This window comes from Ovis canadensis, chromosome 3 (genome assembly GCF_042477335.2).
Source record: "Ovis canadensis isolate MfBH-ARS-UI-01 breed Bighorn chromosome 3, ARS-UI_OviCan_v2, whole genome shotgun sequence".
Classification (NCBI taxonomy): Eukaryota; Metazoa; Chordata; class Mammalia; order Artiodactyla; family Bovidae; genus Ovis; species Ovis canadensis.
The window spans coordinates 166,280,378-166,352,466 of NC_091247.1; the positions used below are offsets into that span (position 1 = coordinate 166,280,378).

At 39.5% G+C, this 72,089-nt stretch overlaps 1 long non-coding RNA gene across 1 annotated transcript; it reads left to right on the forward strand.

Moving 5' to 3' along the window:
* The first annotated feature begins 32,054 nt into the window (after window positions 1-32,054).
* On the forward strand, window positions 32,055-37,841 carry LOC138437457 (uncharacterized). The gene is made up of 3 exons (XR_011255968.1): window positions 32,055-32,375; window positions 34,721-34,879; window positions 36,342-37,841. It is a non-coding gene; the product is annotated as an uncharacterized lncRNA (long non-coding RNA).
* Window positions 37,842-72,089: the final 34,248 nt, after the last annotated feature.

The window sequence follows — 72,089 nt, forward strand, 5'->3', positions numbered from 1 at the left end:
TCCACTTGACTTCACATTCCAGCATGTCTGCTTCTAGGTGAGTGATCACACCATCGTTATTATCTGGGTCATGAAGATCTTTTTTGTATAGTTGTTCTGTGTATTCTTGCCACTTTTTCTTAATATCTTCTGCTTCTGTTAGGTCCATACCATTTCTGTCCTTTATTGTGCCCATCTTTGCATGAAATGTTCCCTTGGTATCTCTAATTTTCTTGAAGAGATCTCTAGTCTCTCCCATTCTATTGTTTCCCTCTATTTCTTTGCATTGGTCACTGAGTAACTCTTTTTTATCTCTCCTTGCTATTTTTTGGAACTCTGCATTCAGATGCTTATTTCTTTCCTTTTCTCCTTTGCCTTTTGCCTCTCTTCTTTTCACAGCTATTTGTAAGGCCTCCTCAGACACCCATTTTGCCTTTTTGTATTTCTTTTTCTTGGGGATGGTCTTGATCACTGCCTCCTGTACAATGTCACATACCTCCCCCCATAGTTCTTCAGGCACTCTGTCTATCAGATCTAATCCCTTGAATCTATTTGTCACTTCCACTGTATAATCTTAAGGGATTTGATTTAGGTCACACCTGAATGGTCTTGTGGTTTTCCTACTATCTTCAAGGGGACTGGAGTAATTAACCTCCAATTAAAATAAATAAATTTATATTTAAAAAAAAGAAATACCTGGAGTAACAGGCAAATCTGGCCTTGAAGTACAGAATGAAGCAGGACAAAGGCTCCAAGAGTTTTGCCAAGAGAACACACTGATCATAGCAAACACCCTCTTCCAACAACACAAGAGTTGACTCTACACATGGACGTCACCAGATGGTCAACACCGAAATCAGATTGCTTGTATTCTTTGCTGCCAAAGATGGAGAGGCTCTATACAGTCAGCAGAAACAAGACTGGGAGCTGACTGTGACTCAGATCATGAGCTCCTTATTGCCAAGTTCAGACTTAAATTGAAGAAAGTATGGCAAACCACTAGTCCAATAGAGAATAGACATCTTAACAAAACAGAAATATGGCTATTGCAGCAGTTTGTGAGAAAAATCATTAGCTTTATTACCTGAAAAGTAGTTTGAATCGGAGTCTTTTAGCTGTTCAGTCTGATCATCAGAACACTGCCAATTTTCTCTGCCACAGAGTCTTTTCTGTACAGTGGGTAATGTTGCCATTAAGGGATTTTTCTCACTTTTTAATAATTCTCAGATTTGGAAGGTTTTTCCTTTTTTTTTTTTTTTTTGTCTTTTCATTTTCTTTTTTTTTAATTTATTTTTTGATTGAAGGATTAAATATGATTCTTGATCTGGAATATATGAACAGCTAAGATAGGGAAGAGGAATTAGACTTTCTCCTATAGGACTGGTGACTAAACTTTAAGGAGATAGAAGTTGACTTAAGATGTAGAACTTACTGATAATCAGGAGGTGAAACAGAGTCTTTGCATGACCCTTAGATTCCTGTCCTGGAGCAATAACAACAGGGACTACAAGATGCTCTACAATGGGCCCCAGACTTTTTGGCACCGGGGACCTGTCTCATGGAAAACAACTTTTCCACAGATTGGGGTGAGGGGATAGTTTTGGGATGATTCAAGCATATTGCGCTTACTGTCCACTTTATTTCTATTATCATTACATCAGCTCCACCCCCCAGATCATCAGGCATTAGCGCTCATAGGTTGGGGACCCCTGCTCTAGAATAAATTTCAAAACCAGCTAGATGGAATAGTTGTACTAAATGATCTTTGGGGTCTCAAAAGGAAGAATCTATGACTCTCCAAAAGCAGAGAATATAAACAAGAAAAATAATAAACTGAAGCTCACAGACATGGCTTCTATGGGACCAAAAGGAAGCATCTCAATAGCAAGATGTATTTTTCACACATTTAAAATTGAAAATGTACTGGGCTACTAAATGTGTATATACACAGTCAGAGTGCTAAACATTTTGCCTACTGTTGTGGGTTAAACAATGTCCCCCTCAAAAAAGCTATGTTGAAGTTCTAAATCCCAGCACATGTGATCATGACTTTAACTGGAAATAGTGCCTTCACAGATATATTCAAGTTAACATGAGGTCATGCTGGACTAGTCGGCTCAAAATCCAGTGGCCATGCCCTTATAAGGAGAGAAAGATTTGAGACACACAGATACAGAGGGAAGAAGGCCATGCGGAGACAGGCAGAGATTGATGTTATGTAACCAAAGGCATGCCAAAGATTACTGGTAACCACCAGAAGCTAGAAGAGGCAAGAAAAGATTCTTTCCTAGAGTGTTCGGAGGGAGTACGACCCTACCAGCACCTTGATTTCAGATTTCTAGTCTCTAGAACTGGGGGAGAATAGATCTCTGTTGTTTTAAGCCCTCGAGTTTATGGTTACTTTTTATGAAAGCCCTAAAAATACTAATACACACACTTTATTTTCTTCTTTACAGCAACTGTACAGAAAGTGTTAGGATTACTAATGATGGCTGAAAATCCTGAGATTGAGGAGGTTACAAAACTTGGTCAAGGTCACACACAGAGAGCTGCAGGAATAGAACTCCATCCAGCAGTTCTGAATTCCTGACTCCCCTCTCCAGCTCCCTGCTCCCTTTGACAACAGGCACTCGCCCAGAAAATACCACACACTGTAGTACTGAGAACATGAATGTTATCTGACTTATGCAATATAACCTGAGCTTCCACTTAATGACTCCTGCGCATCCCAGAGGAGCCCACTTTGGGGCCATCATCTGTTGTGAGCTAAAAGTTCTTTCAATACCTGACTCAGTTTGCATGTGTGTCAGGGGCGGGGTTGGGGGAGGAGGGGGCATACTTAAAAGCAAAGTGCAGATTACCTGGGGTTGATCACCTACGTGTGTACGCTTCCATCCTGAGTAGTCTCATCTCCCTCCCATTTAATCAGATACAAGAAATGTGCCAGCTTTGACTTTTGGGAAATTAAATATAATGAAAAGTATTGAAAATTTTTGATAGGGAGGTTAAAAAATAGTAGCTTGTGAAAATAAGCATTCTTAGTTGATAGCTTTAAGTATTCAAGAAATAGGGAATTCCCTGGCAGGCCGGTGGTGAGGACTCCATGCTTTCACTGCCAAGGGTGCAGGTTCGATTCCTGGTTGAAGAACTAAGATCCCTCAAGTCTCTCAGTGTAGCCCAAAATTAGAAAATGAAAAAAGGTTCAGGAAACAATGGCAAGACAGTTTGAAGCTGTCCTTATGTCTATTTTACTCAGAGTTGATCTAAAAATATCACAAGCCTTTGTAACATCTCTTAAACAGATATTTTTAAACCAAGAGTAGGGAAAGTAACAAAGAAAGATGGAATTATGGATGAGCTCCTGAGGAATTCTGATGGAGGCCTGACATCTACCTCTCACACACATGGTAATCATCTAGAGGCTCATCTGCTTCTTGGCCAAGAGAAGGAACTTTTGGCATGAAATATCTAGTGGTGAGTTGTAAGCAGCCGCTGGGCAAACCTCCAAGTGGTCACCTGCCTCGCTCTAGTGAACTTTTTAAAATATTTATATGTATGTGCTAATAAAAACCAGAAGAACGTATCCAGGTACTTTCAAAAGTCACAAAAATACTGTGCCATTATACTCGGGAAATTGCTAAATTTCACATTTGAGAGCACCGTGCTTCAAAGGAGTCATGCTGAAAGAATCTGTGTATATAGAAATATGAAAGTCAGGTTAACTGTCATGGTAAACAGCTAATATAGTCTCAGACCTCCAGAATACAGTATGAATGTAGATCTATGGGGGAAAAGTTCACTTAGCTTCCACAAGAACCAACTCAGCTTCCAGGACCAAGTGGGGTGGTTTGCTTCAAAGAAGTCCTTAAGCTCAAGATGATTTACCCTGGCGTTCAATTCACCCAACATTTATTGGGTAAGTTATTTGCTGTCTTAAAGAGCCTGGGGTTAGAAAGGTGGTCAAATAACAAGGTAGGTGGTGTAGCAAGTGGAAAAAAACATTACCTTTGGAGTCCAGTTCCAAATCCCAATGCTGATATTCACAAGCTGTGCTGTCCTGGCAACTCAGCCTCTCAGAGTGTCAGTTTCTTCTTTTATTCACTCCAAAATTATGGCAGCCTCACAGACTGTTCTGTGTATTATCTGATGAGACTGTGTATGTAAAGCACTTAGCCAGGACTCGCATGTATCATCATGTCTCCATAAATGTGTGTTTCTTCCATCCCTCTCCAATTGTTAACCTCTCCTCAATAGTAACCTACGTCTTATATAGGTCTTTCTCTATGCCCCAACACCTCCTGGGCAATGCTCATGCCATCTCTCCCAGTCCCCAAGGTAGAAGGCCACATGGTATGTCCAATATCTCTGACCAGAGCATAAAGAGGAGGCCCTGGGACAAGGCTGCTTATACAATGATTCAGATTTGTAGGTTACATTCAGGATTTTATACTCTTATTGAAGCAATAGGAGACACGGAAGAGTGTTAAACAGGCTTCCTCTGGATACTGAACGTCGGGGACGTGTGGGGAGGCAAGAGGACTTTCGCAGTAGTTTAGTTAAGAGACAGTAAGATTCTAGATTGGGAGCGGGGGGGACAAGACCAGTGTCAGTGGAGAGAAAAATAGACAAATTTAAGGAGAATTTCTAGAGAAGGAAATGACCACCCACTCCAGTATTCTTGTCTGGAGCATTCCATAGAAGGAGCAGCCTTGTGGACTACAGTCCATAGGGTCACAAAGAGTCAGACATAACTGAAGTGACTTGGCAAGCACGCATGCAAGCAGAGGGAGAGAAAGGAAAAAATAAATGGTACAAACATAACTGACAACCACTTAGAATAATATCTGGCACATAATGAACATTCCATAAACATTCATTATTATTATTCTAGTTACTATACAATATGCTACAATATACTCACAGAACACATAAATATGATTTTTTGTTAGTACAAAATCACGAAGGATTTTTTCAGTTTTGCTTCTGAAATTCTTTGGCTAAGCATTTCAGTGAATTTGTGATTTGTTATATTTTTATAAGCAACTTGCATATTCAGGAATTCTTTTTAAAAAGGGAAATCTAAACTGCAGATAGTTTCAAACATGAAAATTTTATGAACACTAATTTTAACAATTAATGAGGCCAACTTATTATATTCTACAGACATTTAATTAAACATTTATCAATGTTAGTTTTATGGTTTTCTTTTTCAAGATTTTGTAGAATCTCATTTGTTTCCAGGGTTCCTCACATATTTTCAAAGGGCCTTAAAAAAACTCAGGGCCTAATTCACATGCCTGTTATACCTAATTAACAGAATGAACCTGTAACCGTGGACAACTGAGAAAGAACAAAGTGAAGCCAGGATCATAATACATCAGATTCTGCTAAAGGGGACAGTGTGGAGAAAATGCCATCACATGATCTAATTTTTCTCAACTTTTATTAAATGATTCCCTGGCTATCTCCTTCTTAATTTGGGGAGTTTATCAAATGTCACTGAAGTTTAAAAAACTCCACTGACCTTTTACCTTGAAAGTGAAAGTTTCCCAGTCAAGTCCGACTCTTTGTGACCTCATGGGCTATACAGTCCATGGAATTCTCCAGGCCAGAATACTGGAGTGGGTAGCCCCTCCCTTCTCCAGGAGATCTTCCCAACCCAGGGATCGAACCCAGGTCTCCCGCATTGCGACCAAGTCTTTACCAGCTGAGCCACAAGGAAACTCAAGAATATTGGAGTGGGTAGCCTATCCCTCCTTCAGTGATCTTCCTGATCCAGGAATGGAACCAGGGTCTCCTGCATTGCAGGCAGATTCTTTACCGACTGAGCTATCAGGGAAGATCTTTGTGTAAATAAGGGCTTATCAAACTATGCATTTTGCCAGACTGTTTAGAATCAAAGTCCCTGCATATCCAAGATTATCATTGTGAAAGAATTCAGTTTTCAAAAAGGCAGTAACACTACCTTCATAGGACAGCACTGTTTACTTTAAAAGGACATTAGGGCCTCCCTGGTGGCTCAGTGGTAAAGAATCAGCCCGCCGATGCAGGAGACAAGGGTTCTATCCCTGATCCGGGAAGATCGCACATGCCGCAGAGCACCACAGGTATATTGAACCTGTGCTCTAAAGCCGGGAAACCACAACTACTGGGCCCTCAGAGACAACTACTGAAGCCCGCCCACCCTAGAGCCTATGCCCATAAGAGAAGCTCCGCAACAAAAGAGGCCCTGCAACCAGAAGCCCAGGCACCATAACTACTGAGTAGTCCCCGCTCGCTGCAACTAGAGAAAAGCCCATGAGGCAATGAAGACACAGAATAGGCAAAAATATAATAATAATAAATACATAATTTTTAAATGGACATTAAACTTCATACAATTCAAAAAGGGGAAATGATTTGTCCAAATCACATAGCAGCTACTGACAGCACCAAAGGAGTCACTTCCATACACCCTCTGACTAGTTCTTACCACAGTTCTTACTTGAGTTCTTACTGGTTCCTTAAGAGACAGATGAATAGCAGTCGGCAGCTTGCAGCCTAGAACTTTTGTATCAACTCACAGAACACTCAGAGTCTTCATATTCTGGTCCCACCAGTGAAGGTAAAGCCTTCAGAATTAACTCTGAGAACAAATCAGGGAGATTAAAATGATCAAAACTATGTGTCAGGAAATTGGTTATTTACCATGAATTCTACTCAAGAAATGTGAATGCATTTAAGAATTTGCCTAAAATGTAAAAATGGTAGAAAAAGAAAATGCTCTACCTTTTCCATCTCTTCCAGCAGAAATCATAGTTGATGGGATTTTCTCAAGTGAGTCACTTAATGACTTGCAAGAAATGGCCAGCTGAACCTTGATTCATATAAAGAGTAATATTTTTATTCTGGGCCATTCCTTCCTGATATTGCTAGTGGGAAATATGAGAAAAACGAATGCTATACTGATTTTCCATAGGGTAACATTGGTCATACTAAAATGTAGGTACTAAAGTACTTTTAGAAATGTGGTGATAAAGGAATTCTAACTACCAGAATAATTATTCCTTCTCATTGCAGCTACCCTCATTGAGAGCTTAAACTGTGCAAATAAGATCATTTAAACTTCATGGCATCCCAATAATTAAATATTATGGTAGCACTTTTACCGATGAAGGAACTAAGTTTAAGAGAATTTAAACAACTTAGCCAAAGTTACACAATGACTAGGCTTCAACTGAACCACGGCTGTGTGATAGCATGATCTTGCTCTTAAGTATACAACCCTACAGTTGAATTCTAGAGTACCAGTCAATTGTTATACGCTTCCCAGGTGGCACAGTGGTAAACAATCCACCTGCCAATGCAGGAAACTCGGGTTCAATCCCTAGGTCGGAAAGATCCCCTGGAGTAGGAAACCGCAACACATTCCAGTATCCTTGCTTGAGAAATCCCATGGACAGAGGAGCTTGGCACACTACAGCCCCTTGGGGTTGCAAAGAGTCAGATACAACTAAGCAACTGAGCATATACATAAGCAACCACTTAAAAGAATAATTTCAGAAATGCTTAATAACTGGCTGTGTGTGTGTGTGCTCAGTCATGTCTGAATCAGTCATCTCCTGCATCTCCTGAACTGGCAGGCACTCTTTACCACTGTACCGCCTGGGAAGCCCTGTAATTGTTTACAAGAGCCTAAAGATCGAGGCGGAGTTCTAACGAGAGGTGAAGAGAGGCAGAGATCTGGACGTCACTGGTGTATGTATTTGTAATCAAAGGAAAGCATACATTGTTTAATCCTTTTGAGGTTTAAATCTGTGACTATCTCATTTCAAAAATATTTAGAGGATATCTACTCAGGCCAGGCATCGTTCTAGATGTGTGGGACGCATCAGGGAACAAAAGCAACAGAAAGATCTCTGCCTTTCTGGAGAAGGGTGGAGGGAACATAGATTAAAAACATAATAAATAAGTAAATTACACAATCTATTAAAAGATGATGAGTGAAATGGCAGGAGGAAGAAGAGAAGCAGAGAGCAGTATCCTTACTAAAACTCCTGTGAAAATTCTTAATGATTTGCTAGTGGACACATCAACAAATGGAAGGTGAGGTTTCTATCTGCTTTGGTAATATTCATATCTGAGGTTAACCAGAGAATCTAGGTAATCTAATAGTCTTAGAAATGGATGACTGATAACTCCAGAAGCAGGTCGTCGCCTCTGCATCCCTGAGGGATGCTATCAGAGGCTTAGAAAATCCCATGACTCAGGAAATATAATCACAACTACAAATCTGGTGGCAACTAACCCAATGTCTGAACTGAAACAAACAAAAACAGGAAATGTGTTTCAGGATGGTCTCATCACCATCTGTCAGCCCAGTTCCTCCTGGCTCTGACTAAAATACGTCAGTAAGAAGTACTGCTCAAGAACAGCCCCAGAGCTTCTCAAACTCCCAGGGTCTTTATATTAGGTATCAGTTCAGCTCGGATCAGTCGCTCAGTCATGTCCAACTCTTTGTGACCCCATGGACCGCAGCGTACCAGGCTTAATGTCCATCACTAACTTCCAGAGTTTATTCAAACTCATGTTCATTGAGTCCATGATGCCATCCAACCATCTCATCCTCTGTCATCCACTTTTCCTCCTGCCTTATATCTTTCCTAGCATCAGGGGCTTTTCTAATGAGTCAGTTCTTACATCAGGTAGCCAAAGTATTAGAGTTTCAGCTTCAGCATCAGTCCTTCCAATGAATATTCAGGACTGATCTCCTTGAGGATGGACCAGTTGGATCTCCTTGCAGTCCAAGGGACTCTCAAGTCTCCTCCAAAATCACAGTTCAAAGCATCAAGTCTTCGGTGCTCAGCTTTCTTTACAGTCCAACTCTTACATTATATATGGCTACTGGAAAACCATAGCCTTGACTAGACAGACTTTGTTTGCAAAGTAATCTCTGCTTTTTAATATGCTGTCTAGGTTGGTAATAACTTTTGTTCCAAGGAGTAAGCATCTTTTAATTTCATGGCTGCAGTCACACCTGAAGTGATTTTGGAGCCCCCCAAACAATAAAGTCTGTCACTGTTTCCACTGTTTCCCCATCTATTTCCCATGAAGTGATGTGACAAGATGCCATGATCTTCGTTTTCTGAATGTTGAGCTTTAAGCCAACTTTTTCACTCTCCTCTTTCACTTTCATCAAGAGGCTCTTTATTTCTTCTTCACTTTCTGCCATAAGGGTGATATCTGCTTATCTGAGGTTATTGATATTTCTCCCAGCAATCTTGATTCCAACTTGTGCTCATCCAGTCCAGCATTTCTCATGACGTACTCTGCATATAAGTTAAATAAGCAGGATGACAATATACAGCCTTGACGTACTCCTTTTCCTATTTGGAACCAGTCTGTTGTTCCATGTCCAGTTCTAACTTTTGCTTCCTGACCTGCATACAGACTTCTCAAGAGGCAGGTCAAGTGGTCTGGCATTCCCATCTCTTTCAGAAGTTTCCACAGTTTGTGGTGATCCACACAGTCAAAGGCTTTGGCAGAGTCAATAAAGCAGAAATAGATGTTTTTTTGAAACTCTCTTCGTTTTTTGATGATCCAGCAAATGTTGGCAATTTGATCTCTGGTTCCTTTGCCTTTCCTAAAACCGGCTTGAACATCTAGAAGTTCATGGTTAATGTACTGATGAAGCCTGGCTTAGAGAATTTTGAGCATTTCCTTTACTAGCAAGTGAGATGAGTACAATTGTGCAGTAGTTTGAGTATTCTTTGGCATTGCCTTTCTTCGGGATTGAAATGAAAACTGACCTTTTTCAGTCCTGTGGCCACTGCTGAGTTTTCCAAATTTGCTGGCATATTGAGTGCAGCACTTTCACAGCATCATCTTTCACAATTTGAAATAGATCAACTGGAATTTCATCACCTCCCCTTGCTTTGTTCATAATGATGCTTCCTAAGGCCCACTTGACTTCAATTCCAGGATGTCTGGCTCTAGGTGAGTGATCACACCATCTTTATTATCTGGGTTATGAAGATCTTTTTTGCATAGTTGTTCTGTGTATTCTTGCCACTTCTTCTTAATATCTTCTGCTTCGGTACCATTTCTATCCTTTATTGAGCCGATATTTTGGCCCATAGTTTTCAGTCTGTCTGCCCTCTAATAAGAAGGTGAAAGTGAAAAGTGAAGTCACTCAGTCATGTCTGACTCTTTGTGACCCTGTTGACTGTAGCCTACCAATCTCCTCTGTCCATGGGATTCTCCAGGCAAGAATACTGGAGTGGGTTGCCATTTCCTTCTCCAGGGGATCTTCCCGACCCAGGGATTGAACCCAGGTTTCCCACATTGGAGGCAGACACTTTAACCTCTGAGCCACCAGGGAAGCCCCTAATGGAGAAGGATAAGAAGCTTATGGAAGCTTCCTGATGGGAGAGACTGACTGAGGGGGAAACTGGGTCTTGTTCTGATGGGCAGGGCCATGCTCAGTAAATCTTTAATCCAATTTTCCGTTGATGGGTGGAACTGTGTTCCCTCCCTGCTATTTACCTGGGGCCGAACTATGGTGGTTTGGTTCTATAAAGAACTTTTAGAACTAACAACCCAAAAAAGATGTCCTTTTCATTATAGGGAACTGCAAAAGTAGGAAGTCAAGAAACACCTTGAGTAACAGGCAAATTTGGCCTTGGAATACGGAATGAAGCAGGGCAAAGGCTAATAGAGTTTTGCCAAGAGAATGCACTGGTCATAGCAAACAGCCTCTTCCAACAACACAAGAGAAGACTCTACACATGGACATCACCAGGTGGTCAACACCGAAATGAGACTGATTATATTCTTGGCAGCCAAAGATGGAGAAGCTCTATATAGGCAGCAACAACAAGACCGGGAGCTGACTGTGGCTCAGATCATGAGCACCTTATTGCCAAATTCAGACTTAAATTGAAGAAAGTAGGGAAAACCACTAGACCATTCAGGTATGACCTCAATCAAATCCCTTATGATTATACAGTGGAAGTGAGAAATAGATTTAAGGGCCTAGATCTGATCGATAGAGTGTCTGATGGACTATGGACTGAGGCGCATAACATTGTACAGGAGACAGGGATCAAGACCATCCCCATGGAAAAGAAATGCAAAAAAGCAAAATGGCTGTCTGGGGAGGCCTTACAAATAGCTGTGAAAAGAAGAGAAGCAAAAAGCAAAGGAGAAAAGGAAAGATATAAGCATCTGAATGCAGAGTTCCAAAGAATAGCAAGAAGAGATAAGAAAGCCTTCCTCAGTGACCAATGCAAAGAAATGGAGGAAAACAACAGAATGGGAAAGACTAGAGATCTCTTCAAGAAAATTAGAGATACCAAGGGAACATTTCATGCAAAGATGTGCTCAATAAAGGACAGAAATGGTATGGACCTAACAGAAGCAGAAGATATTAAGAAGAGGTGGCAAGAATACACAGAAGAACTGCACAAAAAAGATCTTCATGACCAAGATAATATTGATGGTGTGATCACTCACCTAGAGCCAGACATCCTGGAATGTGAAGTCAAGTGGGCCTTAGAAGGTGTCACTACAAACAAAGCTAGTGGAGGTGATGGAATTCCAGTTGAGCTATTTCAAATTGTGAAAGATGATGCTATGAAAGTGCTGCACTCAATATGCCAGCAAATTTGGAAAACTCAGTAGTGGCCACAGGACTGGAAAAGGTCAGTTTTCATTCCAATCCCAAAGAAAGGCAATGCCAAAGAATGCTCAAACTATCGCACAATTGCACTCATCTCACACGCTAGTAAAGTAATGCTCAAAATTCTCCAAGTCAGGCTTCAGCAATACGTAAATCGTGAACTTCCAGATGTTCAAGCTGGTTTTAGAAAAGGCAGAGGAGCTAGAGATCAAATTGCCAACATCCGTTGGATCATAGAAAAAGCAAGAGAGTTCCAGAAAAACATCTATTTCTGCTTTATTAACTATGCCAAAGCCTTTGACTGTGTAGATCACAATCAACTGTGGAAAATTCTGAAAGAGATGGGAATGCCAGACCACCTGACCTCCCTCTTGAGAAACCTATATGCAAGTCAGGAAGCACCAGTTAGAACTGGACATGGAACAACAGATTGATTCTGAATAGGAAAAGGAGTACGTCAAGGCTGTATATTGTCACTCTGCTTATTTAACTTATATGCAGAGTACATTATGAGAAATGCCTGGGCTGGAAGAAACACAAGCTGGAATCAAGATTGCTGGGAGAAATATCAATAACCTCAGATATGCAGATGATACCACCCTGATGGCAGAAAGTGAAGAAGAACTAAAAAGCCTCTTGATGAAAGTGAAAGAGGAGAGTGAAAAAGTTGGCTTAAAGCTCAACATTCAGAAAACGAAGATCATGGCATCTGGTCCCATCACTCCATGGGAAATAGATGAGGAAACAGTGTCAGACTTTATTTTTCTGGGCTCCAAAATCACTGCAGATGGTGACTGCAGCCATGAAATTAAAAGACGCTTACTCCTTGGAAGGAAAGTTATGACCAACCTAGATAGCATATTCAAAAGCAGAGACATTACTTTACCAACAAAGGTCCGTCTAGTCAAGGCTATGGTTTTTCCAGTAGTCATGTATGGATGTGAGAGTTGGACTGTGAAGAAAGCTGAGCGCCGAGAATTGATGTTTTTGAACTGTGGTGTTGGAGAAGACTCTTGAGAGTCCCTTGGACTGCAACGAGATCCTACCAGTCCATTCTCACTGAGATCAGTCCTGGCTGTTCTTTGGAAAGAATTATGCTAAAGCTGAAACTCCAGTACTTTGGCCACCTCATGTGAAGAGCTGACTCTTTGGAAAAGACTCTGATGCTGGGAGGCATTGGGGGCAGGAGGTAAAGGGGACGACCGAGGATGAGATGGCTGGATGGCATCACTGACTTGATGGATGTGAGTCTGAGTGAACTCCGGGAGATGGTGATGGACAGGGAGGCCTGGTGTGCTGTGATTCATGGGATCGCAATGAGTCGGGCACGACTGAGCGACTGAAATGAACTGAACTGAACTGAAACTACTGTTTAGTTAATGAAGATAAGATCCCATGCATGTACTGCTATACTCACTGCCCCCACACCTCTGTTGGAGACTCCTGGACACTCCCAGGCAAGTCTGGGTTAGTTTCCTGTGAGGTCACTGCTTCTTTTTCCTCGGTCCTGGTGCACACAAGATTCTGTCTGTGCCCTGCAATAGTCTATTTAGGTATAACAATATTTGGTATATTGTTATATTAATTGTTCCTCACTCAAGGATTTTTTACACCATCGGCAGCAATGCAAAGGAGGCAGGACAAACCTTTCTTGTGTATGAAGTAAATAAAGAAACAATGAAGTGTGATTTCAGTGAAAGGAAATGGTTTTCTGCTCACATGCATGAAACAACGCCTTAATCGAAGAATAACATCTACAAGTAGCAAAAATCTCATCTGTATAATGAAAACATCAATTAAAGCAGACAGTTTCATATCCTATACAACCCTACACATTGTATCTTCAGTTATTTTAATTGATTTAAAAATGTATGTGCCCAGTCTCAAAAATATGTTCATACTACATTACAATGATTTAAACACATGTATCATGAAAAGTATGGTTTTTAATGTGAATCTTCATGTAGAATGAATACCTTTGATTGCTTTGTTGTTTTTTTAAATCATAGTAAACAACATATGGACATAAAATTTACCATCTTCCCCATTTTTAAGTATACAGTACAGTAAACTATTAATATATTCACAGCATTTTTAGAATTTTGCATCTTGTCAAACTGAAATTCTATACTACTATAGAATAGTAGTTCTATACTACTGAACAACAATTTTCAGCTTCCCCCCAATGTCTAGCAATCACCATTCTACTTTCTTTATGAGTTTGACTACTTTAGATAACTCATATAGATGGAATCATGCAATATTGGTTTTTCATGACCACCTTATTTTATGTAGTATAACATCCTCAAGGTTCATCTGTATTATAGTATATAAGATTTCCTTCTTTTTAAAGGTTAAATAATATCCTGTTTTTTTTAATAAGCAATTTTCTATAATATAATACAGGCTAAAATATTTAAATTTTCCTTAGGAAATTATACTTACACAGGGGAAAACAAAAAAAAACTTGTTATAGTCCAGTAAGGTATTCCTCAGTGGTTTCCCACATCACTTCCTAAGCCAAAGTCTTACTCTATGTTATTTTAAGTTTAGAAATGTAAGCATTTCAAATGATATTTTGCCATGTCACTCTCTGGCTGCCCCAAGTGTGAAAGAGGTGGGCTTGCTGGCAAGGGGAAAGTTAACTGAGCATCTCTTGCTCATCAAGTTTCAGTTAGGATGATGTAACAACTTATTACTATTTGAATAAATCTTTTTGGAACACATGACACAAAATATTACACATATTAACTCATGTACACAAAACCCAAGATAAAACAAAGTTGTTTCCCTTCACACTTAGGATTTACTGAAATCCAATTTTTTCAATGCTGAAATTGTTTTCTCCCCTAAAGTCAACTAGAAATGTTGACTTTATATAAGTGTAAGAAATTACGTTGTTAACTTTGGTCAAATATATAAAGCTATCAAACTCTTTATTGTTTCAAATACATTTTAAAAGATTAAATGTGAATTATTAACGAATGCATGAAGAACTAAGAAAAGCACTTGTAATAATCCTGAAAGAATCTGATATGTGTTCATGAAGTACTGGCTAGAAACTCCATCATTTTGGTTTCAAATTGCTGTATTTTTCACTCTTATTCTATAATATTTCCAATTATCTACATTTGTGGAATGTTGTTCATAAGCGTCAACCTGCTCCCTCATAAACTTTTTGTCAGAGCAACTAACAAGTCCAACTTAAGCAGGGAAAGAACTTTCAATGCTTAATTCTTGTCCCTTTTTTCCATACTCCAGCTCTTTCCAGACAGGTCATATACTTCACTTCTTGATGCCTTTTCAGACCTCCTTTCAAAATATTCTTCTCTGTCCTGCTCTTCCCGAACCCAAGTTTGTCACTCAAAACTCAGTTTAAGAGGCACCTCTTTGGAGAGGCTTCCTCAATTCCCTCGGGCAAAGTCAGCCTCTATTTTAGTACTACCACTTTCAATTATAATTATTTATTTGAAAATCTGTCACCCCATCATACTATATAATTCTCAAGAATAGGGACTAGGTCTTATTTATTTTTATGGTTCTGGTACTTTATTACAGTACCCAATACCTGAATAATAGGTGCTCGGTACATGTTTGTTAAATAGTCTTAAACACATTCTCTCTCTCTCTCTCTCTCTCTCTCACACACACACACACACACACACATCCTGCTCATTGTTAACACACTGCACTATCTCTGCTTATTTCACCATCTGCAATCTAGATCAATAAATCTTTACAGTGAGAGTGTTAGAAAATTATAGCAATATTTTAAAAATATTCATTAAGGTACATTAACTAATTTGGGAGGAGGATACTTTAGGAGAAACTGTGAATCTTATATACAGATGGGACTCCCTGGTGGCCCAGTGGTTAAGACTGTGTCTTCTAATCAGGGGGCACAGGTTTGATCCCTGGTCGGGGAGATAAGATCCCAGATGCCTTGGCAGTCAGAAAATCAAAATATGAAACAGAAGCAATATTGTAATAAACTCAATAAAGACTTTTAAAAAGGCCCACTTCAAAAAAAACTTTAAAAGCATACACAGATGTTGCCAATAATTATCACGTATGCGATAAGTGACTCTCGGGCACTAGGCACTCACACAAGAGTTCTCTCTCATATATTACAGAACTTTCTCCTAAACTCTTTAAACGGTAGCCAATTAATATTACTTATCTTTAAAATGTGATGATGACAGTAATGATAAGGCTGATGACATTTATTTCATTCAAACAGAGACCCAAATAATTAAAGACAAGGGTATGTAATGCTAACACAAAGAAGGGCACTATGTAACAAAACTATTTCAAAGTCCAAATGAGTTACAATTTTTAAGTTAATGGTTAGCATGGTTAAAAGAAATAGTTCAAAACAAATAGTGCCAACCAGTGAGAGCTCTGAAAGTTTGCAAAGCATTCACTGTTTCCAGATGCCCCAGTTTCTTGTCTCTTTTGATCTGATAGGTGTTAACCTCCTGCACCATTTAGTTTTCCCACTTCAAATGTCCTAACAAATTGGTCAGAAAAAATAAAAACATAAACAAAACCAACCCCCCCCATGAAACATCAACATATTACCAAAACCATGCACTGAAAATAAAAAGACCTCAAACTTGGAGCTGGAGAGGGACTGAGAAAGAATGTTCCTAATATTCCTCTCTTTCCTGAAATTTGCAGACAGCACTTTTATTTACTAGCCAATTCAATACAGAAAAGCTAATAATTAGTCTAGTTTTATTTCTTTAACTTGCAGACAAGGAGTTTGATTTCCAGCCATGATTTTAACAAAGTACCATTGCAAAAAAAAAAAAAAAAATTGGAATTTTCACGGGAATCACAAAATTACATTCCAGCTTCTTTGTCCCTTTTCTTCATCCCTACTCTCTCTCCCCATCCCCTCTTCTTTATTTCCTTTCTCTATGTTTGAAAGAAATCTAACCACCTTTGACCTTGCTTGCTTCAAAAAGACCATTTCTAAATTTTTCTCTGATGGATCTCAGTAAAAGAAAATGTGTTACCAGCTGTGTTTCCCCCACTATTTAGCTGTGTGAGCTCACTGCCACAGTTCTGAGATGTCAGTAGTGCAGTCTCACCAGTGACTGCCAACACTCCTGAAATACCAATACAGTAAACTAGCAGGCATCAAAGGGATTCCTAAATCACACTGAGGACAGTTTTATTACCCATAAAGTAGGAAACCCACACAGAAGAGAAGCTGTCCTGGCTTTACTGTTTATTGGCCAGGTGGAACTGATTAAGAATGTGAGAATCTGTGGTACCAATAATCATGGGCTTCTTGTGTTCAACATAAGAAAGGGTTTCACATAACCCAGCAATAGCAGGGCATTAGTGCTCAAGAAATCCGAACTTGGATCTATTTATATGCAGGACTGGGCTAGACAGGCTGGCTCAGAGAAAATCGTGGTAAGGGAAGAGTGCAGAAGAGAGAGAAATGACTCTCAGAAACCACAAACAGAGCACAGCAGATTGCAGTTCCTTTACGAATGATTGTAAGGATTACTCCAAGCGAAATCGGCAAAGGCTATATTAAAATGGATGGGTGGCTCATAACCAGGCCTGGCTTTATTTCAAATCCTCTTTACAAAGGAGGCCAAAAATTGCATTCCCTGCAGGAGATTCTTTCTTGTCTGCAGGCTGCTTTACCAGATGTTGAAGTGAGGAAAAGATGCCACTGAAGAAGTTAGATCGGAGGGAGGACAGTCTTTAATCCTTTCACAGAGAAAAACAACCCTGTTTAGGAACATTCTAAAGCAGAAGAATTCAGAATAAAACAAAACAGTGGTCAGTATTCATGGTATGAATATTCTTTACTTTGCAAAAGGATTTGCTGTAGCATTGCTTTCAATGTGTCCCTGGTACATTTTACAAATGCTTTTATATGTTTTAAAAATGATATACACTTATGTTTCCAAAGGCATCTATTGCACAGTCTAAAAATACTGTCTGAAGATCATGTCAAAAAATCTATATACTACGTTTACTATTGCAACATCAAATTATGATTGTGTGTATGCATGCTAAGTCATTTTAGCCGTGTCCAACTCTTTGTGACCCCATGGACTGTAGCCCACCAGGCTCCTCTGTCCATGGAATTCTCTAGGCAAGAATACTGGAGTGGGTTCCCATGCCCTCCTTCAGGGGATCTTCCCAACCCACAGATAGAACCCGCATCTCTTATGTCCCCTACATGGGCATGCAGGTTCTTTACCACTAGCGCTACCTGGGAATCTAGAGTCACCTGGTAAGCCCCAAATTATGACTACTGAAGACAAAAATTTACAGTGAAATCTGATAGTTTTTCATGGAATAATTAGTCAATTAATATATGAAGATGATAAGACAGATTTACAGATTCAAGTAGAAGTCTGCTTTTAATAAAATTATTCAGTCTATATCAGATAAAGATTCTCACCAAGGGCTGAATTTTCAAAATTCTCATAATTTCAAATGTTGTTCCATAAAAACTTTATAACTTACTTCTGGAATTGCAAATGATTATCAAAGGGAATAAACTTTACCCTAAATATGTGGAATGCAAGTCAGCTAAAAATAGCTCTTTTACTAAAGAAATTAACATTCAAACTTTAAAGAAGGGAAATACTAGCACATACATGTAGACAGAAGTGCACATGTTCATAAATCATGTATCAGTCATCAACCAAATAAATGTGGAAACATAGCAAGTAAAATTAGAGCTTGGATTTTGATTACTATGGTATATATCATGCCAAAAGGAAAATGAAACAATCAAACGTAACTGTATCAGTATGCATGAGAAACCATCCTCTCCAAGGACATCTGTGACTACTTAAGAGTGTAATTTTTTGTGATTCTGAGTATTAGAGATCATCCAACGCTCTACAGCAAAGCAAGAACCTTTCAAGCACTTGGTACACTGTCAATGATGAGTCCTAAGTCTGGCTTAACGTTGAGAGTTGAATTTCAGAATATTCAAATTCTGTTCCATTTTAAGACTAGCAGTGACTCATTTCGCTCAATGATAGCTTCTAGCTGGAAGGATTCAGATATTCCTGGGATGAAGCGGCCTTCTGCTCCCCCTATGTTATTTTTTTTTTCACAATCCACATGTCGAGGATTAGGCATGAAGTCATGCAACAGCTGTCTGATCATGCATATGCTTTGGTCCCAAGAAGATGTATCACCCACCTGCATTGCAGCAGTTCATCTGCAGTTAACCCATGTTGTCTAGTTAGGCTCAATAACAACATAATACAGAATTTACAAGATACATGTGGATTTGAAATTAGGGGTGGGGTGAGAATAACAAGTGAGATTATTTTACTTATTAACTTCTAGGCTTCTGACTCAATTTAAAAAAGGGGGGGGTTTGTTTTGATTTTGATTTTAAATAGCTCTCAAGATTTTCTGAGCTATATTGCAGTTTTTCCATATCTTATAACTCTTGAGGCTTCATTTAGAAAGTCGATTTTAGAAAGGAAAATTTCTACAGCTGGGAGAATACAGTGCAGACCTGCTCAGAGAATTAGAAGTCACAAGCCAAGACAACAGAATAGCAATATCTCCTATGGAATAAGAGTTCTGTTTGCCGAATAATGGTCTAAACTGATCACAAGTCAAAACATGGGCAAGTTGGGAAAGGTACCTTGCCTGCAGGGAGAACACAAGGGGAACATGCGCCCTTGCCCACTTGGCACCCAGAGAGGAGGGCCTCCTCCATCGACCTGCCTACCAGTGAACCAACGTCTCTCCCCAGGCCCAGGATAAACCAGGCCTGATGACCATCCTGCTTTTCACATGCTCACATGCAGGCCGACACATGTGCATCCAGTCCTGGGATGTATTTCCCAGTTCCCTAATGTGTTTTCACCTGTTTGAAAGGATCAGATCTTCTAGAAGACTCCTCCCAAAGAACTGGGAAAAGTTCTACTTTCGTCCTGTGTGACTCCACCCCCAAATCCAATTCATTCTCCACGGGAGGCTCTTACAAAGCACAAATTTGGTCATATTCTTTGGCTATTCACAAGTTTTCAAAGCAAAAAAAAAAAATTGTTTAACAATTTTTTCTCAACAAAGCCTTCTATCCTTGCCCTGTTAGATGGATTTAGGTACCCTGGGTACAATTCTAAAATGTTGATTATAATTCATTATTATTATTAATATTGTTATTTCTATTATTATCATTCTTATTATTGCCACCTTTCTCTCCTAAAGTATCAGCTGTGTGAAGTCCCTGCTTGTTCAGTGTTACTTCTCTAGTACAACATGTTACTTTCCTACTATGTACTCAAAAATCACTAAATGAATTAATGAAATACATTGTTCTTGACTCTTATGTCTCATTTCTGTGTTATGGAAGGTATATTTTGGAAAAGGAATATTTGCCCTGTAAATTTAACAATACTTTAAAGATTATTTTATTTCATGTTTACATCTAATATATACAGTATACTATATTTCATGTAAGTATATCTGTCTGTGTGTGTCTGTGGGTGTGTAATGGAAACAGTGACAGACTTTATTCCCTTGGGCTCCAAAATCACTGCAGATGGTGACTGCAGCCATTAAATTAAAGGACACTTGCTCCTTAGGAGAAAAGCTATGACAAATCTAGACAGCATATTAAAAATCAGAGACGTCACTTTGCTGACAAAGGTCCATACAGTCAAAGCTATGGTTTTTCCAGTAATCATGTTAAAACGTGAGAGTTGGACCATAAAGGAGGCTGAGCATCAAAGACTTGATACTTTCAAACTGTAGTGCTGAAGAAAACTCTTGAGAGTCCCTTGGACTGTAAGGAGATCAAACCAGTCAATCCTAAAGGAAATCAACTTTGAATAGCCATTGGAAGGACTGATGCTGAAATAGCAGGTTAAATCCTTTGGCCACCGGATGAGAAGAACCAATTCACTGGAAAAGACTCTGATGCTGGGAAAGACTGAGGGCAGGAGAAGAGGGCAACAGAGAATGAGATGGTTGGATGGCATCACTGACTCAATGGATGTGAGTTTGAGCAAACTTCAGGAGATAGTGAAGAACAGGGAAGCCTGGCATGGTGCAGTCCACGGGGTTGCAAAGAGTCGGACATGACTGAACGATCAACAATATATATATATATATATATATATATATATATATATATATATATAATACACAGATATTCAGGACTGCTGGGACTTTGCCATTTTCATGCACACAGCCCACCACAGCCTTCCCCTTCTCACTAGTGTGGTCTCATAAACTCAGCACAGTAACATAACCTTGATGTGGGGTTACTCAGGCAAATGAAGCTGCCAGGATTGCCACAAATTATCCCTGACGGGTGAATGTTCACATCAATGAGGTCTTTAGTAAAAAGATAAATAAATAAAGAGCATTAGAAGACTGGCATAAAAACACCCTTGCTTAAATGGTTGGAAGGTTCTAAACATTGAGTTGGGAGCAGATGCAAATTATTATTGGTATTTGTCAGCCTTACATTTTCCTCTTCCTCATTACAATTTCAAACTGAATTTATTTTTCTTTGGCTTCTTCCCTACACCCTCCCAGCGCCTTTTGATTTCCATATGGTGCACGTAGCCAGGACAGGAAGACCATCGACTTCACTCAGCTTTCTGTGTTCTACTGATTGTTACAAACTACCTTAGTGAACTGGATTCCCTTGACCTTTAACTTCTCTCTTCCTGGTCTCTGAAACGGAATCACTTACAGATGAAGCAAAGCTGAAAAATTGCAAACATTTGGATGCGAAGGTGGTTGAGGCTCCCTCCAGAGTAGATCTGTGCATTGTGTTTTCTTGTCGTTTATTTGATTTCCAAGCCCTTGATCTGGCTCAAAAATTTTAAAAGGAAGCTGGGGATTTTAAGATTAAAAAAAGGAATTCTTTGTTTTTAGAAAAGGAAAAAAAATTGCTATTACATCAAAGTGTTTTATTTTGAAAATGAATTCATAAGCACATTCATGTATAAGCTTTAGATTTCAGGTCTCATAACACTTAAGATACACATGTGTTTACATATATATCTAGGTTATATATATATGTGTTTGTGATACATGAGTTTCATGCAAAGAATCTTCTCTAATTATCATAAAGTCCTCTCAATACAGGTCATTATGAAATGAAGAGGTTAAGACATTTTCCCAAGGTCACACACATAAACTACTAAGTGGAAGAGCTAGGCTTTGAAGTTCAGTCTCCCTAATACCAAAGTTCATGTTCTTTCTATATACCATCCACACCTACTGCTACTGCAGCTAAGTCGCTTCAGTCGTGTCCGACTCTGTGCAACCCCATAGACGGCAGCCCACGAGGCTCCCCCATCCCTGGGGTTCTCCAGGCAAGAACACTGGAGTGGGTTGCCATTTCCTTCTCCAGTGCATCAAAGTGAAAAGTGAAAGTGAAGTCGCTCAGTCGTGTCTGACTCTTAGCGACCCCATGGACTGTGGCCCACCAGACTCCTCCGTCCATGGGATTTTCCAGGCAAGAGTGCTGGAGTGGGGTGCCACTGCCTTCTCCGATCCACTCCTAAGTGCTATATATTAAAGCCCAAGCAAAGTGAGATGAAATTATAGGAGAAAAAACAAATACAATAGAAACAAGCTACTGTCAACATGCTCCTTGGAAGAAAAGTTATGACCAACCTAGACAGCACATTAGAAAGCAGAGACATTACTTTGCCAACAAAGGTCTGTGTAGTCAAGGCCATGGTTTTTCCAGTCATCATGTATGGATGTGAGAGTTGGACTATAAGGAAAGCTGAGCACCAAAGAACTGATGCTTTTGAACTGTGGTGTTGGAGAAGACTCTTGAGAGTCCCTTGGACTGCAAGGAGATCCAACCAGTCCATCCTAAAGGAGATCAGTCCTGGGTGTTCATTGGAAGGACTGATGTTGAAGCTGAAACTCCAATACTCTGGCCACCTGATGCAAAGAACTGACTCATTGGAAAAGACCCTGATGCTGGGAAAGATCAAAGGTGGGAGAAGAAGGGGACAACAGAGGATGAGATGGCTGGATGGCATCACCAACTCAATGGACAAGAGTTTGAGTAAACTTTGGGAGTTGGTGATGGACAGGGAAGCCTGGTGTGCTGCAGTCCATGGGGTCACAAAAAGTCAGACACGACTGAGCGACTGAACTGAACTGAACTGTCAACATAAAGATGAGGAATCACTGATGTTTATGATAAATCAAGGCACAGAAAAACATTTTCATTTCCAACTTTTTAACCTTCAGCAAGTCAGTTGTAAAACTCAACAAAAGAAATAAGGAAGGGGCTATTCTCACCTCATTATATCAATTTACTCTGGACTTTATGGGGCCCTTGTCTATGATCAGCCCATTCTTAAAACTTAAATTATTTGAGACTATCATAATTAAGCATCTTTAACATCATATATAATCTGGTCCTGATATAATTTATAATGAATATACATATATGAACATACAGATATCACATGATACTATTTTGTGTGCATGCGAGCTGTCACTTCAGTTGTGTCCAACTCTGCGACCCTATGGACTGTAGCTTGCTAGGCTCCTCTGTCCGTGGGATTCTCCAGGCAAGAATACTGGAGTGGGTGGCCACGTTCTCCTCCAGGAGATCTTCCAGACCCAGGGATAGAACCAGAGTCTCCTACATTGCAGGCGGATTCTTAACCACTGAGCCACCTGGGAAGACCCTACTATTTTGTGTGTCAAATACTAAATATTCCAGTGAATACAACATGATGCATCTCTCTCACAGGTGCACTGAGCACTCCCCAAATTAAACAGTGGGCCCACTGATAAATAAGAGAGGTTGTAACATTTTCTGCTACAAAAATCAGGGTTCTGCTAACATCTGATGAAGCTGAAATCCCTCTTGACCATATACCTTTCCAATCCATGGTACGTACCCTAAAACAGCCACTGTTACCAGTTTGGTGTGAATCCTTCCAAATTTTTTTTCTATACATTTGCATACAAATATAAAATCATAGAGAATATACATTCATTTCCAACAAATATTATAGATTATTTATTCCTAAATGTACTCTTTTCATTGACTATATCATAGCTGTAATTGCATGTCTGTGTTACTCTACAATTGCTTTCTGTTTAGACACTCCCCTGCTGATAAAACCAAACCTGTTTCTCAATCGTTCAAATGGTTCAGTGAATAATTTTGCAGAGGCTTCTTTTTCATTTTTATTTATTTTTTTTTTCCAGAGGCTTCTTTTTTAAAACTTTTTTTTTTTTTTGGCTCCACCAAGTCTTAAGTTTTGGGACACGGGATCATTTTAGTTGCAGCATGCAGGATCTTGGTAGCAGCAAACAGGATCTTAGTTATGGCACGTGGGATCTAGTTCCCTGACCAGGGATCGAACTCATGCCCCTGGCACTGGGAGCGCCATCTTAGCCACTGAGGCTTCCTTGTGCTCATTTCTCTGATGTCTATTGAGAAGCATACTGGTAGCTCAAAGCTTACGAGCATTTTAAATAGTAATAGATGAATCTACGTGGCTCTCAGCTGTGCTGGATGTGTTTATTTCCCACACACTGGTCCAAATATGCACTTGGCAAATATTTAAAGCTTGCCCAATCGGTGGTTAAAAAGTAGCACTTAACTTTTGCATTTCTCTTGATTATTAATAAAGTAAAACATTTATCTTTACATACAGTAACCTATCTGTACTGCTTTTTCTATACATTGACTGTTTATATACCTGGCACTTTTTCTCTTATTTAAATTAAGGAGTTTTTAAAATGTAAAATATAGAGTTTTCCCTAGAAGTTCAGTGGTAAACACTTTGCCTTCTAACACAGGGGTGCTGGTTCAGTCTCTGGTTGGAGAACTAAGATCCCCCATGCCCTAATGGACAAAAATCCAAAACAGAAAACAGAAGCAATATTGTAACAAGCTCAGTAAAGACTTTTAAAAAATGGACAAATATAGATAGCAATATTTTGTTATATGTGCTAATTTTCTAGATCCATTTGTTTTTTAAATTTTAAGTTCAGTTCAGTTCAGTAGCCCAGTCATGTCCGACTCTTTGTGACCCCACGGACTGCAGCACACCAGTCCTCCCTGTCCATCACCAACTCCCATTTATTCAAACTCACGTCCATTGAGTCAGTGATGCCATCCAATCATCTCATCCTCTATCGTCCTCTTCTCCTCTCACTTTTATTCTTCCCCAGCATCAGTGTATTTTCCAATGAGTCCATTCTTCGCATCAGGTGGCCAAAGTACTGGAGTGTCGGCGTCAGCATCAGACCTTCCAATAAATATTCAGGACTGATTTCCTTGAGGATGGACTGGTTGGATCTCCTTGCCATCCAGGGTACTCTCAAGAATCTCCAACAACACCAGAGTTCAAAAGCATTAATTCTTCAGCACTTAGCTTACTTTACAGTCCAACACTCACATCAACACATGACTACTGGAAAAACCATAGCTTTGACTAGATGGACCTTTGTTGGCAAAGTAATGTCTCTGCTTTTTAATACGCTGTCTAGGTTGGTCATAACTTTTCTTCCAAGGAGCAATGTCTTTTAATTTCATGGCTGCAGTCACCATCTGCAGTGATTTCAGAACCCCCAAAAATAAAGTCTGTCACTGTTTCAATTGTTTCCCCATTTATTTGCCATGAAGTGATGGGATGCTTTTAGTTTTCTGAATGTTGAGCTTTAACCCAACTTTTTCACTCTCCTCTTTCACTTACGCCAAGAGGCTCTTTAGTTCTTCCTTGCTTTCTGCCATAAGGTTGGTGTCATCTGCATATCTGAGGTTATTGATATTTCTCCCAGCAATCTTGATTCTAGCTTGTGCTTCATCTAGCCCAGCATTTCTCATGAAGGACTCTGCATATAAGTTAAATAAGCAGGGTAACAATATTGCCTCGACACACTCCTTTCCTGATTTGGAACCAGTCTGTTGTTGTTCCATGTCCAGTTCTAACTGTTGCTTCCTGACCTGCATACAGATTTCTCAAGAGGCAGGTCAGGTGGTCTGGTATTTCGATCTCTTTAACAATTTTCCATAGTTTGTTGTGCTCCACACAGTCAAAGGCTTTGGCACAGTCGATAATGCAGAAGTAAATGTTTTCCTGGAACTCTTGCTTTTTCAATGATCCAGTGGATGTTGGCAATTTGTTCTGGTTCCTCTACCTTTTCTAAATCCAGCTTGAACATCTGGAAGATCACGGTTCAGATACTATAGAAGCCTGGCTTGGAGAATTTAGAGCATTACTTTACTAGCATGTGAGATGAATTAGAATGTGCAGTAGTCTGAGCATCCTTTGGCAATTGTCTTTCTTTGGGATTGGAATGAAAACTGACCTTTTCCAGTCCTGTGGCCACTGCTGAGTTTTCCAATTTTATGGCATACTGAGCACAACACTTTAACAGCATCATCATTTTAGGGTTTGAAATCCCACTAATTCATTTGTCTAACTCCACACTGTTTTAATTACAATTAACTCTTTTTATATGTTTTGGTATAGATAAGGCAAGTGCGTCTCTTGTTTTCTCCTTTAAAAAAAGCCTATTGTGAGATATATTGTCTTTTATATAAGATTTAGTTTGTTAATCTGCATGAAAAATAATTTTGAAATTATAATATAAATAGTATTTAGATACTAATTTGGGGAGAATTCACAATTATTTTTTGTGATTTAGTCTTCTTATCCATGATCATTGTCTCTTTGTTTATTTACCTCTACTTTGCTAAGCCTTTGTAAACTTCACTTTAATTAACTGATTTACCTGTATTCATTTAATTTCCATTTTAATACCTGATAATCTGATTGATACCTAGCAGGCTATTTACTACTACTACCCATTACTGGAGACTTCCTAGGTGACATTAGTGGTAAAGAACCAATGAAGGAATCGGAAGAGACTCGGGTTCAATCCCTGGGGCAGGAAGATCCCCTGGAGGAGGGCATGGCAACCCACTCCAGTATTGTTGCCTGGAGAATCCTACGGACAGAGGAGCCTGGCAGGCTATAATTCATAAGCTTCAAAGAGACAGATATGACTGAAGAGACTTAGCACACACATACCCCATTACCACTCCTTTTCAAAAATTTTCTACCTCCTTTTTTTGCCTTTGTACTAAATACTACTCAGCATACTCTTATCTAGTTTTAGTAGAAATCATACTTTATCTTCCTCATTATGAAAAGGTACATATATTTCAAGCAGATGTGGAAAAAAAATAGGGACACTGAGCGTAGTACATTCTAGCAAAAAGGAAAATCGGCAGAAACAGAAAAACAGGAAGCCACGTCCTCACAGTTGATGATCAAACTATACTGTTAGGAGAAAATGTTGAGGAATGGCAGGTAATGACAGGAGATCAATCTAGAAATACAAGAGTGAGTTAGCTCATGGAAACCTCGCATATTCCAGGATTACAATATAGGCTTTGACTCGACTGTATTTACCTGACAGTGTGATGCACAAATGTGAATCTAGAGTTCCCTCACTAGCATCAAATCACCATATACATGTATACGTTTTTGTTGAAGTGTAGCTGATTTACAATGTTGTACCGATCTGTGTTGTAAAGCAAAGTGACTCAGTTTTATACTTACACGCATTATTTTTTATAGTCTTTTCCACTAATGTTTACCCCAGGAGATTGGATATAGTTCCCTGTGCTGCACAGGAGGACCTCATTGTTTATCCATTCTAAATGCAATACTGTGCATCCACCAACCCCCAATTCCCTGTCCATCGCTTTTCCTTTCCCCCTTCCCCTTTGGCAACCACAAATCTGCTCCCTGTGTCTGCGAGTCTGTTTCTGTTTTGAAGACAGGTTAATATGTACCATATTGTAGATTTCACTTGTAACTGATAGCATGCGGTATTTGTCTTTCTGACTCACTGCGCTCCGTATGCTAATCTCTAATTGCATCCATGTTGTTGCAAATGTCATTATTTTTTCCTTTTGTATGGTTGAGTAGTATTTCACTGTATATATATATGTACTAAATCTTCTTTATCCATTCATCTGTTGATGGACAGTTAAGTTGTTTCCATGTTTTGACTACTGTGAATAGTGTTGCAATGAACACAGTGGTGCACTTATCTTCTTGAATTATAGTTTTGTCTGGGTATATGCCCAGGAGTGGGATTGCTGGACCATATGGCAATTCTATTTTTAGTTTTCTGCAGAACCGTCATACCGTTTTCCATAGTGGCTGCACCAAGTTCTGTTCCCACCAACAGCGTAGGAGGGTTCCCTTTTCTCCATATCCTCTCTAGCATTTGTTATGTATAGACGTTTTAATGATGGTCTTTCTGACCAGTCTAATGTGGTACCTCACGGCAGTTTTGTCAACTCATGAAGAATTGATGCTTTTGAACTGGGGTGTTGGAGAAGACTCTTGAGAGTCCTTTGGACTGAAAGGAGATCCAAATAGTCCATCCTAAAGGAAATCAGTCCTAAATATTCGTAGGAAGGACTGATGCTGAAGCTGAAACTCCAATACTTTGGCCACCTGATGTGAAGAAATAACTCATTGGAAAAGACCCTGATGCTGGGAAAGATTGAAGGCAGGAGGAGACGGGAACGAGGATGAGATGGTCAGATGGCATCACCAACTCAATGGACATGAGTTTGAGTAAGCTCCGGGAGTTGGTGATGGATAGGGAAGCCTGGTGTGCTGCAGCCCACGGGGTCACAAAGAATCAGACATGGATGAATGACTGAACTGAACTGAACATGTGTTTAGGTGTGATTTCAAATACAGAGATTGCTAGCATAGTGTAGGATGTGTGCTCACTGCCATGCTAGCCATAGTCTTGGTGAAGAAATCCATCTTAGGAGGGATGTGTAAAGTCAGCCAATGAGCATCATCAAAGAACATAGTCAAGTCAGGTGGATAGGTTTTTCACTTCTCTGTGGAAATTAAAGAAATAACTGCTCTCAGTTCAGTTCAGTCACACAGCCATGTCCGACTCTTTGCAATCCCTTGGACCACAGCATGCCAAGCCTCCCTGTCCATCAGCAAGTCCCAGAGTTTACCCAAACTCATGTCCATTGAGTTGGTGATGCCATCCAACCGTCTCATCCTCTGTTGTCCCTTTCTCCTCCTGCTCTCAATCTTTCCCAGCATCAGGGTCTTTTCAAATGAGTCAGTTCTTCGCATCAGGTGGCCAAATGATTGGAGTTTCAGCTTCAACATTAGTCCTTCCAGTGAACAACCAGGACTCATCTCCTTTAGGATGGACTGATTGGACCTCCTTGCAGTCCAAGGGGCTCTCTAGAGTCTCCTCCAACACCACAGTTCCAAAGCGTCAATTTTTTGGTGCTCAGCTTTCTTTGTAGTCCAACTCTTACCTCCATACCTGACTACTGGAAAAACCATGGCCTTGACTACACAGACCTTTGTTGGCAAAGTAATGTCTCTGCTTTTTAAATATGGTGTCTAGTTTGGTCATAACTTTCCTTCCAAGGAATATGTATCTTTTAATTTCATGGCTGCAGTCACCATCTGCAGTGATTTCAGAGCCCCCCAAAATAAAGTCTGTCACTGTTTCCATTGTTTCCCCATCTATTTCCCATGAAGTGATGGGACCAGATGCCATGATCTTCATTTTCTGAATGTTGAGCTTTAAGCCAACTTTTTCACTCTCTTCTTTCACTTACACCATGAGGCTCTTTAGTTATTTTTCACTTTCTGCCATAAGAGTGGTGTCATCTGCATATCTGAGGTTATTGATATTTCTCCTGGCAATCTTGATTCCAACTTGTGCTTCATTCAGCCCAGCGTTTCTCATGATGTACTCTGCATATAAGTTAAATAAGCAGGGTGACAATATTGCCTTAATGCACTCCTTTCCCGATTAGGAAACAGGCTGTTGTTCCATGTCCAGTCCTAACTGTTGCTTCCTGCCCTGCATACAGATTTCTCAAGAGGCAGGTCAGGAGGTCTGGTATTCCCATCTCTTTAAGAGTTTTCCACAATTTGTTGTGCTCCACACAGTCAAAGGCTTTGGCAGAGTCAATAAAGCAGAAATAGATGTTTTTCTGGAACTCTCTTGCTTTTTCCATGATCCAGTGGATGTTGGCAATTTGATCTCTAGTTCCTCTGACTTTTCTAAAACCAGCTTGAACACCTAGAAGTTCACGGTTCACATATTGCTGGAGCCTGGCTTGGAGAATTTTGAGCATTACTTTACTAGCGTGTGAGATGAGTGCAATTGTGTGGTAGTTTGAGCATTCTTTGGCATTGCCTTTCTTTGGGATTGAAATGAAAACTGACCTTTTCCAGTCCTGTGGCCACTGCTGAGTTTTCCAAATTTGCTGGCATATTGAGTGTGGCACTTTCACAGCATCATCTTTCAGGATTTGAAATAGCTCAACTGGAATTCCATCACTTCCACTAGCTTTGTTCACAGTGATGCTTCCTAAGGCCCACTTGACTTTACATTCCAGAATGTCTGGCTCTAGGTGAGTGATCACACCGTCGTGATTATCTGGGTCATGAAGATCTTTTTTGTACAGTTCTTCTGTGTATTCTTGCCATCTCCTCTTAATATCTTCTGCTTCTGTTAGGAAATTCTTTGTGGAAATTAAAGAAATAACTGCTCTATTGATCAGCAAATTTAAACAGTGCAGAAAAAGCCAATCAGTTTTATTAAAGGGGAAGGATGAATAATAGGAAGATTGGCTAATGGGGGAGGGGTTTCTGAGAATCAAGGGTCAGTCAGAAATGCCTCTTGCTTTTCCTCCTTCCTTCACCCAGTGAGTCCACGCTCAGTACGCAGTTGTGTCTGACTCTGCGATCCTATGGATGGTAGCCCTCCAGGCTCCTCTGTCCGTGGGATTCTCCAGGCAAGAATACTGGAGTGGGTTACCATTGCCTCCTGCAGAGGATCTTCCCAATCCAGGGATCGAAGTCGCGTCTCCTGTGGCTCCTGCATTGCAGGGGGATTTTTTACCCTGGAGCCACCTGGAAAGGCTCTCCTTTACCCCTCCTTTAGGTAGTTTCTTCCTCCTGTGTTTAGCCTTCCCCTTCTCTGGCCTACCATTGCTATCTGCCCTAAGCCATTCAAGCAAAGAATCTTTACTTCCCTCCTCTAGAGAACAAATTCCTGGCCCACTGCTACAAGGGCTGTATTCTCTGCCACAAGATAAGAAGCGGGCATTTGGTCATCAGAGGGACAGATCCTATTGTTGAACTATTCTGTTCTCTGCTGCTCTGGAGCCCTGTAGGAGCTCACCTTAGACCAAATGCCCCCTTTCAAGAACTCCAAAAGATGCTTTTGGCCAGGAATTACTTTCTGGAATCAAAATAAGAAACTCAGCAAAAATGGCCTGGTAGAATTCTTGAGCAGAAACATTGTCAAGAGGGGGAAAAAAAAAAAAAACACCCTGAAACCTAAGACACTGTCTTCCCTAATGCAGGACATCTGGTTACCTTATCCTAACATAGTACATGAGAAAAATATAAAATGCAACACATGGATGGCCAAGTTCACTCTGCCATATGAAGCTTAAGCCTGGAATTTCCTGTATTTGTATTTCAATTGTAATTCATTTTCTGGATTGACTCTCCTCATTCCGAAAAGAGGTTAAGGAGAGGGTTATGGGAGGAGGAGAGAGGGAGGATAGAAAGGAGAGAGAGACAAAAAGTGGGAAGGAGACAGGAGAAAAGGAGAAAGTGTTCAAAAGATTTGTGAAGCTGACATTTAAATGATCATTCCCACCCAGGGGACGGGGGTTGGGGGTGGGGGGCCAGGGGGGTGGGCCAGGGAGGGAAGTCCTTAACCTGAGAAAGGGGTATTTTAAGCAGACATTTAAGAAATCGCAGCATTCAAAAGAGGTAAGAAGCTTATATGTGTTTTGATTATAGGAAACATCATAAAACACTTCAATGACTGTGTTCATTAAGACTATTAAGTCACCATCCATCAAGTTTATCTTTAGAGTCTTTCTCCTGTCAAATGCTAGAGGAAAAGTTTCAGTGGTTCTTTACTTATGCATATAGAAATAAGACGTAATTAGGACCCAAGAATAAGAAAAAGGATTTGTATGTTTTTGCAGGGCAAGAACAGAGACACAGACATAGAGAACAGATGTGTACACAGGGCAGCGTGGGGAGAAAGGGAGGGTGAAATGAAGTGAGAGAGTAGCAGTGACATGTATATACCAACACGTGTAAACTAGATAGCTAGTGGGAAGCTGCTGTATAGCACAGCCTGGTGCTCTGTGATGACCTAGAAGGATGGGATGCAAGGGGGCAGTAGGAGGGAAGTACAAGAGGGAGGGAATATATATATATATAGCCGATTCACACTGTTGCATAGCAGAAACTAAGACAACGTTGTAAAGCAATTATACTCAAATAAAAAAAGAACAGAATAAGAATTAATCCAAGAAAAAGGATTTGACTAAAGATTACCACAAAATGTACCCAGGTCACACTGCACAGACCATAGGAGCAAAGTTCTAGCTCTCAAATTTCTTCTGTTCAAAGTTATAAGAAACTGAATAGGTTAGGATCTGTGTAACTGTCTTCAGGCATGGAAAACAGGACACTCACTCTTCCCATGTGGTTTCTCTTGTGTGGCCTTACCAAACTGTCCAAGCGTGTATGCATGCTGTTGCTTCAGTCGTGTCCAACTCTTGGCGACCCTATGGACTGTAGCCTGCCAGGCTTCTCGAGCCATGGGATTCTCCAGGCAAGAATACTGAAGAGGGTTGCTGTGTCCACCCAAGGAGATCTTCCCGAGCCAGGTAAAAACCCACGTCTCTTGCACCTTCTTCACTGGCAGGGGGGTTCTTTACCACTAGTGCCACCTGGGAAGCCCCAACTGTCCAAAACCACTCTCCAATTCCAGGCAGAGAGAGCCCTTCCATATGTCAACTGAATCAAAATTTTGGAACAAAATTTCACAATCTGTAGGGGTCCAATTTTAAAAACAGTAGTAAAAAAGCCTTAGCAAAAAGGAATAACATCTCAATCCTAATCACTTTTGTGCAGAATGTTATTGTTAATGTTCTGAAATAGATGGGTATGTCTGTGAAATTGCTGGGTTTGCCTGACTGCACTTGGGAGCAGGCATTTTCCTGCGTGTTTATGGCCTGAGTTTGTCACCCGGTCTTCCTCTTCATTCATGTCCTGGGTACAATCAGAGCTGGTTTAGAGCTTGCTCATCTCAGCTCCCGAGGGAGCTGTGCACCTCTGGCTGTGCACCTCTCTCCCTAGCTCCACACACAGGAATCTTGGGGAGTTTGCAATTGGCCATGGTGGGAATACTGACACCATGGACATGGGCAAACACTATAAAAAAATCACAGCCTTTCTCCAGAGTGCCAATTGTTAAACATTTACCACACAGCTGAGTATAAAGTATAGTATCCATATTGTCAGTGTGCTGAAACACTTTAGAGACATCATTAAAAAGTTTTTGATTTTGCTATTTTCTATGTTGATTATAAATATTCTGACTTTGGAAGTATTTACCAAAGCAATCCACAAGTTTATTTGAACATGGTTCATTATAAGCCATCAAAACCATTCTGGAAAATCATTAATAAAGAGCTTGATTCCTAAGTTGAAATGAACTTTCAACTTGGGATTGGTCCCAAGGAGCTAAGGTCCCAGGCTAGGATCTAATTGAAGTGACATGTGTGCTTATTCAAGACACATCAGACCCATCACAAAGCCCCATTTGCCTCTCAGCATAATTCACTGAAGGTGTCATGGAAGACCCTCAAAAGTTATCTCACCTTGGACCTTAAAGGGTTAGTTAGAATTGGCAAAAATTCCAGAAGAAAGGAGCTGCTTTGGAGTTTGGGTTATTTGCTCCTCCCTCTTCGGTCAGCAAGGATAACAGAATGAGCCAGACCACACTGGTGGGAACCACCTCTGTGTCAAGCTCAGTGACACTCCTTTTCAGATGAAGGCAAATCTGTCAAGAGGGCCTCCCAGAAGGAATTGTGTACTTGCAAAACCACAACCCCTGGACGTGAGTCTGTTTCTATTAGAAAATTCTTTCCCAGACATTATGTCACTCTATTTTTCTTTTAACATTGTTTATGAACAGGTCTGCAACTAGAGTACAGGAAATGTGTTGATTACACTTATCACAATGAAACTGTTTTTCCAAACACTTTACAATTTTCGTGCCAGTAAAATAACTTGGAACATCTTGGGCAGATAGACACTTTATTCATTAGATCATATATGTATTCATTTATGAGGTGATTTTCTATTTCAAATATTCAGATCTCATAATGAAATTATTCTCTCCATTGGGATTGAAGCAGTGGTTTCATCTAGTTATGAAGTACAGAAACAAAAATGTACCAATTTTCAAAGAAATTATTAAATACCGTGAGGCATTTACAAGTTTTTTGTTTTTTGCCAAGCTGGAAAAATGTAAAACCAAGCATTTCCTGAATTTTCAAATGAATAGCAGCACAATATATTTACAAACAGTATATTAGCATACAGAATCAATGGTTTTCTAAGACATGAAGGATGACTCTCCTTTCAAAAATCAAAGAACTACAGAAATTAGAAACTAGTCTTAAAAATTGTGTCTTATTCTCTAACAGAACAGAAGCCAAATGGTAAGGTTAAATGATTTGTTGGGGGTCATCCATGTGGTAGGTAGCTGCAGCCTTGGCACTAAACCAGGCATTCTCATTTCCAAGGCCATTTCCAGGCACCCTAGTCTTTCCAAGTTATGCATTCAGAGTTCCAAGACAGCATTTGCAACATTACAGTTGTTCCTCCACTTTTATAGTTTGCTTGGTGTCTTCTTTTTTAAAATTATATGCTATAATGAATCATCTTTATAAGACACATGTGAAATACAGAATTAACTCTTCTAGGTTAATCATGTTTCATCCCAAGGTTGAAAGGTCAAGTATTATACTCCTGGAGATATGTTCTAAGTTCAATATAAGTCAATATATGTCAGTAATAATTACAACTCACAGTTAGAGAAATTAAGGCAAAAAAAAGGTTATTTAACATATCCAAACCACAGAGTTATAGTTAAGAGTCAGGTCACTGCTTTCTTTCAAATTAGATTGCTTTCTAATTAACTACACATCAATTTAATTTTCAGTAACACAGAGGAAAACCGCAAGAGCAACCCAGTGGCTTCAATTACCCAGAGCAAACACTCACAGATGCCTCTTCGGGGCTGCAATGTTGGGAAAAGTCCCCAGTGTAATGAAGATGTCACATTCTGAATTCAGCCACCATGTGGGAAAACTGGATGGAGGTCAGTATTCGAAAAGTTGATACTTTCTATTCTTTGAGCTCTAACCAGATCTCATATTTGTCTTGTGTGTGTGACTTTTCTTTTGTTCACTTACTAGTTTTAGACTTTTAGAGTTGAAAGGGGTTTTAAAGATCTTGTCTAATACAGGGATTTCTTTAGCATTGCCAACAGTCATCTAGCTCTTGCTTAAATGCTTCCACTGGGAGGGAACACATGGAGTCCACTATCAAAAATCTTATAAAAGCCCTATTGCAATGCCATGAGAAGGGTTGTGTCACTTCTGTGCTGTGGTGGTTGGTGGTATACTTAACCCAAATTCATAACATTGGTCTAATCACTGAAAAAAAAAATTGAATAAACCCAAAATGAAGGACATTCTAAAAATACCTGGTCACTGGTTTTTAAAAGTGTCAAAGTCATGAAAGACAAGGAAAGCCAAGAATCTATTACATTGGCAGAGAAATGATGACTAAATGCAGTGTAATACAGTGGACTGAACACTGGAACAAAATAATTTATTAATGGAAAAACTGGGGAAACCAAAATGTTAATTTCTTAGTTTTGATAAATATACCATGGTTCTATAAAATGTTTATGCTAGATATTATATTACATAAGATGTTGACATTATAGGAAGCTGGGTGAAGGGTGTATAGAAAGCCTCTGTGCTAGATTCGCAAAACTTCTCTAAGAGTAAGGCCATTTTAGAACAAATTCAAGTAAAAAATATCCTACAAAGATATCATTTCCATTTTATGATGAAGAAACTGATTGATTAAGATATAAAAATGAAAGAGTAAATTCTTAACTTGAGCCTGTTTCTTATGGTTTTCTGTGCCTTAATCAACCTTTGTTGAAAGGTTCCATAAGAATAAGCACTCAGAGTCTTGTTTTGAGCTCAAACTCTGCCACTCACAAACCTAGACAAACTTCCTCAGCTACAAAAGGTCGTGAGGACTGGCACAGCTTTCATGCTCAATAACTGCTATCCACCTACTGAATACCTTCTAAAGGCACAAAAGTTACCTTAGTTAATATTCAAGCAATTTCATTAACAGGAGTCCTCAAATCTTCCTGAGCAACGAAATTACTTGGAGAACTTTTGGAAAACATAAATTCCCAGGCCCAATTGCATTTTTATAACTCTCCCCAGGTGATTCAAACATGCAGCCAAATATGGGAGCCAATGCTCTTTAGCATTAGAGGCTCACCGAGGGGGAGTTCTTTATACAGTGTTCCTTGAAAGTCAAGAATGTAAACCTAAGCTTCTGAATAAAGAACCAATAGATTCTTTATAAAAGGTAACATTATACATAGTTCTACCTTCCCTGAGGGAGCATTGGAAAAGGAGCATTTGTGTGTTATTTAAGGCTGGATATTACTACAAGAACATAATCTCCTAGCTAGCCCTAAATGCAATTACATATTTATGTGTTCTCACTGTAATCACTGGTTTTTCCAGTAGTCATGCATGGATGTGAGAGTTGGACCATAAAGAAGGCTGAGCACCAAAGAATTGATGCTTTCAAACTGTGGTGTTGGAGAAGACTCTTGAGAGTCCCTTAGACTGCAAGGAGATCAAACCAGTCAATCCTAAAGGAAATCAATCCAGTCCATCCTAAAGGAAATCAATCCTGAATATTCATTGGAAGGACTGATGCTGAAGCTGAAACTCCAAAACTCTGGCCACCTGATGCAAAGAACTGACTCACTGGAAATGACCCTGATGCTGGGAAAGATTGAAGGCGGGAGGAGAAGGGGATGATAGAGGATGAGATGGTTGGATGGCATTACCGACTCCATGCACATGAGTCTGAGAAAGCTCCTGGAGATGGTGAAGAACAGGGAAGCCTGGTGTGCTAGAGTCCACGGGGTCGCAAAGAGTCAAACACTACTGAGCGACTGAACAAAATTGTAATCACTTTGTATTTAATCCTCTTGCTTTCATTTGTCCCTTCACTAGAGCCAGGAACATGCCCTTTTTGTTTAGCTTGAGTCTGCTCATTCAATTACTCAGCTATCATTTTTCAGAAAATAGTCATGACAAAAAAAAAAGAAAATAGTCATGACAAATTTAGGCCAGTGGGTATACCTGCCTGGGACACAGGAAAGTCACAAAACACTGAGCAAAGACAAAGAATAAAAAGAGGACTTGAATAATAATTTACATTTTCACCTAGGGTCAAGCCTATTGGTTAATAAAGACAAAATATAGTTAAAATATACCCAAATATGTGTATGTGTTCATGTATGTGTGTATATATACACACACAAGTGTACATAGCTCCATTGTGTCCGACTCTGTGTGACCCTATGGACTATAGCCCGCCAGGTTCCTCTGTCCATGGAATTTTTCGGGCAAGGATATTGGAGTGAGTTGCCATTTCCTTCTCCAGGGGATCTTCCCAACCCAGAGATGGAACCTGCGTCTCCTGCATTTACAGGCAGATTCTTTACCACTGAGCCACCTGGGAAGCCCCATGCACATGTCTATATAACACATAAAGTCAAGCTCACGGTTTTCTTTTGGAGTCCAGGGAAGGATAGATAAATAGCAAGATTGAAAAAAAAAAAAAATTAAGACAATCTACCAGGGGCAAGACAAGAGCAGCATGGTGAATAAACAAGATTGGGGTTTGGAGTTAAAACTGACTAGGGCAGGATTAAAGATAGAAGTGAAGTACTGAACAAGAAAATAGCAGAGAGCAGGTGGGTGGCCAAAAGAAGCTACCACATTTCAGCTACTGAGTCACAGGACCAACACTAAAGATCTACTCACTACTCTGGTACTGCCTTCTGCTTTGAGAATAAAGATGTTTGCAGAGAACTCACCCTGCCTTATTTCACAATGTATCTTGAAATTCCCATATTCATGCTGAATGCTATTTTAGAACAGAATTTGATTTGATTTTATATTTGTCCTACAAAGAATGATGATTAAAAACAACATTAAGCTTCTGTACATGCTTTGCAATCTTTGGCCTAATTTCTCTTCTTGCTGTGGCCCCCTATTTAGCTGTTCTAAAAACACAGCTTATTCAGAATCAATGGGCAATCTGCAAGTGGATTAGCTCCAGGGGTTGCATACAAGGATAAGGCCATGGCTTATTAATGAGCAAAGGTCAGGCTTGAGTTAGAGAATAGTTTCCCCACTGCTTAGCCCCCTGCCTTCTCTCATCACATCATAAAAGCTTCTAAAACTTAGACACTCCCATTAATTAACTTTTAAAGAAGATTTGGAGTTTATTTGTAGATGTGGGGTTTTTTTTAAATTGACTTGTACTCATTATAATTTAGAAAAGTGTGACCTTAAAAGGTCTTCCTAGCAACAGTGCTACTTCTAGAAATCTATCCAAGAAATGGATCAGAAATGCTAAGACCTATGGAAAAATAACTTCATCATAGCATTATTTATAATATCAAAAATCTGCAAACAATCTAAATGGCTCAATAAAGAAGTAATTACATACAATAAGATTTAGGCATAAAATGATGTCTTGTGACTAAATTATAATTAACATGGAATTACCATGGGAAATCCTTATGGTAATAAGGCTGTGGAAAAAGGAAAATGTTACATTGTTTTTAAAGAATGATCTAAATTACATATAAATGAGCATGTATACGAAGCAACAGAGAGTGATAGTTAAATATTCAGACTCTGGGCTTAAACTGTTTGAATTTGTATTCAAACACCCCACCACTTTATTCTATGTAGACTATGGCTTTAATACATTCTATGTAATTTTCTTCATTTGATCCTCACAAAGATATTATGGGGGGCGGTAGATTAGTCTTCAGATTACAGGGGACTGAAATAGAGAGAGGTTAAGAAGCTTGCCTAAAAGCACGCAGAGCGGAAGATCCCCTGGAGAAAGGAATGGCACTCCACTCCAGTATTTTTGCCTGAAAAATCCCATGTACAGAGGAGCCTGATAGGCTACAGTCCATAGGCTCACAGAGCCTGACATGACTGAGCATCTGAGCACACTCACACACAAATTTCACACACACACACACGCAAATTTCCTTATTTAATAGACTTAATAAATAAACTATAAATTTACTGGTGCCCAATCCTCAATAAATGTTCAGTTCAGTTTAGTTCAGATCATTTCAGTCGCTCAGTCATGTCCGACTCTTTGTGACCCCATCAATTGTAGCACGCCAGGCCTCCCTGTCCATCACCAACTCCCGGAGTTCACTCAAACTCAATGTCCATTGAGTCGGTGATGCCATCAGCCATCTCATCCTCTGTCATCTCCTTTTCCTCCTGCCCCCAACCCCTCCCAGCATCAGAGTCTTTTCAGGTGAGTCAACTCTTCACATGAGGTGGCCAAAGCACTGGTGTTTCAGCTTTAGCATCATTCCTTCCAAAGAAATCCCAGGACTGATCTCCTTTAGAATGGACTGGTTGGATCTCCTTGCAGTCCAAGGGACTCTCAAGAGTCTTCTCCAACACCACAGTTCCAAATCATCAACTCTTCTGTGCTCAGCTTTCTTCACAGTCCAACTCTCACATCCATACATGACCACTGGAAAAACCATAGCCTTGACTAGATGGACCTTTGTTGGCAAAGTAATGTCTTGCTTTTTAATATGCTGTCTAGGTTGGTCATAACTTTCTTTCAAGGAGTAAACGTCTTTTAATTTCATGGCTGCAATCACCATCTGCAATGATTTTGGAGCCCCCAAAATAAAGTCTGACACTGTTTCCAGTTTCCCCATCTATTTGCCATGAAGTGATGGGACCAGATGCCATGATCTTAGTTTTCTGAATGTCGAGCTTTAAGCCAACTTTTTCACTCTCCTCTTTCACTTTCATCAAGAGGCGCTTTACTTCCTCTTCCTTATTGTTATAATTATTTTTACTTTTAATATTATCATTATTTATTATTAATAATAATTTTTTTTAATCTGGGAGAAAGGAAAACCCAAATTTTTATAGTGGTTATGTCTATCTACACTGTAGGTTTAATAAGAGGCTGTTTCTATTTATATTTTTCTGTTTTTCATAAATTTTGGAAGAGATGCATGCAAGGCTTTTAAAATTTTTTAAAAAATTAAATCACCTGATGTTAGATATGAAAAAATATCACTATGACAATTTTCAAACCTTGAAATACCAAAGTATATGTATTATAGTGATTCCCACTGCAAATAAGGAACACATGTCACACTCTGAACTTCTAGCACACGAGTGTTATTTTCAAGTTACTGACTGCAGTTTCTTAGAATAAGAAGGGTTTCCCCAACTGCCAAGCTATAATTTAAGCCTCTTTCTGCCCACATAATTGTTAAAGTGAGACCAACCCACTCCTAATTGATGCACTCCATTTATGTCTTGTCTTTGAAGGAATACCCTTAAATATAACATAGTCACCAATGAGGACTGGTTTGTTTTGTTTGGTGGTACTCTGGCTCTACTGTCAAAAAATATCATTCGAATTAAAGACAACAATCCATGGAAGAGAAAAGAACTTCCAATTCTGAAATAAAATGGCATTAACCCAAACTAAATAAGTAGGATCACTGCCACAGAAAAGAGCTAAAAAACTACCATGGAATTTAGATACCAATAATGACACATCTTAATTTGTTTTACATGCTGTCCCCCTCAAGAGTGTAAATAAGATTTGATAAGACCTATAAGCTTTCTAAATCTCTGATTTATTTGTCCCTTCAGTCCAACCACCCAAAGCTTTCTGAAGAGCTCAGATTTCCACTCTGGGAATCCCATGTCATGTTTAATTCAACTGACATATGCAGAACCGCCTTTTCTCAGAAAAGCTCAAAAGCTCGATTTCAAAAGAAATTTTTCATATGTTTTATATTTAAATCTATAAAACTACAACCAACCAAATGCAGGGGCAAATAACATATCAATTCTATGACAGGTTTGTTTGTTTCTATTTTTATTTTTTTATTTTACTCATGTACTACTCAAGACATGGTACATTGTACCATGCAAATGTGAAAGCTGAGGAAGTCCCTCAAACCAATTCTCTTGACAAAGAGGATAATTACAAAATAAACCAATTACAGCTGGTTTATAAGACCACAGTTGAGACCAAATAAAACAATATTTTATTTATTTGGCAACCTGATTCTGTCACACATACAGGTAGCAAAGCTTTCAAACAGATCCGGATTGCTCAACTGCAGGAATAAGAGGATGAGCCTACTGCTTGAGGCCAAATGCAATAAAGTACAGATATACTGTTAAAGAAAAAGAAGTGAAAGAAGGAAAAGGCAACTCCATGTTTAATAACATGTGCGTGCGTGCTAAGTCACTTCAGTCGTGTCCGACTCTTTGTGAACCTATAGGCCGTAGCCGCCCAGGTTCCTCTGTCCAGGGGATTTTCCAGGCAAGGAAACTGCAGTAGGTTGCCATGCCCTCCTCCAGGGGATCTTCCCACCCAGGGATTGAACCCAAGTCTCCTGCACTGCAGGCAGATTCTTTACCTGATGAAGCATCAGGGAAGCCCATATGTTTTATAAGAAAAAGTTCGAAATGAATGCTGCAGGATGTAGCACCAGAATTCAAGGCAGGAAGCCTCCGGTATAGCTCCTGCTCTGTCACCACAAGTTATTGAACAAGTTACTTCATTCCTTCAGGTTTTAGATTTTCTCTTCATTCTGGAAATGATGGTTTGATGCAATATATGCAAAATATGTAATACATGCTTAATTGTTTCCTCATTTGCCACCTCATGAATCAAAACAAAAAACAGCTAGGTCAATTTTCTGACTTTAGTGGACATCTTGGGGTTATCTGACTTAACATATAAGCTCAGTTGGCAAAGAATCTGCTTGCAGTGCAGGAGACCCAGGTTCAATCCTTGGGTCTAGAAGATCCCCTGGAGAAGGGATAAGCTACCCACTCCAGTATTCTTGCCTGGAGAATCCCATGGACAAAGGAGCCTAGCAGGCTACAGTCCATGGGGCCTCAAAAGAGTCGGTCACGACTGAGCAACTAAACCACCACCACCATAAGTTCCATGGAATGTTCATGCTGGGATCTAATGGCATTTCAAAGAGTCTCCATTGCCAAAGGATGGAGAGGAAATAAATGGTGATTTCAAAGTCAAAAGGGCAGAGGATCCACATTTCAGGAGTTGATTAGTAATGGAACTGCTCTTACTTGGGTAACTCTGGTAGCTAGCACAAGGTTGAGGAGTGGTCAGGATTTACTCACCTGAAGATTGCCAGTCCAGTTGTAATATAGATTTAGGTTGGCACAGACTGAGAGAGGGTGAAAATTACTGCTTTAAGGTGGCTTGCAAAGGACTTCACAGGGGGTTCTCAAGGCAGTAGGTATTCCCATCCATTCCATGGCAACTTCACTCCCACTTGACCCCCTGAGACCTTCTCTAGGACCTACTTTATCCATTGTCTCTATATTGAAGTGTTTTCAACCATTCTTTCCTGTCTGGCTCACTTTCAATATTTTTTTAATGTGGACCTTTAGTTAAGTCTTTATTAAGTTTGTTACAAAATTACTTCTGTCTTCTACAGTTGTTTTTCTTTTGGTCTAGAGGCATGTGGAGTCTTAGTTCTCTAACCAGGGACCGAATCCACACTCCCTGAATTGGAAGGTGAAATCTTAACCACTGGACCATCAGGGAAGTCCCTCTGGCTCATTTTCTACATTCTAAAAACATGCTGCGCATCTTTCCCCAGTATAAAGACTCAGTACCTTGTACTACCAACATTTTAAGAGAATGGTCTGTCTTTGCGGTTGTAACTCTGTCCTGCACATTCATTACTCAAAACACAGCAACAGCACTCTTGATCCTAGGCCCTGACCAAAGCACCAATGACGCTCCCACAGCCAAATCAGTGGCCCCCATCTCACTCCTTGTGCTGATCCTGCAACGTTAGATGTTGTCTAACCTATTCTTTCTGGGATATTGCACCCATAGCCAGGGTTCTCACCACCATCTCCACACTGCTCTTTATCGCTGTCCTCGAACTCATCCACGAGCTCCAATCAGATCTACCTGCTGACTGGCTGTTTCTCCTCAGATGTACCATAGACATTCGGGACTCAAAACCTACATCCATGAATTTTTGCTAAATCTACTAATCCTCTTCATTCAAGTAATCAGCTGGTGACATCACCATTCATTCGGTCACTCAGACCAGGAGTTACCTGGAAGTTATCCTCATTTCCTCCCTTCATCACTTCTATAAGTCAGATTTATATTTAAACACTTTTCACTTTCAGCATCTGAGTCCATCCCCAATGCCTTCAGTAACTCACAGAAGATATGTACAACAGTACTAGCCTCTAAAACAGACTCCATGCCCCCAGCCTCAGCTGCTCCATTCATCTCATCTTAGTCTCCCAAGGTTCTGTCCTTGGCTCTGTTCCTCTCTGGGATCATTTTCTGGACGATTTTAGACACTTTCAGAGTTGTAGTCATTATGCATTCATTGGTGGCCCCCCTATCATAATCGCTACTTCTAATCTCTATTCAGGGCTTCCCTGGTAGCTCAGCTGGTAAAGAATCCACCTGCAATGCAGGAGACCCCAGCTCAATTCCTGGGTCGGGAAGAGCCCCTGGAGAAGGGATAGGCTACCCAGTCCAGTATTTTTAGGCTTCCCTTGTGGCTCAGCTGGTAAAGAATCTGCCTGCAAGGCGGGAGACCTGGGCTCGATCCCTGGGTTGGGAGGATTCCCTGGAGAAGCAAAAGGCTACCCACTCCAGTATTCTGGCCTGGAGAATTCCGTGGACTGTGTTGTCCATGGGGTCGCAAAGAGTCGAATATGACTGAGCAACTCTCACTTTCACTTCACTGTTTCCATCTCTGTTCAAACACCAGTATATAGTTGCTATTTGTCTGGTGGATAGTCAGCATATAATAAATGTACAAAAACAGCAAATTTTCCTCCTCCAAAATGTCCTCCTTCTCCTGCATCAGTACTCAGGGTAACTGCAGCACTCTCTAATGCCTAAACTGAACTCAGTTATCTTCCTCTCAGCCTGCTCCTTCTCTTTACATTGAGGAATGCATTTTACTCTTCAGAAAAACTAGAAATCATGATCTTCAGTTCCTCCTTCTTCATCATCAGCCACCAGTCAAGAAACCCCATGGATCACAAGACTTGAATGTCTCTTTCAAATACGCTCTTATTTTTCTGTTCTGGTTTCCTATTTATTCATTTTTTTCTATTATGACAGCGATTTACATTATCTACAACTCATAATTAGAGAAAAATCCCACCAACTTGATGGACTCATCTGTTAGCATTTAGTGTATTTCTGGGTAGTATATAATACAGCCATAATTATAAGGTACATACAATTTACACTCTATATTAGGCCAACTAGTATTTTCATTTTTCTTTGGGTTGCTATATAGACTTTAAATTTTCATCTTAAAAAAAATGGCTGCAATAATTAATCTAGTGAACTTTCCCACATTTATTTCACAACTTCCCTAAAACAAACTCTGTGGAGACATCTTTATAGTGATACCCTTGCTGAACCTCAATATTCACTTGGAAATTTGACAGATATTCATAAGGTAATGTCTAAAAAACAGGTGGAGCTTTCAAAGAATGATTTATTCACCTTATCTAAATTACAACAGGCAAAATTTGTTGGGTTTTTTTTGCATTCGTTTCAATGATTATTGTTTTTTATTGGAAGTATAATTGATTTACAATGTTATGTGAGTTTCAGGTGTACAGCCAAGTGATTCAGTTGCCTGAATCAGATTATTTTTCATTATACATTATTACAAGATACTGAATATAGTTCTCTGTAGTATACATAAGGGGGTTTTCCAGGTGGTTCAGTGGTAAAGAATCCTCCTGCCAGTGAAGGAGATGTAGGAGATATGGGTTCAACCACTGGATTAGGAAGATTCCCTGGAGAAGGAAATGGCCACCCACTCCAGTATTCTTGCCTGAAAAATCCCATGGACAGAGGAGCCTGGCAGGTTACAGTCCATGGGGCCACATATAGTCAGACATCACTGAGCACACATGTACTTATTATATGATAAATCTTTGTTGCTTATGTATTTTATGTGTAGTTTGCATCTGTTAATCCTGTACTCGTAATTTATTCCTCCCTCCCATTCCCCTTTGGTAAGCATAATTTAGTTTTTTATGTCTATGAGTCTATTATGCACATAGATTCATTTGTATTATTTTTGGATTCCACATGTAAGTGGTATTATATAATGTGTCCTACTTTGACTTACTTAACTTGGTATGATAATCTCTAGGTCCATCCATGTTGCTTCAAACGGCAATGGCTCTTTCTTCTTATGGCTGAGTAATATTCCACTGGGGCTTCCCACGTGGTGCTAGTGGTAAAGAACCTGTCTGCCAATGAAGGAGACATAGGAGAGGCAGGTTCAATCCCTGGGTGGGAAAGAGCCCCTGGAGGAGGGCATGGCAACCCACTTTAGTATTCTTGCCTGGAGAATCCCATGGATAGAGGAGACTGGAGGGCTGCAGTCCATAGGATCACAAAGGGTCAGACATGATTGAAGTGACTTAGTACACACAATATTCCATTGTGTGTACATGTGTGTGTGCGCATAGGGATGTACGCTTGCACACTCATGTATATCACATATTCTTAAACCAATCATCTGTTAATGGGCAGTTGGGTTGTTTCCATGTCTTGGCTATTGTAAATAGTGCTGCTATGAACATCGGGGTGCATATGCTTTTTTAATTAGAGCTTTCTTCTTTTCCAGATATATACCCAGAAGTAAGATTGCTAGATCATATGATAATGGGTTGACCAGAAACTTCATCTGGGTTTTTCCATTACATATGGAAAAACTGGAATGAACTTATTGGCCAACACAAATAGTTCTATTTTTAGGTATTTTAAGGAACCCCATACTGTTTTCCATAGTGACTGCATCAATATGCATTCTCACCAGCAGTGTACAAGGACTCCCTTTTCTCCATACCTTCTCTAGCATTTATTATTTGTAGACATTTTTATGACAGATAACAGGCAGTATTTCTTATCAGACCTTTCATATTTATCACTAGTCACCCAAAGGGTATAGTATTATTAGTAGATAATCAAATCAAACTGATCAAGAATGTTAGTACTGAGTGAACACTTAGTCCTGGTCTCATACCGGGAGTCATTTAGTTTCCCCTTATCCCAAACCACGGGCTTCCCTTATGGTTCAGCTGGCAAGGAATCCACCTACAATGTGGGAGACCTGGGTTTGACCCCTGGGTTGGGAAGATCCCCTGGAGAAGCGAAAGGTTACCCACTCCAGTATTCTGGTCTGGAGAATTCCACGAACTATACAGTCCATAGGGTCACAAATAGTTGGACACAACTGAGTGACTTTCACTTTCACTAACCCGAACCACAATAAGGGGTTTAAAAAACAGGCTCTGAAGTCAGAGACCTAAGTTCTAAACCTAATTCACTCATTTACTTAGCATGTGACTTCAATCCAATTTATTTTGCTTTCCTTGGCCTCAGCTTCCTCTTCATAACATGGTGATAACAACAGTAATTACTACACAGTGTTGTCAGGAGGATCAAGAATCAACGGATGGCATAAGATATATGAAGTTCTTAGTCAAGTGTCTTGTGTACCACAAGTACTGAAAAGTACTGGCCATTATAATCATTTCCCAATCTTGTAGAGGAAAATTTACACTCTACCATATGTGTTCTTGTTGCTGTGGAGTTAATAAGCCTGAGCCTAGCCCTTGTTTTTCACTTTATTTAATAACACACACTTGAGTTTTCCTGCCAGTCATATTCCTTCATCCTTCATCATTAAGACATCCAACAGCCTGAGCAAACAAAGATTCCAATTCCATTCATGGCTTATCATACCTTGCAACACCCATCAGAGAGAGCTGTAGGCACTGTAACCACTTGATTCACTGTGATGATGAAGCATAGCCTACAAAACTAACATTGAGATTGGCTCCTCTCTACACAACTTGCAAAAAGTAAAACATCCATTCAGATCATTTATTATTTTAAGACGTTACAAGGAGTTACTTTGGATTTTACCAGATTGAAAAGTGTTTTTGATTGGTATGATTGAATGCATCCATGCTTTTAACCTATGTAAACAGTACTTTCTTTCTACTAGTTGTAAAGAAAGTTGTGAAATACTATTACTACATTTTTCTAATGAATGAGTTTCTGGTCAAGAATACCTCTGATGTTCCCTGTGTATTTATCTGATCTTTTCCTTTTTCATCATTTACTTAAACTGGTGTGTGAAAACTTACATAAGAAGAGCAAGTGAATAAAAACAAATTATAGTTAGAACTGACCAACCTACTTCCCCAGCCCAGCTCCCCAAATCACAAAGACTAGCTATATCTGGAAAATCTAACTTTTATGTAAAATATACCAAAACTATTTGAAATTAGGCACTATCTACATATTATTTGCTGATTAGTAACTTCTTATTGAAACATTACAAATATAACAATTAACAGACCACCCACTCGATCAGTTTAAGAAAATTTACTAGAAAGAGTTTTCAGGGTTTCATTTATAAAAAGCCAACTTTTCATTTTCTTTCTCTTTATTTTCTTTCAAACTGTTTCTGAAGTTAATTTCTTACAGTAGCTGTATATAGCCCCAAGCATTAAACAAATTCAAAAGCCAAGTAAAATTGAAATAGTATCTCTATAAAATATAGTTAATAATTTAAAGGCAATATTTCACATTTCACCTTTAAGGTTGTGTATTTTTCTCCCAAGGCAACACATATTTAAAATCCTCAAGTGATCCCCATTCATGTAGTTAAGATATGACTTTATTGTTGTTAGTATTATATGAGGGAAAAAACGTTTTGAGCCATTTATTAAAGGTTGAATGGAACCCAATAAAAAAATAAACCAGGAAATTTCAACTATTATCAGTGCAATTTCAGTTATAGAGGCAGTTGATGTAAATCATTCACTACAGAGACAGTCACCCTTCTTAGGCAAGGGCTCTCAATTTCCTTACTTTCACCCACTCTACTTATTATAACTGAACTTCCCACAGGAAAGAGAAGCTCAGAATTCAGAATTTCAGTGCATGTAAGCCAAGCTATTTTTAAAAAATAGGATTCGTCTGCAATTTTTAAAAAATATTCATTCATTTATCGACATTTGGCTGCACTGGGTCTTTGTTGAAGCACATGAGATCTTCAGCTTCAGGATGTGAACTCTTAAATGCAACTTGTGGGGACTGTCAATAGTTCCCTGAGCAGGCATAGAACCCAGGCCCCCTGCTTTGGGAGCACAGAGTCTTAGCCACTAGACCACCAAAGAAGTTCCCCATGTAAGCCCAGGTTTTATCCATTTTTCTCTTGCAGATGGCTAGGAGTGAGTTGCGTATGTTCAACATTTTTTCTTAAAGGATTCACGCCAAAGCACAGAAGTATGAGATATGTTTTGTGAAATCATAACTACTCTTATCAATGGATTTGCCCTTTCCAAAGGAACTGAGAAAAGTAAAGGTATCAAAGTATTTAACATGAGCTAAAACAAATCCACTATATCATGCAGCAATTTTTCAGTCTTGGAGGAAAAGAGCAACAAGAGCAAGCAACAAATGGTTCCACTTGTAAAAACATTATTATAAACAGGTCAGCATAATGTTAGGAAAATTATCTTACCAGCTATTTCTTTAAAAGGCACAATTTTCCTAATTATGTTTTATATCATTGTACTTTTGTTGTTTGTCATTTACCAAGCTTTTATCATGTTCAGTTCAGTTCAGTTCAGTCGCTCAGTCATGTCTGATGCTTTGCGACCCCATGGACTGCTGCACTCCAGGCCCCCCTGCCCATCACCAACTCCTGGAGTTTACTCAAACTCATGTCCACTGAGTCGGTGATGCCATCCAACCATCTCATCCTCTGTTGTCCCCTTCTCCTCCTGCCTTCAATCTTTCCCAGCAACAGGGTCTTTTCAAATGAGTCAGTTCTTCACACCAGGTGGCCAAAGTATTAGAGTTTCAGCTTCAGCATCAGTTCTTCCAATGAATATTCAGGACTGATTTCCTTGAGGATGGACGAGTTGGATCTCCTTGCAGTCCAAGGGACTCTCAAAGTCTTCTCCAACACCACAGTTCAAAAGCATCAATTGTTCGGTGCTCAGCTTTCTTTATAGTCCAACTTTCATATCCATACATGACTACTGGAAAATCCATAGCTTTGACTAGACGGACCTTTTTTGGCAAAGTAATGTCTCTGCTTTTTAATATGCTGTCTAGGTTGGTCATACCTTTTCTTCCAAGGAGCAACCGTCTATTAATTTTATGTTTGCAGTCACCGTCTGCAGTGATTTGGGAGCCCCCAAAAATAAATTCTGTCACTGTTTCCACGGTTTCCCCATCTATTTCCCATGAAGTGATGGGACCAGATCCCATGATTTAATTTTCTGAATGTTGAGTTTTAAGCCAACTGTTTCACTCTCCTCTTTCACTCTCATCAAGAGGGTTTTTAGTTCCTCTTCACTTTCTGCCATAAGGGTGGTATCATCTGCATATCTGAGGTTATTGATATTTCTCCCCACAATCTTGATTCCAGCTTGTGCTTAATCTACCGCAGCATTTCCCATGATATACTCTGCATATAAGTTAAATAAGCAGGGTGACAATACTTGACGTACTCCTTTCCCGATTTGGGGAAGGAGTACTCCTTCAATACTTGAAGTACTCCTTCCCAGTCTGTTGTTCCATGTCCAGTTCTACCTGCTGCTTCCTGACCTGCATACAGATTTCTCAAGAGGCAGGATAGGTGATCTGGTATTCCCATCTTTCTAAGAATTTTCCACAGTTTATTGCGATCCACACAGTCAAAGGCTTTGGCATAGTCAATAAAGCAGAAATAGATGTTTATTTCTGAAATTCTTTTGCTTTCTCTATGATTTAACAAATGTTGGCAATTTGATCTCTGTTTCCTCTGCCTTTTCTAAATCCAGATTGAACATCTGGAAGTTCACAGTTCATGTACTGTTGAAGCCTGGCTTGGAGAATTTTGAGCATTACTTTGCTAGTAATTACTTTGATAAGTGCAACTGCGCGGTAGTTTGATCATTCTTTGGCATTGTTTTTCTTTGGGTTTTGAATGAAAACTGATCTTTTCCAGTCCTGTGGCCACTGCTGAGTTTTCCAAATTTGCTGGCATATTGAGTGCAGCACTTTCACAGCATCATCTTTTAGGATTTGAAATAGGTCAACTGGAATTCCATCACCTCCACTAGCTTTTATCATAGTGATGCTTCCTAAGGCCCACTTGATTTCGCATTCCAGGATGTCTGGCTCTAGGTGAGTAATCACACCATTGATTATCTGGGTCGTGAAGATCTTTTTCGTATAGTTCTTCTGTGTATTGTTGCCACCTCTTCTTAATATCTTCTGCTTCTGTTAGGTCCATACAATTTCTATCCTTTATCATGCCCATCTTTGCATGAAATGTTCCCTTGTATCTCTAATTTTCTTGAAGAGATCTCTAGTCTTTCCCATTCTGTTTTTTTCCTCCATTCCATTTTCAGAGGGATCTTCCAAATCCAGGGATTTAACCTGGGTCTCCTGCATTGCAGGCAGATTGTTTAATGTCTGAGCCACCAGTAAGCACATTAAAAAGCAGTAAGCACATTAAGTCCCACAAAAGCTATATGAAATAGTATCATAACACTCATTTTACATTTTTTTAAAAACATGAAATACACTGCGAGAGATCATTCAGGGTTTGAACACACACAATTAACCACCATGGTGAGTTGATCACGTTTTTTTCCTACCTTTTCATGCTAAAAGTAGCTACTCTATATATGGTGCTAAGTGTTCGGTTATTATTCATCAAATAATATTACTATGACCTATTCTATAATCATTTTGTGTCAAATAAATGCTGTCCGACTTCCCTTCGGAATTTTTTAAATGAAGCTTTGTTTTGCTTTTCCTGTTTTGTGTTTATTCTAGTAAAGATTTCGTTTAGGCTCTTCTGGGGGCAAAATTACTTGTTAGAGCACTGAAAAGTTCTTTGATAGGTTTTTTCCTCATTTCTTAAGTATTTTCAACAAGCATTCAGAAAATATACTATAAAAGATGCAAACAACATCATCAACAACATAAGTTTGCTAGGCTTATCCATACTTTCCAAGCTTCCCACCTCTATATCTGTATCTCAAAAACTTTTTTTTTTAATTATGTATTTATTTTTGGCTGTGCTGAGTCTTCATTGCAGCATGTAGGCTTTCTCTAGTTGTAGCAAGTGGAGGCTACTCTCCTGTTTCAGTGTGCAGGCTTCTCATTACAGTAGCTTCTCTTGTTGCAGAGCACAAGCCCTAGGCACATGGGATTCAGTAGTTGTGGCACAGAGGCTTAGCTGCCTCAGGGCATGTGGACTCGCCCCAGACCAAGGACCGAACCAGCACCCCTTGCACTGCAAAGTGAATTCTTAACTAGACTGGATTTACTTTTCACTCTTGAATTACACGACCAAGCCTCCTTATACATGGAATACTCTGATAATCTCTTAATTAGTCTGCCTAATATGTCTTGAGGACAGTGAAAAAGTTGGCTTAAAACTCAACATTCAGAAAACGAAGATCATGGCATCTGGCCCCATCACTTCATGGCAAATAGATGGGGAAACAGTGGAAACAGTAATAGACTTTATTTTGGGGGGGCTCCAAAATCACTGCAGATGGTGACTGCAGCCATGAAATTAAAAGACACTTGCTCCTTGGAAGAAAAGATATGGCCAACCTAGACAGCATATTAAAAAGGAGAGACATTACTTTGCCAAAAGAGGTCCATCTAGTCAAAGCTATGGTTTTTCCAATAGTCATGTATGGATGTGAAAGTTGGACTATAAACAAAGCTGAGTGCTGAAGAATTGATGCTTTTGAACTGTGGTGTTGGAGAAGACTCTTGAGAATCCCTTAGACTGCAAGAAGATCCAACAAGTCCATCCTAAAGGAAATCAGACCTCAATATTCTTTGGAAGGACTGAAGCTGAAGCTGAAACTCCAATACTTTGGCCACCTGATGTGAACAACTGACTTATCTGAAAAGACCCTGATGCTGGGAAAGATTGAAGGGAGGAGGAAAAAGGGGCCACAGAGGATGAGATGGTTGGATGGCATCACCGACTCAATGGACATGAGTTTGAATAAACTCTGAGAGTTGGTGATGGCCAGGGAGGCCTGGTGTGCTGCAGTCCAAGAGGTTACAAAGAGTCAGACACGACTGAGTGACTGAACTGAACTGAACTGAACTAAACTGAGTATGTCTTTATGCACCTCTGGTTAGTCCTGAATATCTCTATCAGGGTAATTGTTCTAAAACATTATTTAAGTTGATATGACTCAACAGAAAAACAAAGTCTGATTTCAAAATGGTGAGAGGAGCTTAAGAGACATTTTTCCAAAGAAGACATGAGTAGATTGCCAATAGGCACGTGAAAAGATGTCAGCATCACTAATTATTAGGGAAATGCAAACCAAAACACAGTGAGATATCACTTACACCTGTTAGAATGGCTAGTATCAAAAATGAAAGAAACAATAAGTGTTAATTAGGATGTGGAGAAAAGGGAACCCTACAACATTCAGAAAACAAAGATCATGGCATCCGGTCCCATCACTCCATGGGAAATAGATGGGGAAACAGTGTCAGACTTTATTTTTTTGGGCTCCAAAATCACTGCAGATGGTGATTGCAGCCATGAAATTAAAAGACACTTACTCCTTGGAAGAAAAGTTATGACCAACCTAGATAGTATATTCAAAAGCAGAGACATTACTTTGCCGACTAAGGTCCATCTAGTCAAGGCTATGGTTTTTCCTGTGGTCATGTATGGATCTGAGAGTTGGACTGTGAAGAAGGCTGAGTGTCGAAGAATTGATGCTTTTGAACTGTGGTATTGGAGAAGACTCTTGAGAGTCCCTTGGACTGCAAGGAGATCCAACCAGTCCATTCTGAAAGAGATCAACCCTGGGATTTCTTTGGAAGGAATGATGCTGAAGCTGAAACTCCAGTACTTTGGCCCCTCATGTAAAGAGTTGACTCATTGGAAAAGACTCTGATGCTGGGAGGGATTGGGGGCTGGAGGAGAAGGGGACGACCGAGGATGAGATGGCTGGATGGCATCACTGACTTGATGGACGTGAGTCTGAGTGAACTCCGGGAGATGGTGATGGACAGAGAGGCCTGGCGTCCTGCGATTCATGGGGTCGCAAAGAGTTGGCCATGACCGAGCGACTGAACTGAACTGAACTGATACATTCTTGGTGGGAATATAAATTAGTGTAGCTACTATAGAAAGTAGTACAGAGATTCTTCAAAAAATTAAGAACAGAACTATCATATTATCCAGCAATTCCACTTCTGGGTATTTATCCAAAGAATTCAAAAATGCAATAAGATATATGCATCCCCATGTTCATTATATACATAACAGCAAGATATGTAAAGAACCTCAGTGCCTATCAATGGATGACTGAATAAAGAAGAGGTGGAAGATAAACACAGTGGAATACTACTTAGCCATGACAAAATGAAATCTTGCCACTTCTGACGACATGGATGGAACTTGAGGGTATTAGGCTAAATGAAATAAGTCAGATGGAGAAAGGCAAATACTGCATGCTCTCACTCATATGTGGAAAAAAAACGTCAATGAACAAACCAAACAAAAACAAACATGTAGATACAAAGAACAGAGTAGTGATTACCAGAGAGGAAGGTACAGAGGGGAGGGTGAAATGGGTAAAAAGGATGAACTGTATGGTGAGGGATGGAAACCAAATCTGGGGGAGGTGAGCACACTGTAGGGTATACAGAAGTAGAAATACAATGTTGTACACATGAAACTTACATTATAAACCAATGTTGTGCTGTGTTGTGCTTAGTCACTCAGTCCTGTCCAACTCTGTGACCCCATGGACTATAGCCTGCCAGGCTCGTCTGTCAAGAATACTGGAGTGGGTTACCATGTCCAACTCCAGGGATAAACCAATGTTCAGTTCAGTTCAGTCACTCAGTCGTGTCCGACTCTTTGCGACCCCATGAATCGCAGCACGCCAGGCCTCCCTGTCCATCACCATCTCCCAGAGTTCACTCAGACTCATGTCCATCAGGTCAGTGATGCCATCCAGCCGTCTCATCCTCTGTCGTCCCCTTCTCCTCCAGCCCCCAATCCCTCCCAGCATCAGAGTCTTTTCCAATGAGTCAACTCTTTACATGAGGGGGCCAAAGTACTGGAGTTTCAGCTTCAGCATCATTCCTTCCAAAGAAATCCCAGGGTTGATCTCCTTCAGAATGGACTGGTTGGATCTCCTTGCTGTCCAAGGGACTCTCAAGAGTCTTCTCCAACACCACAGTTCAAAAGCATCAATTCTTCAGCGATCAGCCTTCTTCACAGTCCAACTCTCACATCCATACATGACAATTGGAAAAACCATAGCCTTGACTAGACGGACCTTAGTTGGCAAAATAATGTCTCTGCTTTTGAATATACTATCTAGGTTGGTCATAACTTTTCTTCCAAGAAGTAAGTGTCTTTTAATTTCATGGCTGCAATCACCATCTGCAGTGATTTTGGAGCCCAAAAAATAAGGCCTGACACTGCTTCCACTGTTTCCCCATCTATTTCCCATGGAGTGATGGGACCAGATGCCATGATCTTCGTTTTCTGAATGTTGAGCTTTAAGCCAACTTTTTCACTCTCCACTTTCACTTTCATCAAGAGGCTTCTTAGTTCCTCTTCACTTTCTGCCATAAGGGTGGTGTCATCTGCATATCTGAGGTTCTTGATATTTCTCCCGGCAATCTTGATTCCAGCTTGTGTTTCTTCCAGTCCGGCGTTTCTCATGATGGACTCTGCATAGAAGTTAAATAAGCAGGGTGACAATACACAGCCTTGATGTACTCCTTTTCCTATTTGGACCAGTCTGTTGTTCCATGTCCAGTTCTAACTGTTTCTTCCTGACCTGTATACAGATTTCTCAAGAGGCAAGTCAGGTGGTCTGGTATTCCCATCTCTTTCAGAATTTTCCATAGTTGATTGTGATCCACACAGTAAAAGGCTTTGGCATAGTCAATAAAGCAGAAATAGGTTTTTCTGGAACTCTCTTGCTTTTTCCATGATCCAGCAGATGTTGGCAATTTGATCTCTGGTTCCTCTGCCTTTTCTAAAGCCAGCTTGAACATCTGGAAGTTCATGGTTCACGTATTGCTGAAGCCTGGCTTGGAGAATTTTGAGCATTACTTTACTAGCCTGTGAGATGAGTGCAGTTGTGTGGTAGTTTGAGCATTCTTTAGCATTTCCTTTTTTGGGGATTGAAATGAAAACTGACCTTTTCCAGTCCTGTGGCCACTACTGAGTTTTCCAAATTTGCTGGCATATTGAGTGCAGCACTTTCACAGCATCATCTTTCAGGATTTGAAATAGCTCAACTGGAATTCCATCACCTCCACTAGCTTTGTTCATAGTGATGCTTCCTAAGGCCCACTTGACTTCACATTCCAGGATGTCTGGCTCTAGATGAGTGATCACATCATCATGATTATCTTGGTCGTGAAGCTCTTTGTTGTACAGTTCTTCTGTGTATTGTTGCCACCTCTTCTTAATATCTTCTGCTTCTGTTAGGTCCCTACCATTTCTGTCCTTAATCGAGCCCATTTTGCATAAAATGTTCCCTTGGTATCTCTAATTTTCTTGAAGAGATCTCTAGTCTTTCCCATTCTGTTGTTTTCCTCCATTTCTTTGCATTGATTGCTGAAGAAGGCTTTCTTATCTCTTCTTGCTGTTCTTTGGAACTCTGCATTCAGATGCTTATATCTTTCCTTTTCTCCTTTGTTTTTTGCCTCTCTTCTTTTCACAGCTATTTGTAACTTCAACATAAAATAAATTTTAAAAACATTAACCTGATCATACTCTGTAGCTGAATTGATATTTCATTCAATTCAGCTCAGTTGCTCAGTCTTGTCCAACTCTTTGCAACCCCATGGACTGTAGCACACTAGGCTTCCCTCCCTGTCCATCACCAACTCCCAGAGTTCACTCAAACTCATGTCCATCGAGTCAGTGATGTCATCCAACTATCTCATACTCTGTCATCCCCTTCTCCTCCTGTCTTCAATCTTTCCCAGCTTTAGGATCTTTTCCAGTGAGTCAGTTCTTCATATCATGTGGCCAAAGTATTGGAGTTTCAGCTTCACCATCAGTTCTTCCAATGAATATTCAGGATTGATTTCCTTTAGGATGGACTGGTTGGATCTCCTTGCAGTCCAAGGGACTCTCAAGAGTCTTCTCCAACACCACAGTTCAAAAGCATTAATTCTTTGGTGCTCAGCTTTCTTTAGAGTCCAACATAATAAAATAATAATATTTTATTAGAAAGCCTATTTAATATTTAAATAATAAAATGAGAGATAGCCTAAAGAATCTACCAGCTGGATTGAAGAAAAGAAAAGCACAGTAACTTAAAAGCCCTTGTACGACCTTCCTAGATTATTACATTCTGTCTCTCCCTCAAGAAGGGAACATAATCCTGGAGTTTGTATTGATCATTCTACGGCTACTCAATTTACTTTTGCCACCTAGAATGACATTCTAAAAGAAAAAACAAAAAAACAAAAACATGTGTGTGTGTGTGTGTGTGTGTGTGTGTATTGCCTCTTTCATTCCTCAGTGACCTGCTCCTTTTCTTCAGCACGATGTTTTCTTCAGCATCTGTTTCTGCCTTTTCTGCCTTCTGTTCATCCGTATTCTGTTATATTTCTTTGAATCAATTTAAAAATGTGTCTCCATGTTATTGGTGATACACTTCTGAGAGGACTCTAACATTTTCTTATCGGGAATATCCTGTTATGAAAATTTTTGCAGAGGCCTCTGGTGTACACATGCTGGAGTACCTCTACAGTAACATATGTGGGAGTGGACTGGGCATGATTTCTCTGATAGATAACTCCAAAAGGTTTACAAAAATGTACAGCCCCATGTGTTTTATCTTTCCTGTGCATCAAGGATGTGAAATCTATGGCTCATGGGACAAATCAAGGCTGCTACCTTTTCTTTCTTTTTTTTGGTAAATAAAGCTTGACTGGAACACAGCCACCAACTGGTTACATACTGTCTGCAACTGCTTTTGTGAAACAATGGCAGAGTTGAGTTCTTACAGGAGACCTCCTGGCCTGCGCAGTCTGAAATATTTACTATCCACCCTTTACAGAAAAACTTTGCCAACCACCATTCTATATCCCTGTAAATATTTGGTATTTTCTGACTTTTAAAATCTTTGCCAATTTGATGCATATGAAATATCTTGCTGTAGTTTAACACGTACATATATTAAATTGAACGTAATTACTAATGATGTTTATCATCTTTTCATATGCTTATGAGTTTTTCTTGTTTCCTCTTCCGCGAAACATTATTCATGCCTTTCGCCAACTTTCTAAGAACTTTTGTTGTTTTCCCTCTGCCTTTTTTGAGCCATAAGAGTTCTTTATACATACTTGCTGTTGTTGTTTAGTTGCTAAGTCGTGTCGACACTTTTGTGACCCCATGGACTGTAGCTCTCTAGGCTCCTCTGTCCATGGGATTTCCCAGGCAAGAATACTGGAGTGGGTTGCCATTTCCTTCTCCAGGGGATCTTCCCAACCCAGGGACTGAACCTGAGTCTTATGCATTAGCAGGTGGATTCTTTACCACTGAGACACAAGCAAAGCCCTTATACATACTAGTTAGTAATAATATTTAGTGACATAATGTTGGAAACATTTTGCCCCAGTCCTCAACTTATCTTTTACCCTTTTTATTTAAGATTATCTTTTGCTAGACAGAAGTACTTAATTTAAATTGATATTAAATATCTTAAGAGATGCTTCCATATTCAAACATCAGAATATAAAGATACTCTTACATTGTCTTCTCAAAGTAGTTGTTTAAATACTGCATTTCATTTAATCCACCTGGAATTAATTTTTGTATATGAGACAGGGCTCCAATTTTATTGTTTCCACAGAGATTATCACTTTTCCCAGCATCATTTATTACATTGTTCTTTCTTTTCCCATTAATTTACAATGCCTGTTCTTCTAAAACTTGAATTTCGAATAGACAAGGATTTGTCCAGTTTCTTTCCTTGTTCCAACTGGTCTAATTGTCTTTTTCTATGAGCAGTCAATGGGGCCGCTAGGAGTCGGACATGACTGAGTGACTTCACTTTCACTTTTCACTTTCATGCGTTGGAGAAGGAAATGGCAACCCACGCCAGTGTTCTTGCCTGGAGAATCCCAGGGACGGGGGAGTCTGGGGGGCTGCTGTCTCTGGGGTCGCACAGAGTCGGACACGACTGAAGTGACTTAGCAGTAGCAGCAGCATGAAAATACACACTGTGTCAACATCCGTTTGAACAAGTAACACCACACTGATCATCTCAGATTTTCCATATATATTTCAGAATTAGTTTATTCAAGTCCATAAAAAAGGAAGTTTACCTTGAATTTTTAGATACAATCTGAGACAATTCACTTTTTTACAAGATGGGACCTGTTGCTGGGCACCTAGTTACTCAGTCATGACCGACTCTGACTTGCCAGGCTACTCTGTCCATAGAATTCTCCAGGCAGGAATACTGGAGTGGTTGCCATTCCCTGCACCAGGGGATATTTCTGACCGACATCCTCTGTGTCTTCTGCATTGGCAGGTGGATTCTTTACCACTGAACCACCTGGGAAGCCCAATATAGGACCTGAGAACACAGTATGCATGTTTCTGCTTGCATACGTGCTGAGTTGCTTCAGTTGCATCCGACTCTCTGCTACCCTGTGGATCGAAGCTCTTCAGACTCCTCTGTCCAAGGAATTCTCTAGGCAAGAATACTGGTGTGGGTTGCCATGCCCTTCTCCAGGGTATCTTCCCGACTCAGGGATCTAACTTGTGTCTCCTAATGCCTCCTGCATTGGCAGGAGGTTCTTGACCACTAGCACCACCTAGGAAGCCTTTCATAAGTTACTTTCTTTGTGTCTGACTCTGCAACCCCACGGACTGTAGCCTGCCAGGCTCCTCTCTGTCCATGGGATTCTCCAGGCAAGAATACTGGAGTGGATTGCCATTTTTTTCTTTTTAGATATTATTTAATATCTTACAGCAAAATCTTATAATTTTCTCCATAAAATGTATGCATATTTTGACAGGTTTTTTGATGGTAGAGATTAGTTACTACTGCTGATCTGGGAGCTACTAGAAAAAAAAAGTGTTTTTCTGTTTTATTTTAATTACATCTCATGATTGTTACAGGTACATGGATATAGAATTGTGTTTTTATTTTAATATTAAACAAACTTGCAAAATTCACTCCTTTAATACTGGTTATAGGCAATTATATTGGGCATCTTGGGCTTGTTCTGGGTTATTTAAAAAAAAGACTTCTTACATTTCACATTGAGTATGACATTTACTGTACATTTCTATGTATGACCTTTTTCAGGTTCAGTTCAGTTCAGTCCCTCAGTCATGTCCTACTCATTGTGACCCCATGAATCCCAGCACATCAGTCCTCCCTGTCTATCACCACTTCCCAGAGTTCACTCAAACTCATGTCCATTGAGTCGGTGATGCCATCCAGCCATCTCATCCTCTGTCGTCCCCTTCTCCTCCTGCCCCCAATCCCTCCCAGCATCAGAGTCTTTTCCAAGAGGAAAAGGCCACTTTTTGCATGAGGCGTCCAAAGTATTGGAGTTTCAGCTTCAGCATCAGTCCTTTCAATTAACACCCAGGACTGATCTCCTTTAGGATGGACTGGTTGGATCTCCTTGCAGTCCAAAGGACTCTCAAGAGTCTTTTCCAACACCACAGTTCAAAAGCATCAATTCTTCAGTGCTCAGCTTTCTTTACAGTCCAACTCTCACATCCATACATGACCACTGGAAAAACCATAGCCTTGACTAGATGGACCTTTGTTGGCAAAGTAGTATCTCCGCTTTTTAATATGCTATGTAGGTTGGTCATAACCTTCCTTCCAAGGAGTAAGAGCCTTTTAACTTCATGGCTGCAATCACCATCTGCAGTGATTGTGGAGCCCCAAAAAATAAAGTCTGACACTGTTTCCACTGTTTCCCCATCTATTTCCCATGGAGTGATGGGACCAGATGCCATGATCTTCGTTTTCTGAATGTTGAGCTTTAACCCAACTTATTCACTCTTCTCTTTCACTTACATCAAGAGGCTTTTTAGTTCTTCTTCACTTTCTGCCATAAGGATGGTGTTATCTGCATATCTGAGGTTATTGATATTTCTCCCAACAATCTTGATTCCAGCTTGTGCTTCTTCCAGCCCAGCATTTCTCATGATGCACTCTGCATAGAAGTTTAATAAACAGGGTGACAATATACAGCCTTGACGTACTCCTTTTCCTATTTGGAACCAGTCTGCTGTTCCATGTCCAGTTCTAACTGGTGCTTCCTGACTTGCATATAGTGCTCTCAAGAGGCAGGTCAGGTTGTCTGGAATTCCCATCTCTTTCAGAATTTTCCACAGTTTATTGTGATCCACACAGTTAAAGGCTTTGGCATAGTCAATAAAGCAGAAATAGATGTTTTTGTGGTACTCTCTCGATTTTTCCATGATCCAGCGGATGTTGGCAGCTTAATATCTGGTTCCTCTGCCTTTTCTTTTTTTAAAAAAAATATTTATTCATTTTTTTACTTTATTTTACTTTACAATACTGTATTGGTTTTAAAACCAGCTTGAACATCTGGGAGTTCACGGTTCACGTATTGCTGAAGACTGGCTTGGAGAATTTTGAGCATTACTTTACTATCGTGTGAGATGAGTGCAATTGTGAGGTATTTTGAGCATTCTTTGGCATTGCCTTTCTTTGGGATTGGAATGAAAACTGACCTTTTCCAGTCCTGTGGCCACTGCTGTTTTCCAAATTTGCTGGCATATTGAGTGCAGCACTTTCACAGCATCATCTTTTAGGATTTGAAATAGCTCAACTGGAATTCCATCACCTCCACTAGCTTTGTTCATAGTGATGCTTTCTAAGGCCCTCTTGGCTTCACATTCCAGGATGTCTGGCTCTAGGTGAGTGATCACACCATCGTGATTATCTGGGTCTTGAAAATCTTTTTTGTTCAGTTCTACTGTGTATTCTTGCCACCTCTTCTTAATATCATCTGCTTCTGTTAGGTCCCTACCATTTCTGTCCTTTATCGAGCTCATCTTCGCAGGAAATGTTCCCTTGGTATCTCTAATTTTCTTGAAGAGATCTCTTGTCTTTCCCATTCTGTTGTTTTCCTCTATTTCTTTGCATTGATCGCTGAGGAAGGCTTTCTTATCTCTCCTTGCTATTCTTTGGAACTCTGTATTCTGATGCTTATATCTTTCCTTTTCTCCTTTTGCTTTTTGCTTCTCTTCTTTTCACAGGTATTTGTAAGGCCTCCCCAGACAGCCATTTTGCCTTTTTACATTTCTTTTCCAAGGGGATGGTCTTGATCTCTGTCTCCTGTACAATGTTACGAGCCTCCGTCCTTAGTTCATCAGGCACTCTATCAGATCTAGTCCCTTAAATCTATTTCTCACTTCCACTGTATAATCATAAGTGATTTGACTTAGGTCATACCTGAATGGTCTAGTGGTTTTCCCTACTTTCTTCAATTTAAGTATGAATTTACAATAAGGAGTTCATGATCTGAGCCACAGTCAGCTCCTGGTCTTGTTTTTGTTGACTGTATAGAGCTTCTCCATCTTTGGCTGCAAAGAATATAATCAATCTGATTTCAGTGTTGACCATTTGGTGATGTCCATGTGTAGAGTCTTCTCTTGTGTTGTTGGAAAGTTCAGTTTTATTCCAAGCTTGCTAAGATCTTTTATCATGAATGAATGCTAAATTCTGTACTGTTTTTAGTAATGTAATTAAAAACTTTTTCTCCTTTAATCTGTTAATATAGTGAATTACATTAATTAATTTCTACTATTAAACCAAATTTGTATTATTGGATAGACAATCTAGCTCACTAATTTTGAACCTACTTCTGATGAAAGTATTCAAGGAGATAAAACTCACTTCAAAATTTACTTTAGTTTCTAACAAAACTTTTGTCATAAATATTTTTGTTGTCACTTATTTCTAAACACTTATAATTTTAATTATGAGATTTTTAAATCTATTAGTTCTTTGAAAATGTGTTTTTAAGTGTCTTACATGTTTTAAGAGCTTGAAACTTAGATTCAAACTTGTTATTGATTTCTAACATCACTGGATTGTGTTTAAGAAATATAAACTATATGATATTAATCTTTTGACACTTGTTGAGAGAGAATATCCTTATGCTTTAGAATGTAGTCAGTTTTCATAATGCTTTTGTGTGCTTAAAAAAATTCAGTTATAGGGTAACATGTTCTCTTATACTGTTAAATAGTATAAAAGTTATTAATTGTTCAGTTCAGATCTTCTATATTTTGCTTGATCTATCAATTACTGAGAAATGTATAAGGGCTTCCCAGGGGCTGCAGTAGTAAAGAATCTGCCTGCCAGTGCAGGAGACTCAGGAAACACAGGTGCGATCCCTAGGTCAGAAAGATCTCCTAGAGGAGGAAATGGCAACCCACCCAAGTATTCTGTTCTGGAAAATTCCAAGGACAGAGGAGTCTGGCAGGTCACAAAGACTGGGACACAACTGAGCACTGAGCCCTGAGCATTGAGAAATCTGTTATAAGATCTCCTAATAGTAATACAATTTCAGACTGCATTATTTGGTGCATTTAAAACAAAACTGTTATATCTTAAGGATGACTTAAAGTCTTCAACCCTAGCAATGCCTCTTAACTTTCAGTTTACTTTCTATTATAATAAGATAACAATATCAACTTTGTTTACCACTGAAGTGATAAACACTTTATGTTCTCAGACTCTGTCTTTATACAAACATTTTATATCCTGTGAGCAGAAAATAGCTAATTTTTTTTTCTGTTTTAAAATTCAATCTGACATTTGTTTTGGGGGAGTTTAATTTACTTATATTGATCATGATTACTAATATATTTGGATTTTTCTTTGTTTTTCTTATATACTTTCCACTTTTTCTACTTTTCCTATTTCTTTTTTTAATTAAGGAAATGGGTATTATTAAAACTTTAAAAATATGAAAGGGAATTTTTAAAAATTTGCATAGGCACAATATACTCACTGCAGAAAAAAAGAAAACACAGATAAGGAACAAGAATTTTAAAATGCAACCAAACGTTCCATATTCATTACTTTCAAGTATATCTGTCCATACTTTTATTATTTTTCATATGTTCACTTAGATTGACTACAATGAGATTTGTATACACACACACATAGTGTAGAAGTTTTTTGAGGAGGAAAATTTTACTATTAAACAATATTTAAGGATATTTCCTTAACAGGATACGATAGATTGGAAGAAAGAGATTAGCCTCATAAAATGCAAAATAAAAAGGCTGTTGTAGTTTTCTAAGCATAAGAGAAAAGGATGATTAAAGTATAGTTGGGCACTCAGCAGCTACTTATCCTTGATAAACATGTCACTAAAATAAAAGCCAAAAAAGTCACACTAAGTTTAAAAGCAAATCTTCATATCCTACCATTATTAATATTAGACATTGTTTTAAGTCATAATTCAAGCATAGTTTAAAGTCACTGAACCTTAGCTCTTTAATGATATCATAAATCTCAGCTATGTGAAATAGAAATCAGCCTATATTTGCAACATCTTGACAAGTGATTGGAAGATGAATTAATCAAACTTCTGTTCATCTACATGTCATCCAAATAAATTGGAGAGATAGTTTCACTGAATCAACCAGTTGTTTAAATGTCACATAAATATATCCTTAGTTTTAAAGTTAAGAACTGGCAGTATTTTTTTTTTTTTGAAGGTTGCCAAATCTGGGGCTGTTAAAGACTGTCCCATCCCAAGAACTTTCCACTTGCAGCTGTCAAAGATCTTTTTTTTCTTAATTAAGCCAAAATAGCTGGATGTCTGAGCTGCTTACTGATTGCAAATTAAGTGTCTTTGGAAACCATTTTACATCTTCCAGGCCTGGAGGCCAATCCATGGTGCTCTGAAGATTTATGTACTCTCTGGTGGGGAAAACAGAAGGAGGGGGTGTCACAAGGCAAGAGTGCCCTGTGCATGGGTAGGGGTTCCTGGGTGGGACTTACCACAGGAAGAAATGCACCCATTGGGGAATCTGTGCTGTCATGCATGGTGTCTATAAACTGTCAGGCCACCCTTGTTTCCACACTATGAGGATCTTCCAGAAAGCATCCAATAGGCTTACTTTGTAAACTTCACATCTTAGTCCTGATCACCCACACTGATCTTTCCTGTGCTCAACAGTCTCGTTCTTCCAGCTCAGAGTTCTGTGTAGTTCTCTGAGAATAGCCATATACTACTTTTCAGACTTGATACCCAGCATCATTTCTACTTTCCCACTGAATAAGTGTCTTCATTGTCCTTGTATTCATTTTAATACACACACATACATTCTTTTTGAGAATATAAATGTTCTAGGTGCTAGGCACTTGGTTAGATTCAGTGTGCTAAATCATTCAGAAATGATTTGTACATTCTCCAAACTCAAGAATACATGCACTCAGAACACAGATGGCAAAACCATTATCCACACTGACTCTTGAGCCTTCAATCATCCTGGATAACCATTGCTCCCCAGACAACTCCAACCCAGGAGTCTTTATTTCTACACTGACTCAAATAAATAGTCCTTCTGAAAATGTGGCCAAGTAGGACCCGAACAGATAGTTGCCTTGAGCAAAGGCTTGCTTCTCTTCAAAGTCACACCACGTCTGACGCGGGCATGCAGGTGAAGGACAACAGATATACAGAATGACTTCACTTTCTCTGTGCTAAATACAGCTGCTCATTTTAGTTGCTGGGTGTTGCTTTCCTTTCCCCATTTTGAGAAACTCTTTCTTCAATGAAAATTCAGTGGTGAATCACTAGACCCCACAAGGAGAGAACTGTGCTCTGTGGAGGACACCTGTGAAGAGGGCCACCAGGGCAGTTCCCACAGAGTCGGTCTGCTGGGCACATGGCCATCCCCCCCAGGCCGGCTCTGACCCAGGTTACAGTAATGCCAAAGATCTGCTTTAATCCAACCAAAATAAGAACAGGCAGTCTTAAAGCTTTTAAATAAAAATCTAAATATAAATAAAAAATCTAGTTATATCTTTGACCTAGGCTATTTTTCTTCAAATATTTAAAGTTCAAAGGCACCGTGTGCTTATACTTTTACTTCAAACCAGAAAGTCACTCTTACTGTATTTGATCACCTTCTTATTTTAATTTGCACACTTGAGTAATAATAAAGCATATGCTGGACTTTAGCCTAATATATCATGTGTATAATAGTATTGGAACCTTTTTTCTTACTTATTAACTAGGAAATACATAAAATACTGACCTTGTGGGTAAATGACTTTCACATTCATTTTTAATCATTATTATGTTGCCAAAGAGTTGCAAGAGTAAGGTTTTAACATGGCTCCTGGGAGAATTATACCAGTCTTTATGGAACACATTGCTCACAGCTGTGGTGAAATATCCATCACTAAAAATCACAGCACTTTTTTCCACTTCAATGACATCACTGGTACAATTTAACCGTATTTCACATGTGGGAAGCAGTTGTCTACCAGTGTGAACTTAACCTCAAACTGATTCTAAGGACATGGGAGAATTATAACATCATTTTAAAATTTAATTTGCATTCACCATTAATGTCACTTTCCAAATATTTTGGATAAGACTCGCAAAGGCCATACTCCTCTCCCTGTGATGGCAGATAATAACTTCAAGATAATTCTTAGAGTATTATCAGAAAGACACCTTTCATAAGATCACTGTACCACCCAAGATTCCTCTGCTTTTCAATTACTCTTGTTCTAAAGATTTTTTTGTCCATAAAGACTTTCTGTTTAGAAATGCGACAGTGAGGCTTTTAGATTCTAAAACCTAAACCAGTATCCTATGAGAATCTTGATGAGAAATCTGAAATTGTGCCAGGAAGAACTCCAAGTGGATTTTTATAGGATATTTGGGCTCTCAATGACATAGAATAAGAAGAGAAATAAATGAAAAATGCCCATTATTAAGTCTCTGTTATCTTATCTCTGATATTGACTTGTTTCATGATAAACTAAATGTCACTCTATATCCTGCCACTGAGCAACATTAATTTTCAGATTATTTTATAGGATAAAATAAGTTCCAAATTGCTTTTTAGCTAATAGGAACTACCCTTGATTTCTTTCATCTAAACAGGAGAAAAGAAATGTGTTCTGATGGGAGAATAAGATCAAGGAGACAGAGGGGAAGAGCACTCAACTGCAGGGAACACATTCTGCTCAAGGGAAATATTTGCAACCAGAAACACAAAGTTTCTAATAGTATATATATCTATATCTCTCTATATATATGTATGTATGTATATAGATATACATACACATATATACTATGTCATTTCAAAGAAGAAAAATAGGTCTGGTAAGGACTGGAGTTACCTGAGAGCGGAGAAGGGAAGGAAGCTATTTTGAAGCTATGGTAAGAAAAGTTTCTCTGGGAGGGGAAATTGGAGTGGAGACCTTAATGAGGGGAGAACAAGCCAGTGGGTAATCAGAAAAGCACGTTCCAGGTACAGTGAACAGCACCTGAAACCATCCTCAGGTGAGAATAACCTTGGTGCGTTCCAGAAATGAAAGGGAGGGAAGGAAGCATGAATGGTGTTGCCAGAGGGAGAGTGGTACAAGGTCAGCAGAGTGGTGGGAGAGGAGGTTGGAGAAGAAAGCAGATTCTGTGGCACCTCATGGACCACAGTGAAGACTCTGGATTTCATTCCAAGTGTGAGAAAAACCATGAGAGGATTTTGAGCAAGAGAGGAGAGGAACTTTGCTGATGCTTTTAAAATGAAGATTTGAGCTGCTTTGTGAACCCATTATAGGAATGCAGAGTGGCACCAGAGATGAGCAGCAAGCTCGCCCATGAATCCAGGTGAGAGAGGGTGATGGCTGAAACATGCGAGCGGGAGTGGAGGCACTGGGACTAGTGAGAAGCACATGCATCCTGAAAGCACGTCTGACGGGACTTCCTGATGCCGGAGGTAGGTTGTGAGCTGTCAGAGAAAGAGTCTAGGAGGAGTCACCAGTTGGGGGGCAGGTTGTGCTACCAGCTAAGATGGGTGTTCCAGGATCACCGTCACTCCGTCTAGGGCCTCAAAGACTCAAGGGGCTCCCATCATGGGGAAGAAGCCAACACACACACGCAGAGTCACATATCCTCTGACAAGTTTTGTGACAGAAATACACTCAGAAATTTCCTGATCTCCGGATTTTCCATAACTTTCATTTAAGCACTTCTGGATTTGTCACTAGCATGGACAACTGAATAGCGCGGCCTGTTGGGATATCTGGTATTCCAGTCCTGGCTAATCATACAAATTTGTATAGCAGCGTATTCTTTATTATTCTCTATCATCTAAATATCTATTGCTTGGCACTACAGAATATATTCTCCTTATCCATGTAACATATGGGAAAGTATACCTCTTTTATCCCAAATTTTCATACTCGTCCAAGGCAAATTTGATCACTCAGAATAGAATCATGTTGTCTGTACTCCTTAAGATACTTGGTGGGAATTTGCTGTATGATGCAGAGAGCTCAAACCTGGTGCTCCATGACTACCTGGAGGGTTGGGATACGGTGGGAGGGAGGTTCAAGAAGGAGGGAACATATGTACGTTTATGGCTGATTCATATTGCTGTATGGCAGAAACCAACACAATATTGTAAAGAAATCATCCTCTGATTTGAAAAAAAAAAAAAGATTCATCTACATTTGACAGAGGAGAGTAGGAAGAGAGAACAGAACCCATCTGTAGAACTTCTGATTAAATAAGTTGAAAGTGAAAGTGAAAGTCACTCAATCCTGTCTGACTCTTGTGACTCCATGGAGTAGATGTAGCCTACCAAGCTCCTCTGTCCATGGAGTTCTCCAGGCAAGAATGCTAGAGTGGGTAGTTGTTTCCTTCTCCAGGGGATCTTCCCAACCCAGGGATTGAACCCAGGTTTCCTGCACTGCAGGTAGATTCTTTACCATCTGAGCCACCAGGGAAGCCCAATCAATTGGGAAAGGTCCAAACAGTCCTTATGTTAATAAGCCTCCCCTGTATCTGATGCTAGAGTTACACTGATCACTCTTGGAAAAAAACACTAGTATCTATTAATTGTTTCGTTGAATCCTATGCCTTCTGTATGGTAGACAGATGAATCACATTCAATATAAAGTTTTAGAACTAATGAAAATAAAAGATGATATTTTAAAGATTCTATGACCCAAACCTCCTTTTATTCATTTAAATACCAGAATTTCAAGAAGCTGACTGCCCTTAACTTCAGACCTACACATATAAAACACATCTGAGTTCCCAAACATAGATTATATTAGGATATTTCATTCATTTTTAACGGAGTCAAGCATTCTACATTTGAGTGATTTTATAAAAATTGATTTAAAAAAAAATTTTTTTTTTTTTTTGCCTAGGGGAAAACTTTTAGGAGGAGCTTTTGTGACTGCAATCAGTATGTTCATATTATGCATAATTGTGTTCCTAACATTTTCATTTTGGATCACAACAAGTCAAGAATAATAACTAACAAGATGGAGAATTCTACCTTCACCTTGAGACATTTAGCACATACTCTCACTGACACTATAGGAAAAGATCCAAAGTAACAGGGAAAAAGATACACTATATTTTATTGTTCCCTTCACATGCATATGATGTTCAATGAATAATCACAAACTTCAGTGAAAATGGTCATCAACTTCTAATGCTATAGAATCCTTTTGAAACAGACCCATTAGTACTTAATCTCATTTATGATGTTTCCATTAACTTCCTATGTATACTTTTATTAGGTGAAATAAAAGTTTTGTCCAAAATTCTCTTGGTAACATATATCTTGGCTTTTAAAGCTTTTACCACTACACTAAATAATTTAATGTTCTAGGACAAACTACTCAGATAAACTTTAGTTTTAATAACATATTTAAGAAATATTTGAAAAAACCAACATACTTCTAAATAAATTATTTTTGTGTACAGTCTCATAAAATCATGCATGGGACCCTTTAAATCATTAAAAAAAATTAATTCACAACTTTTCACACTGGGTATCTTGTATCTCTAGCATTTTCTCTTACAATATGAGAACATTTAGATTTTTATCAGAATGTCAGTAAGTTCATTTTCATGTTACTGTTTTATTTATAATAAAATCATTTGTCATGGTGATAGATGGCTTAATAAGTATAAATTAAGATAGTAAAAGTTACTGTCTTATAACTTGAATTGGGCCTTTGACTGTGAGAAACTCGCTAACTCAGTCAGCAGTGAAAGGGCTTGGGCAGAGTACCTTAAAGAAAGGAAGACTGAGTTATCCTGGAGGAATGGATTTTAAAGGGTAGCCTTTTTTCAAAAGGCTGCCTGGAAAACTAGAATTCAAAACTAGCCAATTTGAGACACTTAAAAAATTTTCCTCCTTATCCTATACAAGAGTTGTTAGAAGAGATGAAAGTGAAAGAGGAGAGTGAAAAAGTTGGCTTAAAGCTCAACATTCAGAAAATGAAGATCATGGCATCTGGTCCCATCACTCCATGGGAAATAGATGGGGAAACAGTAGAAATAGTGTCAGACTCTATTTTGGGGGGCTCCAAAATCACTGCAGATGGTGACTGCAGCCATGAAATTAAAAGACGCTTTCTCCTTGGAAGAAAAGTTATGACCAACCTAGATAGCATATTGAAAACCAGAGACATTACTTTGCCAATAAGGTCCGTCTAGTCCAGGCTATGGTTTTTCCTGTGGTCATGTATGGATGTGAGAGTTGAACTGTGAAGAAGGCTGAGGGCCGAAGAATTGATGCTTTTGAACTGTGGTGTTGGAGAAGACTCTTGAGAGTCCCTTGGACTGCAAGGAGATCCAACCAGTCCATTCTGAAGGAGATCAGCCCTGGGATTTCTTTGGAGGGAATGATGCTGAAGCTGAAACTCCAGTACTTTGGCCACCTCATGCGAAGAGTTGACTCATTGGAAAAGACTCTGATGCTGGGAGGGATTGGGGGTAGGAGGAGAAGGGGACGACCGAGGATGAGATGGCTGGATGGCATCACTGACTTGATGGACGTGAGTCTGAGTGAACTCCGGGAGTTGGTGATGGACAGGGAGGGAGGCCTGGCGTGCTGCGATTCATGGGGTCGCAAAGAGTCAGACACGACTGAGCGACTGAACTGAACTGAACTGAACTGAAGAATGGTGAGAGCTTGACAAATACTAAACATCTTCATCCGTGGAACTGCAAGCACCTCTTACTTCCACTCCACCATACAAGGCAAATAAACAGAAAGAGGGCATTTCTGATCCTCATGAGGTTACGAGAGGATGAGTAGTACTTGAGGGAAAGAATTAAGAAGAACTGAAATTAGAAGACCTAACTAGACATTTCTCCAAAGAAGACATATATATGGCCAAGACATATACATGAAAAGATGGTCAACATCACTAACTATTCAGTTCAGTTCAGTTCAGTTGCTCAGTTGTGTCAGACTCTTCACGACCCCATGAATTGCAGCATGCCAGGCCTCCCTGTCCATCACCAACTCCCGGAGTTCACTCAGACTCACGTCCATCGAGTTTGTGATGCCATCCAGCCATCTCATCCTCTGTCATCCCCTTTTCCTCCTGCCTCCAATCCCTCCCAGCATCAGAGTCTTTTCCAATGAGTCAACTCTTCGCATGAGGTGGCCAAAGTATTGGAGTTTCAGCTTTAGCATCATTCCTGCCAAAGATGCAAATCAAAACTACAATGAGGTATCACCTCACACTGGTCAGAATGGCTATCACCAGAAACCCTGGAGAGCATGCGGAGAAAAGTGAACCCTCCTTATTGGTGGGAATGTAAATTGGCACTGCCACCATGGAGAAGAGTATGCAGGGTCCTTAAAAAAATAGAGCTACCATATGATCCAGCAATCCTACCTCTGAGCATATATCCAGAGAAAACTGCAATGCTGATTATAATATCCAAGACATGGAAGCAACCTAAATGTCCATCAACAGATGAACGGATAAAGAAGATGTGGTATGTATATATAATGGAACATTACTTGGCCATTAAAAAGAATGAAATAATGCCATCTGCACAACATGGATGGACCCGGACATTATCATACTAAGTGAAGTAAGACAGAGAAAACCAAACATCATATGATATCACTTACATGCAGAAACTACCAAAAGTGATACAAATACTTATTTACAAAACAGAAACAGACTCACAGACTTAGAGAATGAATTTATGGTTAACAGGGGAGAAGCAGGGGACAGGGAAAGACTGGGTGTTTGGGTTGACGTATACCCACTGCTATATTTAAAATAGATAACAAGGACCTACTATATAACACAGGGAACTCTGCTCAACATTCTATAATAACCCAAATGGGAAAATAATTTGAAAAATAATAGATTCAAGTATAGGTACAATTGAATCACTTTGCTGTACACCTGAAACTAATACAACATTGTCAATCAACTACATTCCAATATAAAATTGTATAAAAATTAAATTAAAAAAAAAACTACAATTATTTAACCTGCAGAGAAAAAAAAGCTAAGGAATATTTCTGGCGACCATTTCTGTTTTTCCTAGAAGAAGCAGAAAAGTTCAAATGGCAGCAAAAGAGCAGGAGGAATTCATTTAACTGGGCTCTAAAGAGAAATGCTCAGACTGAAAAGTTGTTCAAGTCTGAAATCACTGCCGTGGGAGTGGAGGAGGCTGCCTGCTGCAGACACAGTTGTGCCCGGGGCAAGCAGATAAGCAAGGTGCCCTTGAAAGCTTCTTCATGCTCTATGTCAGTATTTCCCTGGAAATCTTTTTGTATGTGTGTTTAAACATAATAGAAACGTGTAAAGCTCTGGGCTAAAAACTTGAGATTTTAGCAGGAAAGCATCCGTCCTGCCTTCAGTGTAACAGGAGTACATGTCCTGTTGAAACAAACCCCATATAGCCAAAAATCCTTCTCATTCTCTATCTGAAAATACTTAGGCAGAATGATACTGTGAATTCTGTCATTTGATAGTGATCCTGAGATTTAGGAACAGAAGCAAAATTTTCAGTGCAAG